The sequence below is a fragment of the Thermobia domestica genome, chromosome 14 (assembly GCF_964235325.1).
Source record: "Thermobia domestica chromosome 14, izTheDome1.hap1.1, whole genome shotgun sequence".
In the NCBI taxonomy this organism is placed as follows: domain Eukaryota; kingdom Metazoa; phylum Arthropoda; class Insecta; order Zygentoma; family Lepismatidae; genus Thermobia; species Thermobia domestica.
Window position 1 is genome coordinate 195,428,814 of NC_137467.1, and position 72,089 is coordinate 195,500,902.

Here is a 72,089-nt window from a genome sequence, read left to right on the forward strand (position 1 = left end):
TGCAGAATCTGAAAAGAAAATCAATAAAATGTTAGAAAAAATGAGAAAGGGCTTTGAAGAATATGGGATGAAAATAAATGTTAGAAAGACAAAAGCCATGATGATTGGAACGAAGGGGTCTGTGACAAATATAAAAGTAGGAGGGGAGAAAATAGAACAAGTGAATAGTTTTCGATATCTCGGTAGTATTCTTAGTAATAACATGAAGTGCGAACGTGAAATAAAAGCAAGGATAGGTATGCCGAGAAAGGCCTTTAGGAGGAAGAAAAGTCTGTTTTGTGGGACCTTGAATAAAGAGTTGAGAAAAAGACTCATAAAATGCTTCGTGTGGAGTTGTGTACTGTATGGCGCAGAACAGTGCAAATTACGTAAAGGTGATGAAAATCGACTGGAAGCCTTCGAAATATGGGTGTGGAGAAGAATGGAAAGAATTAGTTGGGTCGATCGGAAAACGAATGAGAGAGTGTTAGAAATGGTGGGTGAGAAAAGAACACTTTTAGATATTATTAGGAAGAGGAAGAGAAACTGGTTGGGACATTGCCTAAGAAGAGATTGTATCATGAGGGACGTCCTAGAGGGTATGGTGGCGGGAAAGAGAGGGAGGGGGCGAAAGAGACTACAATTAATGGATGATATTAAAACAGAAAGATCATACGCGAAGACGAAAAGGTTAGCGGAGGACCGTGGAGCATAGAAGCTTCTCAGCTGCGGCAAGTGACCTGCCAATAAAGGCAGAATACCTATGATGATGATGATATTGAAAATAACACTTTTTAAACCTTATTATCGTTATCACTCTTATAATTTGCACTACGAGATAACACGAGAATTTTTTCGAATCTCGTGAGCAACACTAGTTCACCCAAATCTTAGGTCTCAAACACTATTTTAGTGCTAAATGATCCGTATGTAAAACCTATAAATTGATGAAAGTGATTGAACGATCAGAATGAAGAGCATTTATGAGCGTGTAAAGACACTCAAATCACAACATATTTCAATAATAAATATGGTTTTAATGTTGTTAGATACAATCTTCTTACTCCTCTTGTGATGCAGAAGGATTCTGAGAACTTCTAGATAAGGGAATACATTTTGTACGTAAATTTACAGAACGAGACGAGAAGTGAGACATCGAGAATCGAGACAATAAAGAAGTTTCCGAGAATTGAGACGAGACGAGACTTCTATAAAATTTACGAGACGAGATTATAAACCTTATTTCTCGTCTCGTCCTTTTTTATGGTCAACAGTAGTTTGCACCGAAAGATGTAAAGGAAACTCTATTCAAATTTTATCTGAACATATTCATTGTAATATTTAAGTGGAATAGTCAATGATTTGTTCCATTTTAGGTGATCCGGAGTAACCTATACAATGGTATGTTTAGTTTTCTTTGTTTAGGAAGTATGTTAGTGAAATAATTCAGCAAATAGGCTAGAAAATTTAGAGAATATGATCCTAGCGAGGGAGGCCCTCGCGAGGGCTTCCTCACCCTAAAATAACCTCGCTCTCAATGATATGAGGGCGGACGAGGGCGATAGAAAACTCCCTTCGTGAATTCGAGGGTGAACGAGGGCGAGGGCCAACTGCCAGTGCCAGGGCGAGGGAGTGCAAGGGCGAGGAGAAGTTTCCAGTTTGAAAGCGATGGCGATGAACAACCATCCTCGCAAGGATGAGGGTGAACGAGGGCGAGGGCCAGCTTTCACGGCGAGGGCGAGGGTGCGCGAGAGTGAGGGACAACTCCCTTCGCGAGGGCGAGAACAAGTTTCCAGCACGAAGGTGAGGACAATGGTCAACTTTCACTGCGACGGCGAGGGTGCGCGAGAGCGAGGACAAATTTCCAGCTAGAGGGCGAGGGCTAACTGTCACTGCGAGGCGAGGGTGACTGAGGTTGGAGTAAAATGAACACCTATGTTCTTAGGATATGCGTATGTAGAAACGCACTTTGGTTTACATGTCATACAGACTTACATAGAAGCATACATTTATAGTGCATAGTAATCTGTTGTGCAAATACTGTACCTGTTATACTGGAAATAAGAGTGTCGAATTACGAGGTGTCAGTCATAACAAAGCGCATCAGCCAATTAAAAACGTTAAAGAAAAACATTTTATATATATGTCCTTGTTAGAAGGATCTGTGTGATTGTTAGGAGTCAGTCTGCCATTATTAGGAGTACATGTTTCATTGTTAGTAGATATGTGTTATTGTTAGGAGTATATGTGTTACAGTGAGAGTATTATGTCACTTTTAGGAATGCATCTCTGTTAGGAGTATGTATGTCATTGTTAGAAGTATTGTGTCACTGATGGAAGTGGGTTTGTCAGGAGTATTGTATCACTCTTAGAGTATGTAGGTAATTGTTAAAAAGTATTATGTCGCTGTTAAGAGTACGTATGTCATTGTTAAAATGTTATATCACTGTTAAGAGTACGGATATCATTAGTAGTTTTATGTCACTGTTAAAAGTACATATGTCGCTGTTAGAAGTATCTATGTCACTGTTGGAAATGTTGTGTTACTGTTACGAGTACGTACGTCATTGTTAGAAGCATTGTGTCATTCTTAGGAGTATGTATGTTATTGTTACTGTGTCACTGTGTTACTGTGTATTGTGTTACTGCTAAGAGTGTGTAAGTCATTGTTAGAAGTATTGTATCACAGTTATGATTGTGTATGTCATTGTTAGAAGTATTTTGTGACTGTGAGAAACATATATGCCACTATTAGAAATATTGTGTTACTGTTAGGAGTATTTATGTCATTGTTGCAAGTATTGTGACACTTTTAAGAGTATGTATGCCATTGTTACAAGTATTGTGTTACTGTTAGGAGTATGCATGTCATTGTTAGAAATATAGTGTCACTGTTAGGAGTATGTATGTCATTGTTACAAGTATTGTGACACTTTTAAGAGTATGTATGCCATTATTACAAGTATTCTGTTACTGTTAGGAGTATGTATGTCATTGTTAGAGATATAGTGTCACTGTTAGGAGTATGTATGTCATTGTTAGAAGTATTGTGTCACTGTTAGAATTGTGTATATTATTGTTAAAAGTATTATGTCACTATTAGAATTGTGTTATTGTTAGAAGTATTGCGTCACTGTTAGAAGTGCCCACATGCATGTTATGTTGTATAGTAATATAGGTTAAATGATATAAAACTTATTTTGATATCCAAAAAAATAGCTGCCTCCTCCAAAAAGGTCTCTGCCTCCTCCACCTGCCACCCCAAGAAATTAAGCTAGCTTTGTCATTATTGGTGTATGTCTCATTTTGGACCTTTTTCCTAATAAATTCTAATAGTATTATCGAATTTGGCTACACTGAAAAAAATCTGACGGAACATACGTTAAACATATGCTACCTACGTACTGTCCTTTTGCCACTTAGATGTTACATCATGCCATGGCTGGATGTCTGACATGTAACGGTCTTCTGTGTATTACATATGTCATCCATCTGTATGTGAGATACCCACCGCCTACATGCAGTTCTTTTTTATATACGGAAAATGCGTATAAATGGAACACTTATACTGAAAGTATTATAAAATATACTTTTTCACTTATACGTTTGTGGTGTATGGTAAGTCCAAAAACTACAGAATATGCGCATGTAACCTACGTTTTTACGTAGGCCACATTCTTTTTTTCCTCTGTAAGGTTAAAGGCGCTATCGGTATAGCTAAGCCAACGGGAGAAAACTTAAAATATGTCGTCATCAATGCACAGCTTTTAGCGATAAAGTATGAACTAATTATTTATTCGTGTAGCTTTAAAATGGTAATTTTTAAGGATCGGGCTTGCCACAAGCAACCACTGGTTATTTACCAATATATATATATATATATATATATATATATATATATATATATAGGGGAGAGGAAGGGAATGGTGATCAGCCCACTTTGCGCTCTTTCATGACTCGAGAAGAAGTTCAACTAGTGCTGGCATCTGCCTCTTGTAGCAAGGTTTCTTGTGTATTGTCAGAGAAGATTGAAGTCTACAGCGTGCTGAAATTTGTTTTTGTTGATTTTCTTGTAAGGATCTGCATATTTTAACTCACAATACGTACAATTTTAAGTTGTAAGATCTTGAAGTTACTAAGATTCATAAAAAGTTACATTTACGTCGAATGCACGACACAGAGTTATATTTCAAATAAACTACGTTTTACAGTATAACCAGCTCAATTTTCAAAATGGCACAATGTGCGGAATGCCGATCAACGTGATGGGTTTACCATCATTGTGATCGCCATTCCTAACAAACATTTGGAATACTTCTCTAGCGAAAAATTATAAAAGACGCTACAGCTAAGATAGGTAATACGCCTACTTGAGTCAAACACTAAAATTTTGGTATCGGAGTAACTTCTGTGGATACTGGGTGCATGCCGACTGTACTGTTGTGGACTCACCACATGGATATATCTGTGACGTGTCTTTGAAAATGCGTCAATAAAACATTCAGTTGACGTTTCTCAGTCTTTCGAAGGCGCAGTGTAGAAAAAAAAACTTGAACTGCCTATGAAATTATGTGTTTTTATTAAGCTTGAACTGTGATCGCCATTACCAACATGTGATGGGAATGGCGATCAAAGTAGCAATTTGAGTATTTTCCATCGTGTTGCCGAACTGAAAGAATAATCCTCTTTTTATTTTACATAATTATTGTAGAAGGATTGAAGTACTTATTTACAAATTTGTTTCAATATATTTTTTCAAATGAAACTACATAATAACCCATTTTTCTTAGGTGATCGCCATTGCCCACCTCTCCCCTATATATATACGTATATACAGTGGCGGATCCAGGATATGATCAAGGGAGGGGCTAAATCATAATTTGCCGTTTTATCCAGTGTAAAACAGGATTGAAGCCCATTTAACCAGTATAAACCTGACCTTCAAGGGGGAGGCTATAGCCCCTATAGCCCCTCTTGGGTCCGCCACTGTTTATATATATATATATATAACAAATTGTTAAAATTTTAATGCAAAGAGAAGGTGAAAAAGAATTTGTGTGCATAATTCTTTTCCCCATGTATAATGAACATTTTCGTCTATTAAAATGCATTTGTTTAACTTGGGTCGACGTCTCAAAACGTTTATAAACCGTGATCATCAATAGGTGACCAAAAATCGCTTAAAATCAATAATAGTATCTGACAATTAACTGAACAAAATGAGTTCTTTTATTTTTTTTAGCCGTTAATTCAAACATGAATTGTGATGTTAATTAAATTTCCATTATCGGAATCTCTCAAACTCTACTGCATGATACATTATTTTTTTTATATATATATATAAATTTTGATTATTCAAAGTTCTCGATGCATAAGTAAGCCTAAAATATTGTTTCCACACATGAAGTGTCTGTATGTGTGTGTGTACGCGTGTGTGTGTATGCGTATAGCTTTTTTTTTTTTAGCTTCAATAAAGAAAACAATGAAATTGATGTGTGGGGTGGTAAAGAGAGAAGTATATGGTGTGTTCACTGCACAAAGGAACCAAATTCACTTTTAATCATTTTGGACAAATTTTACCGTCAAGATCTCTATCTAAACTTTCTTATAGAGCTTAAAATATTTATGTCCACAAACTGTTCAGTATGCGGCAAAACAAACATTACTGAAATCACATTGTTGACGTTTATTTATTTATTTATTTGTTGTAAATAACAATGAAAGTCATGTAACCGTTTCCCGTGATTTTACAGACAACGTATATTTGAATTTGTAGGTTAAAAAATGTTGTAAATTACTCCTTTTCTCAGTAAACTTGGAATTTCCAGAAAAGCTGTGATAAGTATTTATTTATTTTTAAGGAGTTTTCATACCAAGTTTCATTCCCTTAACATGAGAAACTCCTGAGATACTTTACTTTTGGCATATATTGAAATTTCTCTCCCTCTTACGACAGGAATTTTCATAAAACTGGGATGACAGAACTTTAGTCCAAGATAGCTATTGTTTGCCTTAAAAAAAAAAAGTGTATTTTGTCGCCTTGAAGTAATGAAAGGTATGAAAAATCAGTTGACGTAAGCATTTGATTGACTTTATTAAAACTTTTAGGAGGCCCCATCACGGCGAAATTAAAATACCGCTAATTTTACAGTAATTATATGATATCTTCAAATAGATAAATGATAAACGAGACATGGAACAAGAGCTCACTAGACAATATTATTTTACATCAGATACAGTTATTGCTACTCACTTATCTGCTTTCGATTTCCAGCCATTTAGAAAATCAGCGTTTATTTTCGCGTTTCTAAATAGCTGCAAACGGTAGGTAACACGTGATAACGGTAACTTATGCAAAATAAAATATTGTCTAGCAAGCTCATGTTCTACTTTTCGATTTATCTTTTATCTATTTGAAGATATCACATAATTACTGTAAAATTAGCGGTATTTTAATTTCGCAGCGATTAGGGCTCTTAAGACTGTGAATCTTGTTAAGAAAAACAAACTCTATCACGCTCTCAAATGCAGTTTACGCAACACAAAAGAATAGCGTAAAAAGCAAGGAAGACGTAAAAAAAAAAAAACTGTTATATATTAAGTTCCACACATAAAATAGAAATATCACTCGCGCAGGATTGTAGCACTTAAATATTTGACATAGTATGTATCGTTTTTACCTAAAAGTCTGCTGTTTCATGTTTGAATCTTAACAAAGTACACTTTTTTTTTTTTATATTCGTGGATGGAATAGCTATAAAATAGAATATTACAGATTTAGATTTGCTTTCATCCTAAACCCAGGAAGTATAATGCTAAACCAAAAGTAACCGTTTTCTAGATACTTCTTCCATTAATAAACTATGGAAATAATGTTGGGTCGAAGCATGCTTCATTATATTCTAAAAATCATGAAATTTGAGTAAACAATTTCGTTTTAAAATATTGACTGTTTAAATCCTTAAATGCAAGACACAAACTAGTTGAAGTTTCCGTTCTTCTCCAGAGAAGAAGCAAGTTTTGGAAATATTATTTGCAAAATATTTAATCCTCTTCCCCCCAAAAGAATAAGCATTTGAATTAAACGGAAATAAAGAAAAGCTTGTGTAAATTCAAGTGATATGTTCAAGAATCCTTATAAACATTTAGAACATTTTAGAATTATTCAGGATTCAGAAAACAGAATTATTACTTAAGTAATTAATATTTTTCTGACCATAATAAAGTCTGATGAAGGCAACGGTACGTTACCGAAACTCTTATGACTTATTTTAATTTATATTAATAAAGAAGTACATACTCTGGTCACAAAAACATTAATTATTTAAGAATATCTATATTTATCTGTTTAAATATAAATGAAAATGACTATATTTGTGACTTAATAATAACTCTTGAACCAGCAGCCCCATCTCGATCAAATTTTCAACATGGATGAGGTTCGAGTCTGGAATAGTTTTATTTCACTTTGACGTTGCAACTTATAGGAGGGCGAGAGGAAAGACCGATATTATTATCGATTTCACAGTTTTCGGGGTCCTTGAGATGAACAGTGACACTTCCGATGCCGTTTAAATCCAAATTCAGCCCCGTAACTTGGGGAAGAGGGAGGGAGTGGCGTATTTACGATTTCGTTTCGTGGGGGGCTTTGCCTGAAAATGTGAAAATTCTTCATGATATTTCATATACTTTACTATAGTAAATAAGATTTCGGGGGGACTTAAGTCCGGAAGCCCCCTTTAAATACGCCACTGTATATGATATAAAATGACCAATATCAGAGAGTGCTTCAACAACAGTAAAAAGTTACTGACTAACGGAACATATAACTAATTTTTTCTTATTTTAATACACCGAAAAGGGTAATTGATGCTAGTGTACTATAAAAATGTAAAATTAAAAGCAATGCCATGATCATCATATGTGGTGCTCACCTTATTTTTCTCTGGGGCCATGAGCACCATATATGATGTTCATGCTTGATATCACAAATTACTAACTTATCCAGGTTCTTGAGCATCATATATCATGCTCATTGTCACAAATTACTGTGAGATAATGAGAATCACTTAAGGTGCTCGACTGCCATTGGTACATTTTCGTTAGAAACAAAATATCGCGACAAAAATGTGATATAACTATCTATGATCGAGCCAAAGGTAAGATGAAAGTTATGGCCTCCTGGGACCAGTACCCTTAAATCACCTTGGCAGTAAACCTGTTAAGGATTTATTATATTTTAAATATACAAGTCTGGCCTTCAGCCAGTCTACAGATAATGTAGTGTTATATTCTTTTTGTTTCGTTCTTTTCTGTGAATTATAAACTGACATATCCCTCCGAAAGTTAAGAAACTCGCCCCATGTTGGAAGGGTTGTGGCGTTTAGGGGGGTTCACATTGTAAAGAAATAAATACTAGATGTTTCAAAACAACAGCGACAAAGTTTGGGAGGTGATTCCTGAGACCAAGACAAGACAAAAAGTATAGACCAATCTGGGTGCACAAATGTTTCCTTTCGCAGTTATAGGCTGCCGAAAACATTAACTTTAAAACTTCGTCTATGGGACCTACCGTAGTGGGATCAAGACTTTATTTAGAAACTAGTATGTGCCCTATCCAGATATTCATGTTTCAGAATCCTGCGGTACTTCCGCAATAATTTTTATAGAAGTAGGTGGTGAATACTTCAAATTATGTGCGAGCTCCCTCGTGGCTAAGCGGTTAACATACGGGCCTTTGGCGTGGTAGACCCTGGTTCGATTCCCAGCGGGAGCTCAGGTGGTCCGGATTCCACGTTAATCAGTAGGACGACGTCTAATACAGCCTAGTTGCTGAAAGGGACGGTAAACTAATAATCAACTCAACTCAACTCAAATTATATGCGTGTAGCCAAACTGTTTCCATAAAAATTGTTGCATGAGTACCTTAAGATCTTGAAACATGTATCTTTGGATAGAACACATGTTAGTTTCGAAGTGAAGTCTTAACCCGACTACGGTAGGTCCTATAATTTTGGATCTATGGACCTTTAAAGTTGATTTTTTCATATTTTCGGGAGCCTATAACTCCGAAAGGAAGCGTTTTTGCACCCAGGTTGGTCTATACTTTTTGTCTTATCTTGGTGTCAGAAATTACCTCACCAAACGTTACAGGTATTGTTATGAAACACCCTGTATATATTTCAAGGTTACTGACTTACCCTGTATTTCCTGTTAATTCGATATTCAGATACACTTTTACTGAACAATCGTTATAATACAGAGAGAAATCCTTTCTTACTTTTCTGATCGAATATTCTTGAACGTAATTCCGAAACTACAAAAGAAAAATAGAAAAGTTAACTTTCCTACTCAGTTTATCTTTGCAAAGATTACCTCCAGCGGACAAAATATTGCTGAGGTTCTTCTTTCTCTCTTTCTTTTCTTCTATCTTTTCCATTCTTCATGAACCTCAGTATTTGCCTTGTGGCCTTCCATAGATCCAGTTTGCATAGTTTACCAACACACCGGATGGATGCTCTTGTCGTCTTCTCTTCATCGATTGACTCTCTGCGACTTCCTTTGATGTTACCATTTGTCTAACGTTTTCCTTGTGCTCATACAGGGTGACTCAAAACTTCACGATAAAGTCTCAATATATATATAATTATAATTAAATTAAATTCCCATTTTCAAGATGCTGTAAAAAAAAAAAAAAGAACCACTGGTGAGATTGACTTCAAATTTGAACTGAATTTACTTGAAGAAGGGGGGAATGGTATGGCATAAGAATAAAAGTTCCAAACTGTATCAATAGATGGCGCTATCATTTGTGACGAAGAAAACGACTTCCAATCATTCTACAATTGTGGCACTGTTATAGGAAAACCCACCCACTACGGGAAGGTCGGTCATTTTTTTCCGTCACAAAAGGGAAACAATCATACACATCGAGCAGTACAGTTGGTTTAATGTGCAACTCATGCTAAAGCCATCGTATTTCTATTCAAAATGTCACTTGTAGCCGAATCCACTTTCGTTATGCCGCCTACAGCACCATCTATTGAAACATTTTGGAACATTTTTCTTATGCCATACCGTTTCCCCCTTCTTCAAGTATATTCAGTTCAAAATAGAAGTCATTCTCACCAGTGTTTTTTTTTTCTTTTTTTTTTATCTTCAGCATTTTGAAAGTGGGAATTTGCATAAAACCTAAAACTTGCTGCGTGGAGATTCTATTGTTAAAATACGTGGGCCTAAGAACCGTGCTTATTTGTTAATTTGTTACCTAATTCATTCATGCTTGAAATGAGTACATGTATGATTTGACTAGGAATCTTGATAAGGGAAAATGCTTTTACTTGGACTATCCATTAAATTTATTTTCTCATAAACCAATAACCACTTAAAATTTCAGAAATAGCCAATATATTTTTTTTTAAATATGCAAATTCAAATCTCTTCACTCTTCATGCAATTATTTTTTTGCACTGCATGAAAGATTTGTTTATTAAAACCATAGTTACTCGCAAAATATATTAATCTAGCGTCTCAGTCAGTAATCCTAAAGTTGACCACGAAAGGACTGAGCATACAATTTTCATAAACGTCTCTTCCAATAGAGACATATAAATTTTCCAATGCAAGCCATCAGTTACACGACAGTCCCCACATAGCACGCGGACGTCCACGGGACGACCGAGACTGATTCGGAATGTACAACGGGACATCCCAGGATCATTTGAATTTGCTCCCGGGACATCCATAGGACCTTCGCGGATATCCAGGTCTCCGCTAATATCGCGAAAATGGGACATTCAACGGGGTATCAAAAGGGTGTCCGCTGGTAAATCGTGGGATAATGTGGTTCTAGGTATTTCCGGACTGGGATTTCCGTGGGATCTCCTGTTCCTTCCGGGGCGTCCCGTGGACATACTAAGTAGAAATCATTTATTACGTCTCATGCAGGAGGTCCATGGGATGTCTACTCATTGCACCGATAATCCAAGAAACTATATAGGATAATTGAGATCAAAATGGGCCGTCCTAGGGACGTGTTCTACGTGTTTTTTTTTTTTTTTTTCATTAGAAGACACAGCACCAACTCTTATTAAGCAGGTTATCTTAGTAAACAGGCCATCAAAGTGATTTTCCTTTTTTTTCTCTTTCTTTCATATCATATCGTTATCACTATGACACCAGGGCAACAATGCGTAAAATTTTATATTCGTAGTTGAGGTTTTTGAAGTACAAAAAGTGATTATTGCGAATTAATGAATTCAGGTATGGGAGCCAGAAGGATCACTAGAGTTTTGTTCTTAGGAATTAGATTTCTCGGCTTTCGACATCTACGAGTCCATGTTAACCCGTCAAGTATAAGGAATAACGTCCCTCGGCGACCACATTATCCTAGGAAAGGGAAGGAAGGAAGGAAGCAGCCTAAGACCTATATGTTAGGTACCATCCCAGCATTTGCCTGGTGTGAATGAGGAAAACCCGGGAAAACCTCATTCGGGAAGCCTAAGAAAGCTTTTACACATTTTCGACCGAGTGCCCTCACTAGGAATTGAACCCAGGGCCCCTCGCACTAAAGACAGGAGCGCTAAAACTGTTTAATAAGTTGGTTGTTTAGGATGAGTTAAAAAGATTATGTTCTCAGATTGTTATCGAGTGCAACATAAGATGTAATACAAATACGAAAAGACAAATAAAGCACCCTCAGTGATCTGTCATTTTCACTGTGGCACTATTGTGTGCAAGAAATAGTCAAACTATAGTGTTTCGTTTTGCCAGTAATTTTGCTTTTTTTAAAATAAAAAAGTGGTGTTTGGAAATAATCGCCTCATTTAATAAAAGAAAAAAATCTAATCTATATTGTAAGGATCCTCGCCTTCAAAACAAGCACATGTTCCCACAACACGTGTTACTATTTACGAACAGTACAAGCAGACAAGAAACAATAACTAGGAAGACACGAAACGAAAACGACGAAGCCCGAGGAGGAACGAGCCACCAGGAGACCATCTATAAAAGCGAAGCCTGAAGAGGAACCAGCTATCAGTTTGACCGCTGATCAAATAACCAACATCCGCTCCTGAAGTCGCCTTGGACTAGGGAGTCCAGCTTTACCTAAACCCGAGCTCCCTTTGGACTATGGAATCCTAACTACAACCAAACCTCGCGAAGCTGCTTTGGGCTGAGGAGGTTCTCCCGAAAGTCTCACCTAAAACCCTGCAGGTGCTCTGGAGACTGCTTTGAGTGAAAGGGACACCGTGCAAAGCACCTTTCTCCTTTATCTTGGTCGCTTAGAAAGACAGACTTAATTAAATTGTTCTTTGTAAATTTAAAGATATTTGTATTTAAATTTTGTAATAAAATTGGTTGAAGGGGAAACACCCTAACCGTTATTGACTCTACCTCAAAGACATTACAATATGTTGCTTAGGAGTTTGCAGCTATTGTACACATTATTATTATTACTTATATATTAATTATGATACTATTATTATTTAATTACCCTTTAATTACTAACCCAGGATGAAACAAGGGGGCCCGGTGGCTCAGTGGTAGAGCGTTCACCTCCGGTGCTTGGAGTCCCTGATTCGATTCCAGCTCGCGCCGTGTGGACTTGTGGTGGACAAACACAGTGCTCGTGGGTTTTCTCAGGGTTCTTCTGTTTCCTCCCACTTTCTTCATTCCACCATTTGACTCATCTCTCATCATCACCGTATCCTTTAGCCTAACCGGCATATCCGTGGGACGTAAAACTTAAAAGAGATTTTCAAGATGAAACAACACCTAAGAGAATTATTTTCGTTTACCGCCAAAAGAGGAATTACTTTCGTTTACCGCACCTACAAAACTGTCATTCGGTGTATTTTATTTGTTTCTTATCACTCAGTGTGCTAGTAGCAGTGGAAGTGTACAGACGTCTGGAGTTTGACTACTGCATTGAAAATAGGCTGGAAATACACTCTGGGTTTGTAAAAGTATGATTATACAAATAGTTAGTAATTAAGGGTTAAAGGTGTAACAAAAATGCAAGGTGTAAAGGTTTGTTGATGGCATAGCACTGATAGCGGAGAACGAAAAGGCCTTGCACGAAGCACTTTCAAACTTGAACAACCAACTGGAAAAACATGCAAAATGAAGATAAATAAGAAGAAAACTAAAGTGATAAAGTGCACAAGAGTAGGACAGGAAGGGATAAACGTATGCCTAGATAGAGAGAAAATCAAAGACTTTAAGACGTTTCTATATGTAGGAAGTCTCATGTCCTCGGACGGAAGAAGTGACAAAGACGTAAATTTCAGAATAGCACAGGCTAAGCAAGCCTTCAATATTAAAATAGAACTGCTAACATCAAGAAATGTGTCGCTAGACGTTCGTAAACGATTTATTAAGACCCTGGTATAGATCGTAGACGTGGATCAGAGACGTGGACATTGAGAAATGCTAAAATATCCCAGCTGGAAGCATTTGAAATGTGGTGTTGGCGCAGAATGCTGCACATATCATGGACCGAAAAGAAAAGGAATGAAGACGTACTAAAGAAGGAAATGAAGGACGACAGATCATGAAGATAATAGGAAAGAGAAGAAATAGCGTACGTGGCCATCTTATTCGACACTCCGACTGGATCACCCTGCTGATACAGGGAAAAGCAGAAGGAAAACCAGGAAGAGGAAGATCAAGAATAGATTATTTAGATTCAGTTACGAAGAAGAAACCTTATCAAAGTATAAAACAGCTCTTCCAAGGGAGAGAAAAGCTTTAAAACTTTCATGATGCAAACCAACCTATGGTTAAGGTCAACAAGAAAAAGATTATTTAATGATCTTTATTACTTAGCCTAGTAAAACGCGTAAACGTGGAATGTAAGGCTAGAGATTTCTTTTCATTCCGTAATTAATATATGAAAATACGAAAAGTATTTAAAATGTATAGACTTCTTCCGTGTATATATATTTTCCCCAAAATGATCATTTTAATAACTCGAATTTCTTGTTGATATATATGTAAAATATAGCAGACATCTAGAGAGACATAAACTTAGACATTCCAGGATTTAATTTCTGGATAAGAAAAAGTAACAGCGTTGCTTAAATGTCAGATATTCTGTTACAAGATGCGCGGATAATCATTAAATTTAAGTCCGTACAGCACTGGATAGCTTCTGAATATGATCCCTAAACAGCCATTCCAGCCTTCTTACGTGGATGCAATTAGGACTGCTCGAGATCCCTTAACTACCTTGTTTTTTCCCATTCCTCTTTCGCTAGTTACTAGGTTCGCATCTCAGTGTCCATTAATGATTGCAGAAGAGTAGTTAACATATAAACTATGAGTGATTATATCCACAAGATTATATGCACTCTTGTTCAAAAATACTTGGTTATACAGCTGTATTATGAATAACTTCCTCCTCACTTTCACAAAAGAGTTTGTAGTATACAAACGTTTACTAACTTTTGTCCGAACTTATTAAAATAGGCCTAGTAGGAGGGTAAAACCTCACCCGATGACGTTTTAGAAATTTTTGTAACTAGATGATCACTATGCGGAGAGCTGTTGTTCGGGTTATTTTCATATCATTTAACCTGCACGAAGTGTGGCTGTATCAGCTAGCACCGGATGAATTTTCACCCATTTTAGTGATATTCTCATTTCATAAGGTATAGAATTAATACTGTAGTATCTTACTTTTTAGATAATACAGGGTGACCACAAAAACAATCACAGATTTGAAAAGAAAAATGAAATTAAATCTTTAGGTTTTACGCTCCACGTTCATGTCTGCTAGGCTAAAGGAGGCTGTGATAATGAGAAAAGAATGAAATTGTGGAAAGAATAAAGTGGGAGGAAACGGAAGAGCCCTGAGAAAAGCCTTTTCTGGGATTCTAGGATTTCGCAGATTTGAGTTAGACTCTGCTGGACTGTGGTCATACTGGGGGAATAGTGAAGTGCCACTTCGTGTTTGGGGACCAAGGGAGAGGTCACCTTTTTTCAATGCTCTGGTGGGAAAAAATGAAGATTCTGGTAGACTCTTCCTCGTTATGGAAATCGCGTCCAACAGTAGGTAGCCTGGAAAGAACTCTGACTCCTTTATCTGGCCCAGTAAATGTATACCATTACCCTATCTGTAATATGGAATTATGTAAGGTATTGTATTAAGGTCAGGCAATTACTTGAATGATCGAGCAGGTACGAACTAGCGCAACTACGGGCTGGGTGGTCTAACAATGCCGGGCTACAAATAGGGAAACAGCTTGGACTTGGGAGTTGATTAATAGTAGAAATAGTCACATGACTTCAAATATATATATGCTATGGGTCTCCGGCTCCGCCTCCTTGACACGTAGCCCCCAATTTCCATGTTGGCAGACTGGTTCTGCTTACATTCTATTATCTCGAATTCTGAAAAATGACCCTTTTGCGTCCTATTTTTCGAGCTCGTCTCCTGACCGTAGTTTCAGCCTGCTGACTACAAGGGCACCCGACACTCCTAATCAAATTAGATATTGTTTTGTTCGTATGGCGTTTTATTACTTATTATAGCTATAACTGATTGTTACAACAATGGCCATTGAAATTAATAGCGTTTAATGATACTGTTTCATAAATCCGTTTCATATTTTGGCTTAACAGTATTATGTGTATACAGGGAGGACAGACAGTATATTCTTAATAAATTGTGAAAGATAGCAAGAAATGATTTTGTATTATGGACTCCCCGCCCCAAAAGTAAGTTCCACCTCCACCCTTTATTAGGATGACGCAACTGCGATTTATAAAATTGCAATGTTAGTTGGAATCACGCTAGTGGGATTTATAAGATTATAATGTTAGTTGGAGTCACGCTAGTGGGATTTATAAGATTGTAATGTTAGTTGGAATCACGCTAGTGGGCTTGATAAGATTGTAATGTTAGTTGGAATCACGCTAGTGGGCTTTATAAGATTATAAATGTTAGTACATCTGTACGTTACTTCATTAGATAATTCTTAAACGAAAGCCAATCATTGAATTCATTTTCTTTGGCAATAGGTAAATACACCAATTACTTCGGCTGAGTTTATTAATGGAATCATCTCTTAATATCTTATAACGACTCTATAGAAAAACGTCGTCAACCTGGTCCGTCTGGTAAAATATAAGTTACGAAGCGATAATAACTTTTCTTTATGCAAGAATCAACTCAGATATTCAAAGATCATTAGCCTCACCTTTATTGCTTGATATGTCTTAAATATTCCTTTTTAAAACCGTGAAATACATAAATTCACTTGACTAGGTCAACACATAACATGTACATAGCCACAACTATCCCATAATAATCTCTTACATATATTAAAAACATTCTTCTTTTCTGTTAATTTAAAATGAACATTCTACTAAGTATATTACATATTTATGAGCACTTTTTGCCCACGGTACAGGTAAATATTATACAAACTAAAGTATTTCGTTATAGAAAATGTCGCCCGACAAAGGGACTGAATATAAAAGTCATGAGTAGGCTTGGCTTTTATATTCAAGAACCACTGGTCTGATTAGATTAATGTTCGTACATTACATATGTTCTTTATATTTTGATCACACCTCGTATATATCTTCATTATTTTTTTTTGTTAACCCTCATATATATATAAAATATTAGTTATTATCATTCACATAAATACATTTACAATAAATCTTTGATTTCATTAATATTTCTCTTTTATTACATTATTATTTATTCTTTATCATTAAAAACATCGTCGCTTAGAAATATAATTAACGAGGGTGAAACACAAATTATCAAGATTACTAGTTTCGATCATTATTACAAACGATGATGTGACAAATAATATTTATTCTTTTCGGGCGCATTGTATAACAGCTGGTTCCTGCATAGTTGGGTTAGGCTGCCAGAGTACTGCAGAGATTCCAAGTTGGGAACCATCACATTGTACGTAAAAAGGAACGTCATATCTGGGGTGATTCAAATGGATATTTCGTTTTACGCACTCCTTCAATTTATTAAAACTGTGTTCCTGGATCGGACCCCATTGCCATGGTATACCCTTCTTTATGATCATAAATAAAGGCTGGGCTATCTCAGCAAATCGCGGGATGGCTTTGCGAAACCAATTGAAGAGTCCTAATATTTGTCGTGTCTGTTTCACATTTACTGGAGCAGGCAGATCTTCTATGGCTTGAACTTTAGATTGACTGAATTGCAAACCAGAGGCATCAATTTGGTACCCAAGAAATTCTATAGAATTCTGCAAAAACTTGGATTTCTGTAAATTGATAGTAAGGCCTGAACTTTCCAATCTGTCTAAAACTATATCTAAATACTTCAAATATTCATGTGGATTTTTCCCCATGATTAAGATATCATCAGCATACGTTATCACGTTGCTACGCAAGTCTTGACCTAGAACTTTGTTCAAGCAGGATGCTAATGCTGCACTACCATTGATAAGCCCAAAGACTACACGATTGTATTCATACAAGTGACCTTCAAAACTAAATGCTGTAAATGGTTTTGAATCTTCGTGTAACTCGACCTGATTATACGCCATTACTAGGTCTAAATTTCCGAATACAGCGTTCCCTTGTAAAGAAGCTAGTATTTCTTCTACTGGAGGATACCTCACTTGTTCCAGATCAATGTGACCGTTAGTTCGCCTCAAATCTAATACCACACGTAGAGAACCATTTTTCTTTGGAACAACATGTAATGGATTAAGGTGGACGCTCCTCGAAGGCCTAATGATCCCATCTCTTAACATATCTGCTATTTGTTGACGTACATTCTCTCTGTATCTATATGGAATTATATAGGGCTTGGTTACTATAGGTTTATCAGTTTTAACTTTAAAAGAATAAACAAAATCCTTGCAGCATCCAGGACGTTCTGAAAAGACCTTTCTATGTTTATATAAAATGTTCTTAAAGTCTGCTATTACGGTATTATCAGCAAAATCAAGGCTGCTTTCGAGAGATTTAACATGTTCAGAAAATACTACATCATCCTTTACATTCATCAAATTTTGTGTCTTTTCCAATCGTTGATCATTTAATTTATCACCTTTTTCACTAATAGAAACATTATTCACTATAGGAGACAGATCATTATATTGGCAAGCGCTATTATCTAATTTTGGAAGCAGTTTTTGAACAATTTTCTGAGGTATACCCGGTATCGTCAAAGTTTGGTTTTTAAAATCAAGCATGACTCGTAATTGGGATAGTAAATCTAAGCCCATAATTAAGTTCTCGTTAAGATCTTTGATAACCAGAATAGGGATTGATATTTCGAAATCTTGGATAGATATTGACACACGGGTAATTCCTGCTACTCTCTTTTTATGTTTACCGGTAAAATCAACTATAATAATGTTCTCAGCCTTTTGTAGCTTAGGATTCGAATAATTACTAGTGATTACTTTCCACCATGAATACGATAATAGAGAGGCGTTTGCTCCCGTATCGAGTAAAGCTTCGGTACTTAATCCATTGACTTTAATAGGTATTTTAGCAGTACTATATGATTTTAAAAATACAAAATTTTCTTCGATATTAAAACCATCATTGACAGTATCGTCTTCAAACCAACAACGATTTACAACAGGTATAAATTGATATTGACACCTGTTAATTGCTATTTCCGAATAGTTATTCACAGAAACGTCATAGGAAAGATCATTTTCATAATTAGCATGAACCGGTAAATTGGAAGATAAATGTTCATAGAAATTATCACTTAAATTTTTAGATAAATGCTCATGAGAACCTACAGCTGACATGGGTTTAACCCCTACCATATCAGCCGCAATTAGTTTAAATTCATACTCGAGTAGGGTTCCAATAGGGTACACTGTACAGCACAATCATGATTATGTCCTGTATTATTGTTTTGTACAGAAATTACTTCAATACCTGGATCTTGATGTGAAGTGCCATCTCTTATCCTTCCATTACTTCTATCCACGTAGTTCGCTGCGTTGGTGAAATTTCTCCATACATTTCGTCTATTTTTAAACCTATTTTGACTATATGGTCTAACATAGGAATTATTACGATTAATTAGGTTAGGCGGATTCCCTACATAACCTTGTCTATTTTGTTCATTTTGATTGCTAGAGTATACTCGTCTTAGGTTCGGTTCATTATTATTCACACTTCGGATATTCAAATTCCGAACAGGGACCAAATGATCTGAATTATTCTTATTTTTACCCATTCCTGATTGTGTTAGATTCATAGCATGATATTGAGTTTCGTAGCATTGTACAAGCATTAATAAATGACTGAAACTCATACACTGTGTGGAAAATAAGATCTGCTGTAATTTAAATGGAAGCAAATTGCGAATCGATGCAATTATTCTTGATTCCGATTGCAAGGGATTAACAACCTTTAATTCATTATAGACATTTATAACAAACTCTACAATAGATTTGTGCAATCGAGGATTGAAATGTTGATTTCTAAGAGTGGCATCTCTGTTTGCCAGCAAAAAGTCATTTTCGTAATTCGCGATCAATGCCGCTTTAAATTCCTCATATGTACTAATGTGATCACGTATTGCCTTAAACCATAAGGAACAAGGTGGGAGTAATACATGGGGTATTAATTTCATGTATTGTGATCGGTCGATAGACATTATATTACATTCGTCTTGGAATTTCTCTAAGAAAGAACTAGCATTTTCATTGCACTTACCACTAAATTTACTCATGGCTTTGATTTCGCTCATCTTGACACTTAGCTTTACCTTTCTTTTCTCACTCCTTGTTCTTGTGGTGTGATTGTTCCGGTCCGTAGCGTGCTGTGTCATGATACCATTTATATTTCGTTCATCAGTGATCTTCGGACAATTTTCCTCTAATATAATATCCTCCTCAGATTCCGGCGAAGGCGTATTTATATCCGGTGATTGGGGAAACTCGAAGCGATCACTGCCCAGATTATTGCGATAAATGGTGTCTCTAGCCTGTAACGTTTTAATTTCTTCCTGCATAGTAGCCAACTGGATCTTTTGATGTTTAACGGAAGATTCTATTAACGTTAAATCCTTTTTTACAGCACAGATTTCATGATTTTGATGATCGTGCTTTTCTTGACACTCATCGGCTAACCTTTTTAACTTCTCTTCAAACTGCGAGGATATGTCGTTCATCACCTGGACGATTGTTTGTTTCGTATCGTCTGATTTCAGTTCTATCCGTTCTATTCGTTTACTTAATTCTTCATACTGCTTGCTAGCTTCATTAAATTTCAGGTCTATCTTCTTTTCCATGGTCTGGTTAGCTTCATAGAACTTCAGTTCTATCTTCTGTTCCATGGTCTGGTTAGCTTCATAGAACTTCTGTTCCATGGTCTTGTTAGCTTCGTTGAATTTCAATTCTATCTTCTGTTCCATGGTCTGGTTAGCTTCATAGAACTTCTGTTCCATGTTTGTGTTAGATTCATTGAGCTTCTGTTCCATGGTTTGTTTTATCTCAGTCGTCATTTGCATAATTTGTCGCTGCACAGCTAACAAAAGTCGATCCTCAGATGACAAACTTGGTGTTGCACTAATTTCACCTGGATTACTGGTATTAGATTCCTGTTGCACTATTTCACTATCCATTTTTCTTTTGATGACCTTACCGCTTCGTAATACGGTTAAGTTCGTATTCATAAATGGTAATATCCAAGTAAATTCAGCCCTACTTTCCTTCTTCGGGAACTGAATTTTCAAAAGATCCCGGGTTTGGTAAACCAAATTTTTATAACGACTCTATAGAAAAACGTCGTCAACCTGGTCCGTCTGGTAAAATATAAGTTACGAAGCGATAATAACTTTTCTTTATGCAAGAATCAACTCAGATATTCAAAGATCATTAGCCTCACCTTTATTGCTTGATATGTCTTAAATATTCCTTTTTAAAACCGTGAAATACATAAATTCACTTGACTAGGTCAACACATAACATGTACATAGCCACAACTATCCCATAATAATCTCTTACATATATTAAAAACATTCTTCTTTTCTGTTAATTTAAAATGAACATTCTACTAAGTATATTACATATTTATGAGCACTTTTTGCCCACGGTACAGGTAAATATTATACAAACTAAAGTATTTCGTTATAATCTTTACTGGTGGGGGCCGCGATGGCTCAGTGGTAGAGCATTCACCTCTGGTGCTTGGGGTCCAGGGTTCGATCCCAGCCCCCGCCAAGTGAACTTTGTGGTGGACAAACACCGTGTGCGTGGGTTTTCTCGGGGTACTCTCGTTTCCTCCCACTTTCTTGATTCCACCATTTCATTCATTACTCATCATCACCGTCTCCATTAGTCTAACTGGCATAACCGTGGGACGTGAAAGTCAAAGATTTCATTTCATTTTTCTTTACTGGTAACGGAGATTTTAACGTACGATATAGTTTAAACGCTACACATCCTGGCATCTATTCAACCTATGCAACAGTAAAGTACTGTTGCTTGCCTACGATGAAAGGATATATAGTATTTTTACTGCAAAATTTTATTAGATTTTAGTTTCGCACGTGATTCTCTTTACAGTATATATCAGAGTTTATTCGTTTATTGAAACCTCAACTGATATTTCTAAGACTTCTAGTTAGAATATGGGTTGTATAGATTGGACGTCTGTAGTAAGTTTACAATGTTATATGAAACTAACTTGTTGTATTATCCAACAGAATGCAGTACTTTTTTTTTACTTTACGGCCCATGATTACGCTCCAAGACTAAAGGACGCGATGATTATTACAAACGAAATTAACAAATGAAGGAAGTAGGAGGAAACTGGAGAATCCACACACACACAGTATTTGTCTACCACAAAGTCCACTTTGCAAGAGCTGGAATCGTATCAGAGACCTTACGCATCAGAGGTGAACGCTCTGCCACTAAGCCACCGTGGTTCTAACATAGTACATTTGTACCTGGTTTCCTGTTGGGGACGCTCTCTTTAACGTGTATTTTTACATAACATATTATTTAACATCTGTTGAAATTTACATGATAATAAGTTAAGCTTTTGTCACCGCAAATTTATGAGTACGATGCGCTAAATGAAAGGGAAAATCCAAACGCGGAAACAGGGAAATTGATGTTACGCAATTTCTTAAACAAAACATTTACATTTTCTGTTCTTCCGAACATTTTAAATTTTATGGACAAGAAAACTAGACAACAGAGCCAAGAGAGAGAGGATGTAAAAAAAAGAGAAGAAATAGAAACAAAGGAAACACAAAATAAAGAAAAAACAAACGAGGAATGGCAGGTGACAAAAGCCAAAGAGGGAAGAAAAACAATAGCTAACTTGGAGTCCCCTGCAAAAGGTGAAACGTTGACAGCAATGCGCATACACACAGCCACACATAGGCACACATAGCCACACACAAACACTACCTTGTAGCGAAACAAAAGAGGATCTAAATCTTATTAGAGCTAGGTTTTGTTCTAGAGAAAGCGTGGGTGAAGTACACGGGTGATTAAAATTTTAGTAAATATGAAGAGGGGGCTTAAACAATGGATGAAAGATATATATATTTATAGTTTCACCAAAGACAAAGACATACCACGTGTAAGAAAATGAAAAACATGGAGAAAAGCCTTTAGGAAGTTAGAAATATAAAGCGAAAGAAAATTGCAAGTCCAACAAAGTTCAAGTAAGAAACGCAGGGAAAAGTAGGATAAAAAGAAGAAAAAAAGAATGAATGTGTTGAAAAACAATGGCGAGAAAAAACTGAAACATGACTCCTACTAGCACAGGGAAGAAAAAAATACTACAAGTTTTTCCCCCTATTTGCCTGAAACAAAACACAGTCGCACAAAAACACGCGCAAAATAAGGTTCACATTCTATGTGGCGATGTTCTTTCGTCGAATTGATAAAAAATATATCCTAACGAAAATTTATAACTGTTTCAAAATTAAGACTGAAAAAAGGGTAAAATGTCCAAAGTAAATCACGTTTCTTACGAGATACAATGATACGTTGTATCTCAAAACGGTTTATTATATTTATAATATTGTCTTTGGTATGAACATTGCAAGTAATAGATTCGAACTATTTATGGAATTAGGAATCTCTATGTTTAGAGATAAGACTGTGGTTTGTGCTAGATAAATTGAGGAACTATCATTGACTGTGATGTAAAATCATTGGACTCCAACTTTTTTTTTTTTCAGCAAATTGCACTGATTCATGAATTTCTGACTTTTCATGGGTTAAGATTACTTTAGTAGCTGTAAGCTAATTAGATTAATTAAGATATGTTTAAATGAATCCCAAAGTAATGTCCGGGTAGAAAAATTTTTGTCCACGAGCTTCCACGTCGAGAATGGCCTGAAACAAGGAGATGCGTTGTCGCCATTATTATTCAACTTTGTTCTGGAATACGCTATAAGGAAAATCAAAGATAGCAACCAGGGCCTCACCAGGGGAAGTTGAATGGAGTTCACCAGATTATGGCATATGCTGATGATGTAAATTTAATAGGGGATGATAGGAGAACAATAGAAAGGAATGCAGAGATCTTATTAAACGGTTGCAGGGACATGGGTTTAGAAGTAAATGCAGAGAAAATTAAATACATGGTAGTTCGTCGAGATCATAATGAGGCAAATTGTGAATGCGTTAAAATATCAAATAATAGTTTTGATGAAGTGGATAGTTACAAATATTTAGCATCAATATTAATAAACGAAAACCATAAAAAAAAAAAAACGAAAGAAATCAAATGTCGATTAAAAGCAGGGAATTCGTGTTATTATTCAGATCAAAATCTCTTGAGAGATTCTTGACATAATTTGGCAAGTGTGCAGCGATTCTGCAATGAGTTATTCTAGATGTTTTGAGTGGCACTCGCGTTTCAAGAGCGAGAAAACATCACTGGAGGACGACGAGGGATCAGGACGACACCCGAAAATGTCTAAACAATTCGGCAACTTATATGAACCTGGAGACACACTTGGCAGCAAAATATCGCATGTTCAAATCACACTTGAGGATTGCTTGCACTGGTCCGTATGACACACCGACAATGGCAGTAATATTGTGGATTGTTCTCCGACGATTTCCGTGCACAAGTTGCCAAATTGCACATGCTTGTAAATGAAAATATTAAAATCGTTGTTTGTTTCAGAAGAAGAGGGAAAGCATTCCATATAAATTAATAAGCTGAACAACAAATATGCGCAGATACTTAAAACATCTTAAGAAAGTAATTATATGAGAAAATGGAAGCAAGTCATAAGTAGATCTTCTATGAGTTTGTATCTTATTCTAAGCTATTGAGCCTTATCAATTTAATAGAAACACATCAGTTGTCTGGGTTAGTCACGGTCAGGCAGTGACCATGGCGCCGAGTTGTTGTTTGTGGAGTGTTAGGGCAAATTCCGTACTACGTGAGGAGCAGTAGAGCGGCAGTGTGTGCAATGAAATGAGCAGACAGAGATATTGTAAAATATCCAAGTTAGAGTTTGGTTAAGTGGTGGGAGCGTATCGAAATACCAAGTGGATTGGGTGTGTCACGAGGGACAGTGATGACGGCTTAACAGAGACGTCATTTGAGGCTCCAGGGGGTCAACTGTTCCCTGAGTTTGACATTTCTATACATTTTAAACCACAAGATAATAATATACCAATAAAAAAATCTGAAAATCTGAAATCTAGGGTTTTTCCCCGACCTCCAACCCCAAGCTGAATCTAAAATGATGTTGCTCTGTACAAAACTGTCGAATTGTCGTTCTCCCTAAAATGGTAGAAATACTTATATTGGAGAGATCAGAGGCTGATAAGCCATTAGACGAGATGGGAGGACACTGTGTCTAGTATGTGAAGATTATGCCTAAAGACAAAGATAATAGTATTCAATTCTTAAACTGTAAGTATTTAATGAGTCTCTTTTGTAAGTTCAGAATATTTCAAGGGGACAGTTTTAGCTATACAGTCCTATACTGCAAATGCATACTCTTTAGGTCCAGGTAAAAGATTGTGCAACGAAATATATGCTACAATATATAAAATTCTTGTAGTGTATTAAAACCCAATTGTTTTGTAGCATCTCTACATATTAATCTTATATGTTCAAAAAAGTTTTTCGCAAATGTTATTTTTAAATCTCTTATAATTTAATTGTCACTTCTTGTAAGTTATCATAGGAGTTATCATTGAACTTCAGAAAACTAGTTAAGTTCGTGCTAATTATGCTCAATACAGGGTGTTTCGAAAAAAATGACATGATTTGAAAAGTTCATATATATTGATAAAACATACTACAAAAATGGGATAAATTGTAAAATACTCACAAAAATTTCAAGTTTTAGCTATGCTATTACAAATGTTCTATGTGTCCAACACCAGCAGCATAAGCATTTTCACCGTTTTCACTATTTCATCTGAAGTGCCAGGCCGACCTGGACTCTTACCTTTGCACATGCATCTTGTCTGTTGAAATTGGCGATACCAATAACGAAAGTTTTTGGGTGCAGGCGGGAAAATGTCAAAGCGCCGACGAAAAGCACGCTGGACCGAAATCACTGACTCAGTTTTTTGCAAACTGCAGCTCACAAAACGCCTTCTGTTGAGCGGACGCCATCTGACTTCTGACTGACTGCAAACTGAGAAGAGTCATTGACTGATATCTAACGGCGATTTTCTGAAATCCTCGGCCACGCTCATTCAAACAACACTCATTTTCTTGACGGGATGTTGCATGTTTCATAAATATTACCGACCAAAATCAGGTAATTCTTTTTCATAGAGGGTATACTTATGCATTAACTCGTTCAAACGCTTTTGGAAACATCATTACATACTAATCATATTTAAAATTGTCAAAGAAGTTTTATATGAAATTAAATTGTACACGTCAATTCATAATATCTATGATGTAAGGCATTAGCATTTTTTAAAGTCTAAATATTTGGCAACAGTAGTTTATTATATCTAATGGCTATATTAATATGAAACTATTATAAATGATAAACATTGAAATAAGGTAACCTTTTTGTATATTTTTTAGTCTAAGAACACACGTAAGAACAGAGACATCTTATATCTGCTTTGTCGATTAACAATACTTATTTTGCATTTTCAGTATTAAATTGGAAAAGCATTTTGCATTCTTTTAGACAAAAAGGAAAATTCTTTTTTTAAGTACTAAATTGGGAGCTGGAAAATACAGAGAGAAAAACTTGGAAAAAGCAAACAAAAGAAAAGACAGTAAGCGAAGACAAGAAAACAAACATTTTCTCTGTTGGGAAAATCTAATTAAGATAAAACAAAAGTCTGGAGTACTTCCAAGTATTTGTTGACCTCATAAATTATTAAAAACGGACAATCGTTAAATCGAAAGAAATATGTAAGACTGAACAAAAAGGGTGAAGAAACAAAAGAAAAAAGAATTCTCTTACAAATTAAAAGGAGAAAATTCTTCCGGAGAAACAACTTATTAAGTTGGATAGCTTGAAACAAAACAGTATTTTTCTTTTTTTTACAAAAAAATATTCTCCATATTTTAGAGCAATTTTCTACAATACGTCTTTGCAAATATTGTTTTCAATTAAAATGGTTGTTAGAAAGAGAAAAGTTGAAAGAGATTCAATAGGGGTATTAATTAGCCTACAATATTACTTTCTTTTTTTATTGAGGAAAGTGAAACATGAAATATTAGTTTTCCTCACTGATTAAAAAAAAATGTATTGGTAAAAGGTTAAGAAAACATCCCGAGGGATGTAGCACCATGTTTTTTAAACTATTGAGAGGAATGGTATTTTACAGATCTCTAAGTTCGCATTTCCAATATTGTTACTGCAGGAAATAGTTACGTTCACGAAGACGAGCATTACTGCAGGTTGAAATGGATCGATGCACAATCAAATAACATATTGCAATGTTTAGTTTGGTAAAGTCTTAAATAAACAAGTCCAGAATTTAAACCCATAACCTTTTATTAGAAAAATAAAGTCTTACGAACAAAGAAAAGTTTTACATAGTTTTTGTAAGTCTCTAAATGTTTTGAGAGTTCAGTGAAGTCCTAGGCACATACAAGTTACAACGACATGATCTATTTTTAATTGTACTCTTGTATTTTTTGGGCAAAATTTCTGATCCTGTATATAAAATATGCACTAGCCAACTGGATTAAGAAGAAGAAGAAAAGAAAATATATATTATAAAATCAATGTATTAAATAAATGAATGTGTTGTTGTGGTTGTCACCAAGACGACATATTTAGTTATTCCTATGGTAACAGAAGTACGGTTATAGATATAATGTAAATTACCTTGGAAGAATCATAACGTTTATAAAAAAGGAAGGTGAACAATAAACGACATTTTTGCATTATCTCAAATTAGTGTACTCATTGTGTGGCTCAAACAACGATAAAATAATATCGTTAAGAATCAGGAAGTGGCTGACAGTTATAAAGTGGTCTCGTAATTGAGATTCAATTGTCTTTAGTTTGTAATGGCCTTAGGCAGGTATCATGAATAACTCCTTTGATCATGGCAGAATCCGGACTGGGTGAATAAAGGATGTGTTCTTTGCTCATAACAGCCTTGGGTGCCAGTTAAAGGAGTTCTCCGTAGCTCATAGCAGTCCCGGGAGAAAGGTGATTAAAGGATATATCCATCGCTCATGGCAGCCTTGGAAAACAGTTCAAGAAGTTCTCCGTAGCTCATAGTAGCGCCAGGAGAAAGGTGATTACAGGATATATCCTTCGCTCATGGCAGCCTTGGAAGACAGTTAAAGGAGTTCTCCGTAGCTCATAGCAGCCCCGGGAGAAAGGTGATTAAAGGATATCTGCTTTGCTCATAGAAGCCTTGGAAGACAGTTAAAGGAGTTCTCCGTAACTCATAGCAGCCCCGGGAGAAAGGTGATTAAAGGATATCTGCTTTGCTCATGGCAGCCTTGGAAGACAGTTAAAGGAGTTCTCCGTAGCTCATAGCTGTTACGGGAGAAAGGTAATTAACGGATGTCTCCTTTGCTTATAGAAGCCTTGGAAGACAGTTAAAGGAGTTATCCGTAACTCATAGCAGCCCCGGGAGAAAGGTGATTAAAGGATATCTGCTTTGCTCATGGCAGCCTTGGAAGATAGTTAAAGGAGTTCTCCGTAGCTCATAGCTGTTACGGGAGAAAAGTGATTAACGGATGTCTCCTTTGCTCATAGAAGCCTTGGAAGACAGTTAAAGGAGTTATCCGTAACTCATAGCAGCCCCGGGAGAAAGGTGATTAAAGGATATCTGCTTTGCTCATGGCAGCCTTGGAAGATAGTTAAAGGAGTTCTCCGTAGGTCATAGCTGTTACGGGAGAAAGGTGATTAACGGATGTCTCCTTTGCTCATAGAAGCCTTGGAAGACAGTTAAAGGAGTTCTCCGTAACTCATAGCAGCCCCGGGAGAAAGGTGATTAAAGGATATCTCCTTCGCTCATGGCAGCCTTGGAAGACAGTTAAAGGAGTTCTCCGTAGCTCATAGCAGCCCCGGGAGAAAGGTGATTAAAGGATATCTCCTTCGCTCATGGCAGCCTCAGAAGATGGGTTTTAAGGGAATTCTCCGTAACTCATATCAGCCCCAGGAGAAGGAGTTAATGGACGAGTGCTCAACGATCATAAAAGTGATAGGTTTCTCCTATTGAGGTCTGTTTTTATAACCCACGTTTTGAAGGGAAGATCATGAAGCCTCTTTTCCGAGGGAACAAAGTGGGCAGGACTCCAAAATTCGGTTACATTTGAAGCAGATATCCTGATTTAGTACCTCTGCTTACCTAGTATTAGTGAACTATTTATATTACAGTGATTTTGTATTACACCATTCATTATAAGGATATTTTTATAATAAAATTCGGTAGTCGGAAAAACGCTGCCATGTATGATATAGCTTCATCTATGGTCTACCTATACTCTCATAAGAAAAACTTTACAACACACAGGGTGGCCCAAAAGTATTTATATGATTTGCAAGTGATCAGCTGATTGCATTTTATATGATTTCATATTGTTATCCATCAGCTAGACTTAGTTTCTTTATTATTTGTTCTTAATGTGTTTTTACTTACATCTTAAGCTCGGAAGAGACGGAGTAAAGAAACCCGTAAACTAGAATGTTATATTTGATCAATGCAGGGGTGTATACCTACTTTTGGGCCACCCTACGGAAGGTCGTAAGGTAAAGTTAGAAAACCTTGATATCTGCCTGGGATAATCACTCTATTCCATTGATCGATTGTATGAAATTTTCTTTCCCTGAGGTTTTGATCCGCTTTAAATTCCCTCTCTTTCTATAAAACTAATGGCCAACCTTAGCAATTTGACGTTGCCCTTTCACCGCATTCACCGACTCGTATTATTTCCTGCCGATTTTCTAAAGAATCCAAAAACCTTCAATTAATGCAGAGTTACATATCTTCAGTTCTAATATTTATTCAATCCCAAATTAAATATAATTACAATGGAATAGTTTTGAATGAAGTATGTTTGTAAGTAACTTATTTAATGCTCATTAATCTTTTCTTTTAAGGGCGCAGACTACTAAAACTGATACAAAATATGACCATTTTTCTTTTGCCTGTAGGTGAAAAAAAAATAATGAGATGTAACTTACCATAATAATAGATAATGTTATTCTACACCCGAAAATATGAATTGGAAGAATTTTCAGTGTTACCATCCATAGAAAACTACAGTATGACCAGAATATGAATTACCCCAAAAATCTAGGTTATAGCAGTGACTAGAAAAATGAACTGAATGGCAATAGATGACTTATCATATTATCTTGGCTCCTTCCTATTTTTTAAATAATATTCGTATTTATTTAAAAAGTAGTAAACAAGGAACCTAGACAGAAGTTCTCAATTTTGAGCCCCTCCGTTCTGAGCATGTCTTCGTGAAACAATGTATCGTAGAACGTTTTAACAGAACTCTTAAACAAAACATGTGGAAAAAGCTTAGTACTCAATGCTAAGAGATATCAAATTATAAATAGATAGATATATTACAAGAATTGTTTAATGAGTATAATAATAAAGTGAATAACACAATTAGTATATAACAATAGTATAAAGTCTGTAGAACAATTAGTATAAAATCTGTAGAAGTTAATAAGAAAAATTAATTCTTTTTAAGTTCGGTCTGGCAATGCTGTGGGAGCATTCTCAACTGTTTTTCAGCTGAAATCGGGCAAGAAGACATCTCTATCTCTTCTTTGAACATTTTGTTATACTCAGCCATTACCATTGATGATTTGAGAGAGTGGCCCGGCCCCTCGAAGCTGCAAAATTCATCACGGGGTAAAATTCTGACCAAGCTCAATTTTAACAGTATTTTCGCAGTTTTAACTAGGGTTACCAGACGTCCCGGTTCCCCGGAACAGTCCCAGTTTTCAATGAAAGAATCAGCTGACCCAAAAAATGCTTTCGGGATGAATGTTTGTCCTGGTTTTTGTTCTTCAGATTTATAAAAATTCAACCAACAAGAACTAGCATGTCTCACTTAAAAACGGAAGGTTTTCGGAAGATTTGTGTAGCCAATTAATTTTACTAAACAAACAACAAGGAGTTTTTGAAAATCACATCCATTCTTTCGTCCTATGGGTTGTTTAGCTTCCAGAAGGGAAAAAGAATTTTTAAAAAATTTTCAAGAGGGGGCATATGTTATGGCAATAATTTCTTGAATATCATTTTCAATACAAACGAACGGATGCGCGTAGTTGCCCCCCTTCACACGTCTCGATAAAGGATTGCAAATACTATCACGAATTAGTGCTTAATTTGTGCCGTAAAATTTAGAGTTTGTGCTCCATTAACAACAAAGAAATTCAACAAGAACGGTAGGGTTGTTAATGGAGCAAAAATTCTAAATATTATGGCACAAATTACCACAAACTAAACACTAATTCGAAATCCTTTATCGAGAGTTTGGGGGGGAGGCACTTCACTAACCCGAAAAGTACGTCTGGATAGTGCAAGTGTTTGGACCAGTTCTGAATTGAGAGTAAGTGTACTTTTTCTTGCTAAATGCTAAATTTGTATTTCTTTTAGGCTGACCCAATTGATGACGCAACAATGAGAAAAGTATATCTTCAATTATAAATGGGAGAGTGTGTCGTAATTGGCGCAATATTTGGACCTATTAAACAAAACAAATCAGAATTCGGAACAAGGGACGCCGAGCAGCTCTTTTATATTATCTTTTCACATTTCTATACAAATCTTGTGGAGCTTCATTTGTGTTAATCTAACTGTGTATAGAATGAACTGGAAAATTGTGAATAATAATCTGGAAAAGACAGGTAATTAATTCATTCTGACCAAATGAGTAAACCCTGACTTTATATACAGCGCATTGTCCTGGTTTTTCGTTTACAAAATCTGGCAACCCCAGCTTTAACTCTTTCCATAATGAAATTCTCCCCTCCTCGTGCAGTAATACAACATCGAATTACGCGGTTTGTTTCTGAAGGCTGCAAAGATATATGAAAATTGTGTAGGGCTACTGATTTGAGTGGACCAAAAAATAAAAATCTAATATTGTGATAACCTTTAAGGGAAAAAATGCAATACAAATTTTTCTCTTATGATTAGAGAATCTACTGTATTGTAATCTTAGTGTTTGTATTATCTCAAGGTGGTTTTATTTTTGTGTCTAGTATGCTTACTTGAAGTGGCAAGTAATTATTCGAGAAGGTACCGCTGAAACGTAATATAAAATTGGCGACTTTATAATATTATATTGTAAAACGTAATATACAATTGGACTTTCTTAAATTGACATTTTCATGCTCTGAATATACGGTATCCTTACACTTATTCTATTCCACAATCTGTCCTCGTGCTCTATTCCTTAATACCCAATTTGTCACATTCGTTTTGAAGCAAAAGAGAGAGAAAATGTCCACCTACCCGTATTCAATTGAGTTAATACATAGCTACGTCATTGTAAGCGGTCTCGAGCTTGTCTTTAGACAAAACATTGAAACGTAATACCTTTATAAAAATTTTTGCGGATGTACTGCAGAATTCTGAAACATGGATATTTGAATACCGCACGTCAGGCCTGTATCCACTGGGAGTCTAGGACGGCCGGGCCCCCCTAACATTTTCACGATAGGCTTGCAAATGAATTATAATATGACCCCCTAACTTCTACCGGGCTCCCCTTAAATTTTTGGACTGGCAACTCGCATTGTTGTTTCTCAGTGAAGTCTTGATTCGACTACGATAGGTCCCAAAGTAGTAGAGCTAAGGACCTTTAAAACTTCATTTTTTTTTCTTGTTTTCGGCAGCCTATGACTACGAAATGACGGATTTCTGCGCCCAGGTTTTGTCTTATCTTGATGTCAAAAATCATCTCCCAAACTTTGCCGGTGTCCTTTTGAAATACCCTATATAGGCCTATATCGAATTATTAGACGCAAGAGTAGTAGTATCTTTTCAGACTTTGCTTACGATTTAGTTGCTTGAGTATTCATACGGGAGTCTATTGTTTCACTCCAAGTGTATGTGTTATATATATATATATATATATATATATATATATATATATATATATATATGACACTTTATTTCTCGCTAACTACTGGTTGGATCCGAACCAATTTTGGTAGACTAATACCCCATGGCCAAATAATTAACATTGCTATATTTGGTAGCCTAGCTCAGTCAGGGACAGTCTCGGATAGGCTCGACTCTTCTTGGATGTGCTACTTTATTTCTCGGTAATTACTACCGGAGACTGAACAAAATTAGACTGTCAAGTACTCCATCATTTAAGGAATATAGATCACTTTATTTGGTGGCTGAGCTAGACCAGAGCCAATCTCGGCTCGGTATGTAGGGCTTTATTTCTGAATAATTTAAAAATGTATTTGCTGACGATTTGTTCATTTTCAGAGAAATCTCTTTACAACAAGATTACATTAATCTTCAAAATTATTTCCAAAATTTGTTCCAAAAGCTGGACTTGCAATTGTCCTAAAGTTACTCGTGCACAAGCTTCCTATTTATTTCAACTAACTTATCCTTATCTTAGATAGATCTTTACCTCTGAAAGAAGTTTCGATTCAGATTGTACAAAAATAAGTTGTAAATATTGTTATGAAAATATGTAAATTATTTCCTTGATATTCTGATATATTTTGCATTGTTGTCTTACATGTTAAATTCTGGTTTTACGAGGCATGTTCGGAAAGTAACCTTCTATTGGTCAATGTGCGTGAAGTAGTGGGGCAGCGCTTCCGTCTTTGCACAGACGTGCGCCGTAGATCAGTCTGCATCATGCCGTGGTAGAGTAAAAGTTGTCTGATTACTAATTCCACTTTTGTAGCGTCTCAAAATGTGTGTTGCAATAGAAAACCCCGCCAAGTGCGAGGTACGAGCTGTTATACGTTTTCTTACGGTAAACCAACATTCGGCAGCAGCCATTCATCGGGAACTTTGTCCCGTTTTTTTTTTATTTTATTTTTTTTACCAAGTGATGAGTGAAGGAGTTGTTCGTGAATGGGTTTGTTCATTTAAAAGAGAACGAACAAAACATTTATGATGAAGAGAGGAATGGCAATCCACAGCGGTCACTGATGAAATCGTTCTGGGTCAGTTCAAATGGGACGTTTCCAATCATCTGCCTTACAGCCCAGATTTAGCACCCAGCGATTATGATCTCGTCATGCATATCAAAAAAATGGCTCGGATCTCAGTGCTTTGGTGATGGTGAGGAGTAGTAAGATGGGATCACAGGCTGTCTCAAGGCACAGGTGGAATTTTTTTTTAATGCTGATGTCATTTCTAAGCTAATACAGAGATATGATAAGTACTTGAATGTTTATGGAAACTATGTTGGAAAATAGAGGAAAGAAGAGTAGAAGAATAGAGAGGTTTATAATAAATTCTTATTATTTACTTTGGTGTTTCTTCTTTTAACCAATCGGAGGTTACTTTCCGAATGGCCCTCGTGCTTGTTTTTCTTTTAAATTGCTGCTACATGTATCTGTGGCCAACCTGAATTATCTGAAACTACACATATAAATAAATAAATAAATAAATAAAAACTACTGGCCGGACTTGAACGAAATATGGTGAGCAGGTAGCCGGATACAAAGAATGTGTTCCATAGCTTTGCACGTCAGGAGCTTCTGAATTTGATTCACCAATTTTCCCTAAATCTTTCCACGAGTCTATAACTATACCAATGATTAAAATATACATGTGTCTCAAACTTGTTTCTCAATACTTCCCTCGTAGCCCCGAGTAGCGTAGTAGCTAAACCTCTCGCCTTTGGTGCGAGCGGTCCCGGGTTCGATTCCCAGTGGGGCCACTCGGTCGAAAAAGTGTAAAACGCTTTTCCAGGCCAGCCACCCTGAATGAGATTTACCTGGGTTTTCCTCATTCACACCAGGCAAATGCCGGGCTGGTACCTAACTTACAGGTCCCAGGCCGCTTCCTTCCTTCCCCAATGTTTCTTTCTTCCCTTTCCCCGGATTGTGTACTCGCAGAAGCACGTCATCCGTGAAAACGTTAAGGGCTAAATGATCTTAGATGCCGAAAGCCCAGAAATCTAAATCCTAAGTCATAAAATCCATACTTCCCTCCAAATGACGTGCCTTAATAAGAGTTGAGTTGATTTTGAATTTCACGTCCCGTTTAGCAGCGAGGCTATATGAGACGTGGACCTACTGATTAACCTGGAATCCGAACCACATGAGCTCCCGCCAGGAATCGAACCCACGTCTCCCACTCCAAAGGCGTGTACGCTAACCGCTTACCCAGGAGGGAGCTCAGTGCCTTAATAACAGTAATGATTAATTACTTAATATTAACCTACCACAAGATAGTATGAATTGGAGTGTATGATATCGAACAAGGAAATTAATACAAATATCGTTGCAACCAAGATAGTATTACGATTGGATAATTTCATCAACAACCTTCTCGTTAAAAGTTGTACACCACACGATTGGGAGTTTCGATTAACACTCTTTTTGCCATAATAGATAATATCCAATTACATCATATACATGCAATTATACAGCAAAATACATCAAATAACAAGAACTAATGTATAAACATATGTCAATATAGCATGCAAATATTAAATAACAAACTGTCATGTTAGTTCAAATATGCAAAAGAAATAGTAATTATTGTTGCATTCTTACTGACAAAAAGTTGGATTGCTATCAAACAAACTAGTTTTTATGATTAATAATTGAATTTCTTTTATTATAAACTATGATTCTACTCCGCAACATATTCCAGCAGATAATATTATCGTAGAACGAGAGCTTTATAACAGAGAAAGCAATTGAATTATACATTTCGAAAAGGCCATATATCCACCAAAGTAAATTGTTGAGGAGAAATGAAATGAAATGACATCTTTGAGTTTTACGTCCCACGATTATGCCGGTTAGGCTAAAGGAGACGGTGATGATGAGTAATGAATGAAATGATGGAATGAAGAAAGTGGGAGGAAACGGGAGAACCCCGAGAAAACCCAGGCACACGGTGATTGTCCACCACAAAGTTTACTTGGCGGGGGCTGGGATCGAACCCGGGACCCCAAGCACCAGAGGTTAACGCTCTACCACTAAGCCACCGCGGCCCCAATTGTTGAGGAGAAAGAAAAACACTTTGGATTGCAGACTAGACGTGTAGAATGGCATCAATAATATTGAGGCAATAGTGTAGGATACGTAACATAATGTGACCATACACTTCGTCTTTTCACAGGGGATGCGCGGTTTTTTCGCGTACGTCTCGACTTTGCACTAAAATGAAAATGTGCTGAGGATGGACCTATGGCCTTTTCGCAATGACATTTAATTAAAATGGCCAGACTTCTTTAAATCGGAAATTGTATGGTCAGTTGTTTAACTTATTCATGAATTTCTACACCTTAGCTCTCTCACCTTAATTCACTCTGTTTTAATTCAAGTGGCTGTCCAATACCCTTAAAAGCAGTAGCGTACGCATGAATTTTTTTTCGAGAGGGGTCCAAACTCAATATGAGTGTATTTTATATTAAAATTACTAAAATTGTCCCTAACATTAGGCTAAATTTACACAAAAAGTCGAAATTTCTGGGGGGAGAGAGATAGGAGAAGTTTACTCCTACCTCTGTTGCCATTCATTTCTTTATTTTATTTCAGATTAGGAAACAAGTAGGAATCTCTTTGGCCTTCTCGAGCTCCGTCTAATATTGCAGGAGATGATACTTAATATCCTTGGAACTTACACACACACACACACACACACACACACACATATATATATATATATATATATATATATATATATATATATATATATATATATAATTTTAACCATTTAATGGAAACTCCTGGAGTTTAAACACGCCAATTGCTTGGGTTCGCAACGGTTAGGGTTTCAATAACAGCAGCTCCGGTCTCTTGCTGCTGGAGAATTAGAACAAATTCCCTACTACGCAACGAGCAGTAGAACACAGTATGCGCTGAATTGAGCAGAGGGTCATAGTATAAAATTGGCGATCCCTGTGATTTCTAAAGAGGGCAAATTGTTGGCACTCTGTTAGGTGATACGACGAAAGCTGCAAGTGAAGTGAATGTGTCGGGAGTGTTACATGAATGCAAAACTTGATCGATTTTTTTTTTAAAAAAAGAAATTAATATCATTACCTTATTCATTTCAGAATTTCATCAGACAGTTGATAAGTTCATTCATTTTGAAAGCAACTTAAGGAAGCTGAACAATTACTAGACTGTTTACATATACTTGAAAAGGCCATTAACAGATTAAAACAGCCAAAACACTTATATAATAAAAACAATTTAACAAAACATATTTTCTTCAGAAAAATGTGAAAGATGGGTTTTCCTTTATGTCATCGATCTATAACTTTTATGCCAAGGATGTTGTAAAATAGAGATCTCCCCGTACGTATCTTCATCATATGTACTCAATGAAGCAAAAAAAAAAAAAAAAAAAAAAAAAAAAAAAAAAAAAAAAAAACGAGCGTCGTCTGAGCTGGCTACTCTGATTGACTACTCTTGTGTCCGCCATGATCGTTGGCTCGAAACATTGCGATCTTAGTGGCGCGGAGTGGGCAGAGTAGGTGTGGCAAAGTTGTGACGTATGGCTTCACGATTTTGTTGTATGGGCAGATCCTCTATTTTATAACATCCTTGATTTATGCCCTAGGAAATCCCTGGTTTTATGCCCTAGGAAATCCCTGGTTTTATGCTTAGGTAATCCCTGGTTTTGGAAGACAAGAGAATGTAAAAGAACTAAATGAGGTCTATAAAAACCACTGGCTATTAGACCAGGATTGTTCTTTGGCTTTTGTAATTATTGTATTCAAATTCGAAAGACCGACTATTCATTTAATTCTCAGCCAGGTGCGCTCATTTATATTAGGGCAATCATAGTTACGCGAGATGGACTTGTCGCCACCTGTTGGTGTATAAACAATGGAATAGAAACTATAAGTTGGATATATTTTCTGATTTCTATTTCTTATACATTATCATAGCAAGCAGTACTAGTCTGAATTAAGTTACTCAGAGCCGTAGGCTATGCCCGGACATTGTTAATTTCAACTCAAATTCTATTTTCAATATTTGTTGCTGATCACTTCGGATGGTCCAGTAATTTTACTAGATAATTATGTCAACAGCTATAGTCGTATTTAACGTTTGTAAGGGCCATTCACCCTTTTCCAATTCAGCTTAATCAAAATCAATGATAGACTAGGCTAATTGTTGGGTTGTTATTGAATTCATATGATAGCATTATTTCTACTCCGATTTCCTGATAAACGTGACAATTGGATGATTACTAAAACGGTAACTGTTTCTTGATGCAAACCATTACATTGACGTCTTTTCACAAATGACTATGAACAGGTTAATTTACTCAAATTTAATTACACTTTGACTCATAGTCTGACTTTGTTATTAGCCGAGCCATGAGTAAAAACTCATAGTTCCGAGTCACAAGGAAAAATGTTCAACTCATTGCAAAATCATATTGGCAAAGAGGAACAGTGGTCGAAAGACAACTTTCAGTGGTACGTTCCGCCGAGCATTAAAGCGGACTGTCACTCAGAATCACTGTTCGACTGTGCTGCCTGTGTCGTCAATCGCAAATTACGTGGCATGTACCGGTATATGCGCGGTCGGATTACACAAGCAAAACCGCTGATAAGTGAACATAAACTCTCTATCATGACGCCAATTGTGTCGTGAAGATGCAACATGCAACGTTGATGACTGAAAACCTGTGCGGCGGGAAGATGAGTCACTGTTCACCTTATTTCATATCATGGGCCATGGTTATGAATACTGGACGCCCCAAAAAGCACATGATCCACAGAGTTTCCATCCAACCGTGAAACATAGTGGCTTTATAATGCTGTATTCCGTACTATTCTGGTTTTCAGTGGCTATTACCGGTCGCTGCGTCACTGTCAGTGATTACGTCGCCACTTTACGGGACCATGCATCTCGTATTTCAAAAGTCATTTCCAGACAATAATGTCATTTTTCAGAATGACAACGTACCCATTCTTACAGGTGAAAGTGTTGGGGTGTGCTTGAAGGAATATAGGAATGAAGTTCAACATCTTCTCTAGCCTATCTATGGGACATCTATGGTTCGTTTTCTAGACACGAATCTAAGGCAATTTTCCGTCATCATTCTCTCGCATGGAACACAGTAACAGGCTTCACGCATAATGCTGCATTACCTCACTTGATATCATTCCACGTCGTGAGCTCCTTCGTGCCTAAGCGGTTAACGTAAGTGTCTTTGGCATGGAAGATTCGAGGTCGCTTCCAGGTAGGAGCTAATGTGGTTCGGATCTTGCATTAAGCTGTAGGTCAATGTATCATATACCCTTGCTGCTGAAAGAGATGCTAAATTAAAAATCAATCTCTTCCATGTTTTCTTAGATCTGCTGTGGAGGAGAAAAGTGGTCCATTACCATATTAATATGATAAGTTTAGCTTGATCTAAGGAGTTTTACAAGACGTTGACAAGAATATATAAACAAGGTCTTTCAAAACAACACCGACAACGTTTGGGAGATTATTCCTGACACCAAAATAAGACGAAAAGTACAGATCAACATGTGTGCAGAAGTCCGTCATTTCGGAGTTACAGGCTGCCGGAAACATGAAAAATGAACTTTAAGGATCCATAGCTCGAAACCGAAGAGGATGTTCGCCTACGGACATTCAATTTGAAGTACTCACCAACTACTTCTATAAAAATTGTTGCGGAAGTACCGCAGAATTCTGAAACATGGATATTTGGATAAGACACATACTAATTCCTAAGTGAAATCTTGACCTAACTACGGTAGGTCCCATACTTCTCGAGCTATGGACTTTTAAAGTTCATTTTTTTGCACGTTTTCGGCAGCCTATAACTCCGAAATGACCGATTTTTGCACCCATGTTGGTCTATACTTTCTGTCTTGTTTGGTCAGAAATAGCCTCCCAAACGTTGTCCATGTGGTTTTGAAACACCCTGTATAAGCATAAAAGTTAATATGCCAAATTATGTGTTAGATCAATGTATTACTTTTTTCTTTTATCAGAACGATTCTTTAGATACCAAATGTAACAGATGTTGATCTCTGTTTTTCATCATACGTAGATTATTGCGTTTGGGTAAATTCATGCTTATTATAGTACGTTTCTCTAATTTTGAGAGAGGCAGTAGATACTATAAACGTATTATTTATTATTTTATTGGGTCTCGTATTCAATCGAAGTTTAAAATGTCTCTCCACGTTCAGTCCAGTGCATATTACCGTCTTTTGTGTAATATATTGCTTTGAACGCGCTGTAAAATGTACTATGTATCTGAATGAGCAATGTAACTCAAGATTACAACAGCAATATTAATACTATCATTACTATTATTATAATAATAAATATTTAGTGGCATACTCACTAGTGTTTCACATGAAACGAGACGAGATGACATATAAGGTTTTCTTGTCTCGTCTCATATTGTACATTTTGTAAAAATGTATCTTGTCTCGATCCTCAGAAAGCTTTTTTCGCGTCGTTTTGTAAATTTATATACATTTTATGCCGTTTTTTTTTCTTTAAATTCATCTGGAATTTATCAAAATAATTTTACGACATAAGAGGTCCACGAAGGGTGTGGTATAACAACATTCAAACCACATTGTGCAGTATCTTGCGTATCTTTGAACGTTGATAAATGCACTTCATTTCTCTGAATCATGTAATTTAAAAATAGACTTCTCATTTCGGTTCTCGTCTCGTTTACGATACGGTCCCATTGCAAGCTAGCTTTACACGAACGACTACATACACCGAAATTCTCATTTTTAAGATATCACTGCTCAATCTATCTAATATAAATAAATAAACAGTCTGACTGTGTGTGGCCTGGGGACCAGACGAATGGAGCGAGAGTTACCAAATTTTGGCCACGAGTACCTTGGTCCATGCCCCAGACCAAGACGAAGCGCTTTTTTCCAAATTCGAATCAAGGGAGTCTCAGAGGGACGTTTAACGGAACATGTAACAATAGTAGAAAATGATCGATATTAGTGTCGATTTTATAGTTTTTGTGGTCGCTGAGATCAATGGTGAAACTCCGATCGCTGGTGATAACTTACAAATTCATTCCCTTTAGCTGCGGGCAGGGGGTCACAGGGGGGATACCGAGACATGAAAAAATAATTCAAATTGACCGATATTAGTATCAAATCCACAACTTTCGAGATCACTGAGATCAATGTGACACTTCCATTAGCGTGCGGGCCAGGGGTCACCTCAAAGGGGTGTACCGACACATGTAAAACTAATCCAAAATGACCGATATCTATTAACTGTCAAATCCATAGTTTTCGCGGTCGCTGAGATGAATGGTGATATTTTCACAGACGTTGACATCCAAATACAACGCTATCGGCTGGAGGCCAGAGGCGTTTTTCAATTCTCAAATTTCGAACCAGATGATCTCAGGTGGGGTTTACCACGATATGTGAAAATAGTAGAAAATGACCGATATTTTTTTCTTTCGTTATTCTGTTTGTTTACATAGATATTTTATCTTACCCATGTGAAGAATGGGTGTTTCAGCTAGTAATTAATAAAGCTAGCAACACCAAATGACACATAGTTACAAATAATGATTTGTTGTATAAAAACACCAAATATTATGTAAGAAGTATAAAGGCCAGACGAGAAATTTTTCATCTCGTGAGTACCGATAACATTAACACATTGAGCGCCAAGGAAAATTATGCTGGTTCCGCCTCCCGGGCCAAGATGTTCTTTCAAAAGGTAACATGTTCAGGGTGTGTACCAGAATTAATACACATTGGTTTTCCTTCCTGGGCTCTTTTGAGACAAAAGGTAATTGTCAACAAAAACAACAATAGACTATCTCTCTCAAGGTCAACTTGGCCCGAGACGGCTAACGTGATGATTTTGCTTTGGCCCTGAATGGGGTCTCGAATATGTATGCAAAATGATACACGCAGTCCCAGAAGAAAAAGCTGTGTGTATCAATTTAGATATACACGGCGCTGAATGTGTGGTGCTAAAAATGATTTCCGTTCATTCCAGTGCATTTCTGAGTGCATATCTGCAAATTTAATGGTACGGTGTATGTTAATTTTTCACATGATCCTGGGAATTTTATTTATGGCATTTTCTTTAAGTCTAATCAGGGTGTGTGGATCGGGTTGCCATACTCGAGACTCGCGATGATGCCAAACGCGGGTCTGAATTATGCAGGGCCGGCGCTAGAAGTTTTGCCGCCCTGGGCGGTTCTTTCGCATGCCGCCCTTTTATTGTTTTCTTTCTCAAATTTTGCCGCCCCTGTATTCTTTTCTTTTTTCAAATTTTGCCGCCGATCACACTTGCCGCCCCGGGCGGTGGCACGGCTCGACCCCCCCTCGCGCCGGCCCTGGAATTATGCTAGATTTTTGTAAATTATGCCAGATTTTCAAATTATCTTTCCTAACTAATTTTAAAGGCCCGCCCGTACTTATCTTCATTATTTCAATGAAGTGTTTCAACCGTATTCATGTACAAAGCTAATATGACGCTTTCAGGAATGATAATAAAATAAATTGGTAAATGGCACATTATAGGAGAGGAAGGTCGAATTTATTTTTTATGAATGGATAACATTTTAAGAAATATATACACAGCATGCCGCTTCCGACACAGGCCTGAAGCATTTCTTTTAGTGTATTACTAGCTATCCCCCGATGTTCATATCCCTCCCCTCTCAAGTTGTAAATTGAAAGGGACAGAAACATTCCAGATAACCAAACATTCAGGTTTCAGATGACAGTAATAAAGCTATGGGTAAGTAAATATGTTTTGTAGTCACGTTTTGCTGTTTTTGAACATTTCTCTGAATTCAACAATAAATTACAACCGCGGAAATACTGACTGGTCTCATTGTTCCAACCATCGCTTCAACTAAGAAGAATAATTCCCGACGGTCCTTGAACCATCTAAATTTTCGTACTTTTTCTGGTCATCAGAGGTTAAGAATGAAATTATGCTACATTTGGCCAAGATGCTAGATGCTAAATGCATGTGAATTATGCTAGATCTAGCACCAAGATGCTAGATATGGCTTCACTGGTGTGGATTACTGACGTTTCATTTCTTGAAGCATATAAAACACGAACCTAACGATAAGGGGACCACTGTGCCTGCAACGTGCGGCTCATAGTCCGTTCTTTTCATAACATTGCACTAACCTGTGTCAGCGGATGACATGAGCTATAGTATGTTGCCCCTTTTTCTAAAACTAAGTAATTGTTAACTTTCCTTCAATTAATTAGTTGTAAAAGTGTTCACCTATGTTCAGCCACACTTCCTTATACACGATTTCTTTGGGAAGAAATTGGGCTCAATCAGGGAAGTTCTAGCCGCACTGCCACCTAGCAATACACTGATGACTATATACACAAAAATTGTCAGTTTTATCATATCTCTGCTCACATCGGTAACATGTACAGTCATTGTCAAAAATCTGAGCACGCTTTGTACTGATTTTTCGGAATTTTCCAAAGAAAAAGATACGAAAGCCAGTTTGTTTGACTTTTTCTGCTAAATAAACGGCTTCACTCGAGCAGACTCTTCTACCAAATAGAAAATTTATAGGTAAAATAGGGTGTGAAACATTTTTGTGAAGGTATATGATTGTAAATATAAGTAATTACTGTCAGTCCACAGTATATTGAAATGAATTTTGAGTGAGAATGAAAGCAGGCCCGTAGCGAACCCAAAAACGTAGGGGGGCGGCTGAAGTTTTGGAGGGCCGATCCAACCATATTATTTGAGATTGAAGGAAAAGTTTGTAATGGTCCCACTGTAGCTAGTAGAGTCAGCAAAAAAATTTTGCGAAGTCAAAGGTAAAGGGTCCTTGGTCCAGAATCAATGACTAGGGGTACTTAAATCCTCGAAATTTTGGCAGGAGCACTTTGGCCCACCCCGTAAATTTTAACAGGGGTACATACCATGGTCTTAGGCTACCATTCCAAATTTTTAAATTTGGCAATTTCCAAAATTTAAGGGAGGGTAGTCCTACGTACCCCTGCCAAAATTTAGGGGTGGGAGAAGATACCCTTGCAAAAATTTAGAGGGGTGGTTCTAACTACCCGTAGGTCATTGACTTCGAGCCAAGGTCGATGACCTTTGACCTCTCAAAATTTAGTCCTCATAGTGGAACCATTACTACTATAAACTTAAGGTTGAGATAAACTTTTGAAATCAATAGCTGGATGGAAACAGCAAGATCAGAACCAAATTTAAGGGGGGTAAAAAGGTGCACATGCACCCCCCCTTCGTTGTAAATATACACTACCTAAAGTGAAAAGCTAGCACTGAAAATAGCAACACTTTCCGAAAATTTCTGCTGTTATGTTTCCGTTTGGGTTTAAACAAAGAGAAGTTTAGCAAAATCTATAGTTTAAGTCAATCTTCTAAAAGTTGAAAGAAAAGGATTCACCAAAAGCAGACACTTAGCATTTCTAGGGCATTTCCTCATTCTCACCACAGATGCCTAACGGTATTTTAAAAAATCAAATTCAATTCAAATGTACTGGTAGTTATTGGTGCAGCTCCCGTCAGAAAATCCTGGATCCGACCCTGGCGGGGATCATTCATTTCTTCAATCACCATCCTCAAACATCTTGGCGAACGTATAACAGATCCGAACATATTACAAGAGCAGCTCTCCTGGAAGAAGAAAGATGTAGCACAGGAAGTGGTGGTCTATCTGTAATCTTTTTCACACAGTAAACGCTCGAGATGAGGATAGGTTAGCAAAATTGGTATCCCGTTGAGAGGATATTGTAAACCACTATACAGCTTATTAAATCTTTGTAAAATAGAAATCTGTAGCTGATAATGAACTTTTCTGTTCAAGTTGAACTTATAATTCTAACTTCTGTAATTCAACTAGCAGACTTTCTTTTCTTAAATTTAAACTTTAAAACTTAAAAATACAAGATTAAAACACTTTCATAACTCCTCATGATTCATTGTTTAAATTACTGATGACAAATCAGTGTTTTTCAATACTATATACAAGACGATATGCTGCAAAGTAATAATATAGTATAAAAGGTTTCAGCTGCTTTTCCCGCTGAAACTGTAGTGATTGTGGCGCCGCCACTCAAAGAAGTTGGGTACCACGAACTACTAAAAGCAAGAACGAATCAAATCATTCAGAGCGCCAGAGTCTGATAGAATTAGCCAATGATACACATAGCTACTGCTAGTAGCAGATGATGCAGTTAGTTACAACTCTAGCCGGTAGTGTCGCCGAATCACTTTTGTTGCATTGTGGGAACGATTTGAGTATCCATTAGGAATATAGATAGCGGTTCATCAGAGTAATCAATAATATCCGATTTTGGATTACTTTTAAGGGCATACACATCTACTCATTAGGAGCTTCTTTATCTATATAGAAAACCATTGTTACTTCATTCATTTACATTTAGAGCTAAACTTAAGTCTAAAAAGTTGAATAAATAAACCAAGAGGAGACTTCGTGGGCAGAGTTTCACATATTTCTTTTATCTTGTACTCCAGTGTTCAATTTCTTTTGACTTGACTAAAGTTCACCAACGGAATCATTATAAGAGATACAGTGACATCTAGAGTTGACAACTGTAAACAAACTTTCTTTTTAGGTGCTGTTTTCAAATCCTTTAATATAAAAGATAAAAAATCAATAATCTGACAATGAGTTCCGGTGAGAACAAGCGCTACACAGTTCAAACAAATGAACATCAATATTAAGAGAAAAATAACATTCAAGGAACTAGCGGAAGAAACGAAAAATAAAAGGAACAAACAAAAGAAAAAAATAGGAAATAAGGAACATCCTTGTGCTGACATCTGGTGGTAGATTCCTTTCCCTTTTGCAACTGCCTCGAGTGTTGGTGGTTATTGATGGGAAAACATTACTACCAAGCGTTTGGAAGGCCTTCTTTACAAGTCACGTGACGAATGAAGGTGAGAACCAGCCATGCAGAAAAGATGAAACGAAAAATGAAAGGAAGAACTTATTCTAGAAGAAAATGTGGTCTGTTACAGGAAATAAAGAAAAAAGCTATTTGAGAGAAAAAAAATATAGAATAGGAAAATCGAATTTCTAGGTATGGATAAACCAGTTAGACTCAATTTCTCATTTATCCAAGCTTTTTTTTTTTTACCTCTTTTCTCCCTTTGTGAATCCTCTAAACGACTCCTTTTTGGTCTAGGAGTCGATCTGGGGCGGCATTTCTGGTTTTATTTGGGGAACAGGGCAACATTTAAGCAAAACTTTTATGTTTTTCATTACTATATCACCACACTATTGATTAAAACGTATCCTACACAAAAGTGATGAAAAACGTTTTCGAAATGCAGGTGTGGAGAAGAATGGAGCGAATTAGTTGAAAAATGAAATGTAATGTTTAAGTTTTACGTCTCACGATTAAGCCGTCTGGACTAAATGAGACAGTGACGTTGAGAAATGAAGGAAATTGTGGAATGAGGAGAGTGAAAGGAAACGGGAGAAACACAAGAAAACCCATGCATGTAGTTTTTTTCCACCACAAAGTTCACTTGGTGAGAGTTGGGATCGAACCAGAGGCCCCATGCACTAGAGATGAAAGCTCCACCACTGAGCCACCACGGCCTCTAGACATTATTAAGAATAGGAAGAGAAACTGGTTGAGGCATTGGCTAAGAAGGAACTGTATCGTAAAGGACGTGCTAGAGGGTATGGTGGCTGGAAAAAGAGGGAGGAGACGAAGGAGACTAAAATTGATGGACGATATTAAAAAAGAAAAGTCGCATGTGAAGACGAAGAGGTTAGCGGAGGACAGGTAGCATAGATGCTTCTCAGTTGCGACAAGTGACCTTCCTATAATGATAGAATTTGTGATGGGCAATGGGAATATTCAGGAGTTTTTCCTGGCATATAAATTCCTGGGAGGCAATTTATATGATTTACTTTATTTTATTTTCCAAATTATAAGAACGATATGACTGATTACTTTATTTTCATTTATTATTATTTACTTCTAGGTTTTAAATGATTTGGAAGTAAAAAAAAATTGAAATTCGTTGACTGTACTTTATATAACTAATTAATAATATGATTTTATAAAGTTCTGTTTGCATTAGCACTAGAAAGTAGCAAACAACTAATTTACAAATGATGAAAAGGAACCAGTTTGTAATGTAGAATATTTTGTAGGGGTAGAGGTGAAATGGTATCAATACACTCCGAATCATTGTTAGTAATGTACATCTATCTGTCTGCTGTCTCTGGCTCGAATTTCTGAATAGGTACTCCGATTCCTCTCTTATATGTGAAATTTCGAGAAATGGGTAGAACGAAAGATCGTGTGTGGCAATGTTACGTGCAAAATTCTAGAGATAACTCAGTGTCTTGCAAATATTGTGGACATTAATATGTATGCCCAAATACTGATAAAATGGTGAAACATGTATCAAAATGTTTAAAATGCCCATCGTAAATTTGTTTTGTAAGATTTAAAAATTTAATGTTTCTCATATCAGTAGTAGGGCCAAGCTTAGAAAATCTATTTATATATAAATTTAAAGTGTTTAGCGTTGTAAAAGTATGTGGAATTTCTATAGCAAATGTTTTTCCAACATATTTACTCACATAAACATATTGTAAGTAAATATACACTTATGCGTACTCTCTAAATATAATAAAATAATAATAAAATAAAATAATACCGTTCAGAATATACATTTTAAAGAATCATGTGGAGACAACGGTAATAAATGTACTGTGATAAAAAAAAGAATTTTATTTTGAAAAAATGAAATGAAATCTTTAAGTTTTACGTCCCACGATTATGCCGGTGAGGCTAAAGGAGACGGTGATGATGAGAGAGATGAGTGAAATGGTGGAATGAAGAAAGTGAGAGGAAACGGGAGAACCTCGAGAAAACCCACGAGCACAGTGTTTGTTCACCACGAAGTCCACACGGAGCGAGCTGGGATCGAACCAGGGACCCCAAGCACCGGAGGTGAATGCTCTACCACTGAGCCACCGTGCCCCCCCCCCCTATAAATTTCATTTTGAAATCGTAATGTAGTAATAGAATGCTATTTTCTTACTGTTTGTACTGTGTATGGAAAAAACACTTTTTATAAAAACCAGAAACCGGTTTCTAGAAAGCCGAAATCCGAAAAACCAACATTCCGGTATTCTTCAAAACCGGTTCGGTTTTTTCACCGAAACCGGTTCGGTTTTTCACCAAAACCAGTTTTTGGTTTCTCCAGAAACCGGTTCAGTTTTTCCATGAAACCGGTTTCGGTTTTCTTCAAATCCGGTAGGTTTTCACTAAAACTGGTTTCGGTGAAAACTTTTGGGAAGCCCATAAAACTATTTCTGTACAAACGGAATCGGAGAACAACGAAATAGTATTCTGGTGTGAAATAGAACCAATTTGGGAAAGAAACCGGAACTTGTTTTGAAGAAAACCAAAACTGAATCCGGTCAGATACCGAACCAGGTTTTGGATAAAATCGGAGAACCGGTTTCGATGAAAATACCGAACCAGGTTGGGAGAAAGCCGAAACCGGTTTCCGTGAAAAACGTTTTTTGGGAAATTTTTCAAAAACCGGTTTTGATTTTCCTAAAAACCAAAAACCGAAAAACCGGTTTTTGTGCCCACCACTAATTTGTACATAAATTCCCTGAAAATTCCAATTTTTGAGAATCTTTCCTGGAATATTGCTAGGGAATATCCCCCAAAATATTTTCCCGGGAATTTTCCCTTCACTAGGCAAAAATAGTTTTTAGTCATTTTAGCTAAATTCTGTTGACTCATTTAGCTATTTTATGAACGTACGTGTTGCCAACATTGTCCTGTCGACTTTTAGAATTCCCAATCACAAGGTTGTAGATCATTTATAGATTCTGAGACCCAGGACTATATTTCCGAATGTAATACAGGACCCAGACCAAGGACGGCAAATTTTCAGGTTGTGGCATGTAAAAAGTTAAGATTGAGATATAGTAAGCGAAAACTAAAAAAAGAGGTGGACTGTCCCCGAAAAAGCAATCAAATTTTCTCGTTACAACGTTTTCAGTAGACCAATATTTATTGGGATCCTTCAAATGGGACTTAGAATATTGTAATGTTAGTTGGAATCTCACTAGTGATTCTTATAAGACTGAAATGTTAGTTAGAATCACACTAGTGGGTCTTAGAAGATTGGAATGTTAGTTGGAATCACGTTACTGGGCCTTATAAGATTGTAATGTTAGTTGGAATCACGCTATGGGACTTATTGTAATGTTAATTGGAATCACGTTAGGAGTATTATAAGATTGAAATGTTAGTTGGAATCACGCTATGGGTCTTATAATATTGTAATGTTAGTTGGAATCACGCTATGGGACTTATAATATTGTAATGTTAATTGGAATCACGTTAGGAGTATTATAAGATTGAAATGTTAGTTGGAATCACGCTATGGGTCTTATAATATTGTAATGTTAGTTGGAATCACGCTATGGGTCTTATAATATTGTAATGTTAGTTGGAATCACGCTATGAGTCTTAATCACGTTAGAAGTTTTATAAAATTGAAGTGTTAGTTGGAATCACGTTATGGGTCTTATAATATTATAATGTTAATTGGAATCACGCTAGGAGCCTTATAAGATTGTAATGTTAGTCCGTTCGTTACTCCACACGATAACTTTTGAACAAAATTTTGATCTTTTTAATACAATAGATAATTAAAACTATTGAAATTTACGTCCCACGATTATGCCGGTTAGGCTAAAGGAGACGGTGATTATGAGAAATGAATGAAATGGTGGAATGATGAAAGTGGGAGGAAACGGGATAACCCCGAGAAAACCCACGAGCACGGTTTTTGTCCACTACAAAGTCCACACGGTGCGAGCTGGGATCGAACCAGGGATCCCAAGCACCGGAAGTGAACGCTCTACCACTAAGCCACCGCGCCCTCAGAATACATTTTGGGTCAATCCATCTCGAGTGGTCCAAACATAGTGAAAATGATTGCTGCACCATCTCCAAAAAATTATAGAAATTGGAGTGTGATAAACCTTGTATGAGAAGGTCAATAACATTATTCAAGTTGTCATATGTTTGTACAAGTGTTCCTGAGTGTCGGCAAAACTTTGTTGTCGGTGGAGTGTCATTTTATGGATTTGCAACCGTGTACGATAACTACAGTTGCTCAGGACGTACGAGTCAGACGAACACAAAACAAAAACGAATGTTTACAAGAGAGAGTGAGGTACACGGAGAATATATACTCTCGCTTCTAAACAAAAATGCAGAGTTGCAAACCAATACATGAAACAACCAGAAAAGCATAGAAAATTACACTTTTGATGGGGCTGTGTATTAGAATAGCATAAAACTGTTCATAAGTTTTGCGCTTAAAATTATTGCATGTAAAGAGACTGCAGAAATATTCACAGCTATGATACTACTGACTATATTTATGAGAGTCCGAAAGTTGAAGTTTGTGATTTTGATGCCATTTTTGGGGCGTAACACCTCAGGAGGTCAAAGGGCTGAAAATTGCTGCTTAGACCACAAACTAATGTAAATGAACTATTGCAAAAAATCAGGACTGATATTAAATGGAGGAAAAAGTGAGGGCGTGGTAAAAACGCGCAGAAAACACGTGCGTGACGGTGGACGTGGTCCGGAAAATTTTAAATATTTGGAAATGTTTGATGCTAGCTCTCAAAAACTATGCGTGATTTAGCAGTTAGGCCCGCTTTCGTTTATGTTCAGTTGTGGAAAAGCTTGTGAGTGGCGTTCGTTCCGTCTTAATAGCTCAATGATCATTGTCACGTCTTTTATTGGGATCTTGTTCCCAATAAAAGTCCAGAAATTCAGATTCCAGTCGCGTCGACTAGGAAACCTCCGAAAACTCCACGTGTTTCTGTTAGTGTTAGTCTTCGGTGAACTCTAGCTCTTCGCCTCTCACCTCATATCCCCGCCTAAATTTAGCCAGCACATACATCGGCTCAATGATACGATTCTTTCCGCGTAAAGAATAAACTCTACACCTATACCTAAGCCGCCTGCAGTTCCTTAGAAATCTGACATGGTGGAAGATGAACTGTTTGGGTGAAAACGTCGGACATCTGGGTTGCCACAGATTTGCAAGAAATAGCCGCAACATTAGCAAAGGGTACGAAAACGAGTAAGGAACGCTTTCTTTTAAGCGACGCTTAGCATCGGTAGTTGTCGGATATATTTCTCACGTTGAAAGGGTGGACAGGCTGGAGAGCAAGTAGAATGCTTGCTCTTGCAATAAACGCAAAATTGCTTGGTCGCTGTACACTGTTCAGTAACATGACTACTCTGGCCATAATTTGCACAAGCAACACATGCATTACACTACGTACTGGTGTGCCTACAGTGTTGATATTTGAAACAGCACGCAGGACTGGAAATATAGGGATAAACTTTAAGTCGATAATAACGGGCCTTCACGTAGTCCGGAAATATAGGTGAACTGAAACTAAGAATCACTGACTGAGTAGCAATAAGTTCACATGACTTCTTATTTTTGAGGTGAGCTACCTCTATAACATGTTGATCAGCGAGCGAACCCTTTCCTACAGCATAGACCATAGATGCCAATTTGTCATACATTCCATTCAACTCAATACAATTCAATATGTGCACTTCATTACCTATATACATCCTTGAATTGAATGGAATGTATGGCAAACTGGTATCTATGGCCTATTCTGCGGGAAACGGTAGGGAAAGATAGCGGCCAGGGTCTATAGGCACTATCCCAACATTCACCTGGCGGGAGCCAGGAAAACCTCAGTCAGGGTGGCCGGCCCAGCAATTTAACCCTGACCTTCCGAATGCAATCCAATGCTCTACCAATGGAGCTATCGGAGGTCGGTATATATACATCTATCTATGCTATATAACGCAACCTTGTGAACACATTAACTTCATTAACTGGGATTGGATTTCAAGGACACTTTGCTAATAGACATTAAGTCGACGGTTCTGGCTGAGGTTCTTGGCCAGACTAGAGATGGCCAGAACCGGTTCCTGGTGGAACCGGTTTTCGGGTCTGAACGGATCCGGTTCTTGAAGATCCGGTTCCGGAACCGGTTTTTCGGATCCAGGCCTAAAACCGGTTCTTCGGATCCAGGTCTGGAACCGGTTCTGAAAACAGAACCGGTTCCTCGCGGAATCGGTTCCGCTGGAACCGAAACTTTGTTACAATCCCTACGCTAAACGCGAGCTGCTGGCAAGCTGTGAACAGTATGCTAGATGAAATGGTGGAAGCGACAGGCAAACGCCAGGCGGCGGGAGCTTGTCTCATTTGGCTAAATAAAGTGGGTAACTGGCAAACTCATTGGCTAAACAGGCAAACTGACCAACTCATTTGGCTAAACACCCACTGGTGGACCAAATTTTTTTTCTAGGGGCACAAGCGGGTCTGGGAGGGAAAGGCACAAGTGCATGGTCCTCTTTGCATTATTTTTGAAGGTGAACTTTGTGCTTCCTTTACGGGTCTTTGGGGGCTTTCAGATCCAGGTCTGGAACCGGTTCCTAAGATCCGGTTCTGGAACCGGATTTTCAGATCCAGATCTGGAACCGGTTCCTAAGATCCGGTTCTGGAACCGGGTTTTCGGATCCAGGTCCGGAACCGGTTCTGAAAACCGGATTTCCGAGAACCGGTTCTTCGCGGAACCGGTTCCGCCGGAACCGGAACTTTGTGGCCATCCCTAGGCCAGACACACTAAGTTTCTTCGCTATTTCTTTCTGTTTTAAGGTGGTTTCTTTCAATAAAACACTAATCTGTCCAACCTTGCGAGGACTCAAATCACGAACTTTGCCCATGTCTGCTCAATTGCATAAACACATTAGAAAATCTGAACAAAAAAAGTTGGCATTAAACTTAAATGCACAAATACACAGAACTAAAGTGATCACATACAAATGACAGGCAGACAATGCAATAAACACACATTTCTCCACGCAAATGCCAGACTATTACTGAGCTCTGTCCAGACAATGCAATGATTGTGTCAGCGTTATCAGACCTTTTCTCTCTGTATTGCCAGACACTCTCATAGAAGACTGTAAAACCCACTTAAAATAACTAATAAATATTTGTTTTGTACTGGTGTGGTAAAGCGAATAAAGTATTAGTTAATAAAATTGTTTGCAAGACATTTTTGCACAAAAGTTTTGTTTCTATCAAAAATCCATAATAATTGTGCCTGTACTGTAATTTGAAGTATTCACCAACTACCTGTTTAAAAATTATTGCCGAATTACCACAGGTTTCTGGAATATGGGGATTTGCATAGGTCACATACTAGTTTATAACTGAAGCTTTGACCCGACAATGGTAGGTCCCAAAGTATTGGAGTTATGGAAATTTAATATTTTTTTTTTCTTGTTTTATCAGGCTATAACTCCGAAGTGGCGGATTTCTGCACCCAAGTTGGTCAATATTTTTTTCCTCTTATCTTGGTATCAGGAATCACCTCCCAAACGTTGTCGGTTTTGGATTGAAACATTGTATTTCTTATTTAATGTTATTGTTATATATTTATCTCTTCTTTTTGGGTTTTATTTATTTATTTATATAACAATCTCCAGATACAGCTCAGAGGCCATTTTACACTGGATATCCAACAACAACAATAACAATGGAAAGGATTTGGGAAGGTATCGGCCAGGGCCTGTTTAGTAGGTACCATCCCGCCTGGTAGGACTGAGGGAAACCCTGGAAAACCTCAGTCAGGATGGTCGGCAGCGGGATTCAAACAAACGACCTCCCGAATACGAAGCCAACGCTCTACCACTTGAGCTACTTATACTTTTAAATATTTATTTACTTCTTATGCTCATTATTAACCGTATAGTTTGTGTTGATAGTGACGGGGACAAATAGCCTCGATCCTGACGTCCCCATTAACGCCTCAATCAATCAATCAATTTCTCAAGCAGAGCAACGCATAAAGACTTGAAGCAAAATCACAGACAACAATAAGACAAATGAGTGAAAAGTGAAACCTTAGTTATGTTCATCAAGCCACACCAACCGGAAACAATAACCAATGCATAAATAAGCAAGAAAATTGAAATATATCCAATTCACTTACAAAGACGAAGGTAATTCTATAGAAGCCATTGCAGGAAATGAAGCCTTTGTTGTTATATTAGACGTAATAAAGAGGTAATGATCATGAATGGAAGACGCACACAGCAAATGTTGCAATAATATAATTGCAATCGTTATGAACAATCAACTGTCTGTTAAAAAAAAAGTTTCTATTCAAGGAGAGTTCATTGAATCTGGTTCCTTTTTTGTTTCTCTTATTCCATTCGGTTCGTTCACTTTTCAACGATGCAACCACCGAAGACATTGGAACGCAGTCAACTGAATCCACACTAAAACAAACAAACAATCAAGAAAATCATATACACATATCAGTGTTTAAACATAATTTGGACAGATTTTAAGAACGACTTTTAGTAGCTGTTTAACATGCCCAAAAACGTTCTGAAAAATTAGGGATGCGGACGAGTCGAGATATGTTTCGAATCTCGACTCGAATTTGAGTCGAGACACGCTTTGTAAAATTCGAGACGAGTCGAGACAAGCGTATTTCTCGACTCGAATTTTCGAGTCAAGACATGAGTCGAGTCGAGACTGCTCGTAAAAATGTCGACTCGAATGTCTCGAGAGTCTTTCTATAATTTTTAATATTATTTTGAAGAAAGTAATCACTCAGAAACAGCCTTGAAACCAATTCCAGCATTTATTACTTTTAGAAAGGTACAGAACGCATAAACTTAGTAGTTAATCTTTCGAGATCAAGATTTAAATTTCAGATAAATTCAGTTAATTAAAAATAATAATGATATTGATTGTACTTCAAATATAATAATAATAATTGATTATCTACTTTGTATAAAACTATTATCCGTAGCCTATATCTAGTTTGTATAAAACTATTGCGATAAAGTGAACTCCATAAATTCTCTGAATGAACAATTGGCAATCTATAGTAATTTATCATAGTTATAATTATTTTGTTTTCGTTCTCATGAACGCAATAGGGCTACATAACTTCTGGATTATTTGCTTCCCCAGACGACCATGTTTCCCAACGGTAGTGGCATTTTTCGACAAGATAATGCACCATGTCACAAGGCCAGGAGTATGATGGAGCGGTTCGAGGAACACAGGGGGCGAGTGAACTTACAGCTTAACTTACAGCTGAATCACATAAGCTCCCACTCATAATCGAACCCTGGTCTTCCGTACAAAATCACGTACTTTAACCATATTTTCATGAGTGAGTTTAAAACGAGAATACTTGAATTATTTAGTTTTTTGTTCTAGCCTTAATCCGCTGAAATACCAAATCTATCTCAACACATATATATATAACATTAAACATATCAACTAATGACTACTGACCATTTTTAGTCCTTTTAAATCATACGAATCGTGTCCAGATATCGTCGATTTATTCTTCTATCTATACATACATATTACATCAACAGCCATTCTTTTCGTGTATAACTTGTCAATAATAATGTTTACCATGACAACCGATTAATTTAATTACTTATTTTCTCTTATTTTTTTTAAATGTATATACGTTTGATTATTACGCCTCTGATCATATATTAATAAAATAGGTACAGATTGTCAATACCATTATATACCGTTGTAAGTTCTAATTTTATTATGTTCAATTTGTTATTATTCAGTTCAAAATCTGTTGTCATCTCCAATTCTGTCGAGGAATTTAAAGCTTAAATACACTTTGTATATATGTAATGATAATCATAATTGTTGTTCTGCAGGTTTGCTTACTTTCAGAAAGGAACGTAGACTGACAGTATCTGAGAACAGTGTGCTAAGACGAATATTCGAACCGAAGAGGAACGAGAATGGGGAATGGTGGAAACTTCATAGCGACGGCTGCATAGATTATACCGTTTACCAAATTTAGGTTATCAAATCTAGGGGTCTCATTGGTAGGTTTTGTAGCCAGAATGGAAAACGTAGGAACGCTTTCAAAGTCTTAACTGTAAGCCCAATCGGAAAATTACTATTATTAAGACCTAGGAGCAGATGGGAGGACAATATTAAGATGGATCTCACAGAAATAGGAATACAAAGTAGGAACTGGATTAAAACGAAATATATTATAAAAACACTTCGCTTTAGCCCTGATTCGTTTATGTACCTTTAAAATCACTACGTTATTATAATAAATATATCAACTACTAATTACTAACCATAAACATGAATTGTGTCCAGATATCGTCGATTTATTCTTCTGTTTTATACGTACATGAAATATCAACAGCAACCATAGCTTTTGTACATATCTTCCAATTTCGTGTGTATAACTCAGTAATGATCTTTCCCATAACAACTAATAATCTTATCAATAACAAACTGATAGTTTTTGTCATAGTCTTTTCCCATGACAACCTGTCCTGTCAATAACAGCGTTCTTTCTTTTAATTACATCTAAGCTATATGCTTAATTATTGCGCCTCTGATCAGTGTTGGTAAAATGGGTACAGATTAATTATAATAGGAATGTATCGCTGTATGAATGTCGCCCAGAACGGGAATTCCGTAACAGTATTATAGTGAAGGAAAGAACCCTGTATATTTTCAAAACATTCACCTTTTGAATAGCCCTCGTACTAATTATTACTAAATCAACTCTCCTATTAATTATTATTATTACACCAATATAAGTAGTTTTCTCTTCTCTTCTTTCTCCATATATATATCAATTCATTTATAACAACATTTTTCTTTTATTACTAATCACATATCATAAAGCGTCGATTCATTAAAAAAATATTATTTGTGGGTCTATTCAAAATTATAAGTAACTGATGACTTACACAGAGTTACTAGTTAATTGTTCCTCTTTTACATTGAGCGATAACATTCATATACAAACAACATTATTTACAATTAAGATTGCCATCATATCACACGTCAACAACAAGATCAGAAGGTAATAATTACATTTAAAAGCTTCAATTTAAGTTCACTGTCATGGATTTCAAGTTAACACAATCAAATCTCTTTTGAACATGTAAAGTAAAATAAAGGTAAACATAACATTCAAAGTTAATACAAAGATAAGATAAATTAATCACATCATAACATGTTGCTCAAATATAAAGTCCAAATGAAGTATTCGTAACACAACTCATAACATCTGAGAGAATAAATTAAGAATTGTTATCCATCCGTAACTCAAATCTAAGTTACATGGCCAAAAGGTTCAATCAAGCTAAACGATAAGTCACAAACGGGAATACAGCCATCTTTAACTACATCTATGCTAAGAATTTGAGCACAACTCTTAGCAAAAATAAATCCAATTCCTCCAATGGCACAACACACATCTACCAAGGAAGTTTCTTCGTCAACTTCAACCATTTCTGCGATGGAAGTATACAGCATCAAAGTATTCACTTGAAAATAATAATCTGGAGATACTCGAAAATTCATGTCACATATAGTTTCTTTTACATATTCTTTCTTGAACAACAGCTGTAGTGGTGGAGGTTTCTCACCTTCTTCCTTTTCATTGAAGCTCTGGAAATAGAGCGATGTTACGTTCAAGCAGTTTCTTTCTCTGTTTTGGACATAATCTTTCAAATCATCCGTAATCTTCTCTATAGACGAATGCTTCAGAAAGTCAGCAAGTCCTTCATTCTTCTCTTTTCTTTCTTCTGCCCAATTTGTTAAATCTAAATTCCTTCTCGGCAACAAATCCATTAGTCGCGTGAGTGAAGATTTTATTTCTTCAGTATTCTTCTTCAACTGTTCTCTATAATTAACATCCCACAAAGGTATTGTAGCCTGTTTTATTCTGTCTTCTACGGATAACTGAACTTTCGCCTTTTTATAATCCTTATCAACAGAGTTTTCCAATTTTCGCTTACGTTGATCAGCTTCGACAACTTCGGCTGAAAGAACTCGCTTCTTCCAACTGTATCCATTCAAAATCTTTACTGCCATCTGTTGGTCTTCTTCAGTTTTGAAGATCAAATAAATCCAAGAACTCGCTCTTTTCGGCGACTTAATAGTATGGCTTCCCAACTTCAAATTATCAGTCAACAATTTCTTCAATTTCCCTAACCGGTATAATCTCGGCAGACCTTTCACTTCAATTTTGAATACGCCTGTAGTAGTAGTGGAGGTTTTCTTGACCGGAGATGACGGTTCTTCTTCAATTGTAGCATCTTCCGTATCATCATTCGTCACAGGTTCTATGGTTTCATTACCATCTTGTTCTTCACTATTTTCGTTTCGTCCATCTTCATCTAGCTTTTCATCTAGCTTTTCATCGTACAATTTTTGTTGTCGATCAAATTTCTGTTTTAGCTTTTCATTGTGTTGTTCGAATTTAGCATCTAGTATCTGTTCTAGCTTTTTATTGTATTGTTCGAATTTAGCATCTAGTATCTGTTCTAGCTTTTTATCTAGCTTTTCTTCGTACAATTTTTGTTGTTGATCAAATTTAGCATCTAGTAATTGACTAATCGTATCAACAAGATTAGAATAGAAATGTTCAGACACAGTTACGGCATTTCCAGATATGGTTTCATTTGAAATACTGGGTACTTCTTCAATCTCGGAATCCTGCATATTGCTAATTCTTTGGATTCTCTTCCCACTTCTCAAAGTAGTGAAACTCATAAAATACGTATACACATAAACTCAGTTCTTACTATTCTTCGGAACTAAATAGTATAGTATAGTCCCGTGTCTTCGGCACCAGATAAAACGAAATATATTATAAAAACACTTCGCTTTAGCCCTGATTCGTTTATGTACCTTTAAAATCACTACGTTATTATAATAAATATATCAACTACTAATTACTAACCATAAACATGAATTGTGTCCAGATATCGTCGATTTATTCTTCTGTTTTATACGTACATGAAATATCAACAGCAACCATAGCTTTTGTACATATCTTCCAATTTCGTGTGTATAACTCAGTAATGATCTTTCCCATAACAACTAATAATCTTATCAATAACAAACTGATAGTTTTTGTCATAGTCTTTTCCCATGACAACCTGTCCTGTCAATAACAGCGTTCTTTCTTTTAATTACATCTAAGCTATATGCTTAATTATTGCGCCTCTGATCAGTGTTGGTAAAATGGGTACAGATTAATTATAATAGGAATGTATCGCTGTAGGATCCAGTTGGCTAAGAACAGAAGTCAATGGAAACCTTTTGTGGACACAGCATTGAACCTCCGGATTTCATAGGCCATAGAGTTAATTAGTTCTCATTTTATGTTAGAAACTAATGAATGAAGAATGTTATGATTATTAATGAACCTATTGATTTCTGCATTGCCATTTATGTTTTGAAAAACAGTGGTGCAAGGGATTCACAAATAAAGTTGATCGAAGGGAAACCAATAATTTAATTAGCTCCGTTTGTTAGAAAGCCCAAAGATCACCACTACACAAACATCCAAATTGGATCAAGCTCATTCATGACAGGAGACCTGAGTTAACTTTATGACAGGAACCCATGTGGTTCGGATTCTAACTTAAAATATAGGACCACGTCTCATCAGTAGCGTAGCCAGGATGTGTGTTTGGGAGTGGGCAAGTGCTGTTATAGGTACATATAGAAAAATTACAAACAAAAAAATATATAAACATAAAAATATATAAAACATTGCAAACATCAAAGTACCAAAGTACATTGTCGGACCTCTTTGGGAAGGCCGGCCCCTCCGGGCCCTCCTTACCTACGCCACTGCGTCTCATGTAGTCTCAGGGCTGAACGAAACGCTACACTTAAAATCAACCAAACACCACCGGATCCTGTTATGTTCATTCCAATCCACTTTAAGGTCTTTTTATATCCGTCTCAGTAATGTAACATTACCTGTCTCTGATGTGACCGGTAATATCTTGTACCCACCATTAATGTGATATCACCAATCTCTGATTAGTATATCCAACACAAGAGTCATTAATTTAAAAGTGAAACTTCAAGTTACCATACATGTATAACGTTCTACAATTTTGTCATCTATATCTCATCTCTCCTTCTCGATCTCAACATGCTACATATGCATACACTCTCTGACAGTAGCTTTGTCATAAGAACCCTTTTCACTTAAGAGGCAATGTAAGGTGCTTGAATTTAACCACAGCCAGCACTAAGCAATTTAATGAGAGCTCTACAAAGTCTACAAAGCAAGAAATAAAATTATATCTTGTCATCAAGGAAAAACTGTATATTTTAAATTCTGAACTATACTATGGAAGAATACGGAAACTGTAATAAAACATCTTTGTTCGTTTTTCTGTCATAGCAAAACGGATATGACATAACGAGAAATGCTTTACAGGGTGTTTCAAAACAACACCGAAAACGTTTGGGAGGTAATTCCTGACACTAAAATAAGACGAAAAGTATAGACCAATCTGGGTGCACAAATGCTTCCTTTCGGAGTTATAAGGTGCCGATAACATAAAAAAAATTAACTTTAAAGGTCCATAGCTCTAAAACTATGGGACTTACTGTAGTCGGATCAAGACTTTACTTAGGAACTATCTATCTAAAAATACATGTTTTAGAATCCTAAGGTACTCACGCAACAATTTTTGTACAGGAAGTTTGGTTACAGGCATATAATCTGAAGTACTCACTAACTACCTCTATAAAAATTGTTGCGGAAGTACTGCAGGATTCTGAAGCATGTAATTTTTGAATAGAGCACATATTAGTTCCTTAGTGTTCCTTAGGGTTCCTTACAAGAAACCCTCACATGAGAGAGGTGAACGCCCTACCACTGAGCCACTGTGGACCGCTAGAAAATTTTAAATACGAATTTTAGTTCATAAGGAAATACACAATAAGTTACACAGGTAATATACAATACAAGAAACTAACGAATCTGTTCTACGTAACCCGTACAACGTACAGCGGAGTGTTAAATTTACTATTAGAATATGAAAATTAAAATGTAATAAATTTTGTTAACTTGAATTTTAATAATAAATACATATTTAGGAAGGGTGGTTGTGGGCGGGTGAAATTATAAAATTACATAGTATACACTGTAAAAAGTAAAGAAACTACTTTTAGATAGAGTAGTATACTTTAGATATTGCCCACGCTCTTTTTTGAACACCTCCAGATTACACATATTCACTCCTTTTAGATACTGTATTGTCCAAGTATGATCAAGATGTGTGTACAAAATGTGCAAAAAGTGTGCCATCACTTTGTTTTCGAACTGTTTCCCGAGAAAGTGTTTAAAATATGTCATACTAGATAGTGTTTTTAGAGAATTAACGCTTTTGGACACGCGAATCACACTTTGTAAAAGCTATTTCATTAATTTTTCCCTCAATATCTATACTAAAAGTGTTTAAAGGGTGTTTTATATTTTAGAGTATACTTAATATTTAGTACTGGGATTTTACAAAAGGCGTAAGCCTCACAGCATATTCTACTAAGTCAATTTGTTTATTATTATTATTATTATTATTATTATTATTAATAATAATAATAATAATAATATTAATATTAAAAACTAGTGTTGGATATAGCTATTAGAGTCTCATGGGCAATTTAGATTAAATTTGTTAGTATTTGGAACTAATAGGTATTTATGATGTAGAAGCGAGAGGCTTCGATAATTAGGGATTTTTCACCACTGTTTGTTTATTGGTTAAACAGTACTGCGATGGAATGAGAAAGCAATTTATTGAATTATTAAATGTGGGTTTATAATAAACTGGATTGAGTCTATATTGTGTTGTTTGTATTAAACTTTAAAATGTTGTAGGTACGTGTTTGGTTGAAAGGGACATATTTTTATGCCGTGTACAAGTTCGTTATTGAATTCTCTATATCTGTGTCTGTGCGTCTGTCTGTTATTTGCGATTTTATTTCAATTTTGAGCCCCCTCATTCGATAGAGCATCAGAAACTATCTGACAAAGTGATGGCATTTTTCGCTTCACTCTTACCGTTCCCGAGATATTGGCAAAAAATGTTCCGATTTCAGGAGATTTTGGGAGCCATATCTCGGGTACCGTAAGTCATAGAGAGATGATATTCAATGCCTAAGAGAATGGTGAACATTTTGATGCCAAATAGTAACCGGTAGCCAGTCGCTAACTGGCCACTGTTCCTCCGATATGGCTAAGAGGTTCGAATTTCGGGAGATTTAAGGAGCCATATCTCGGGAACCGTATGATATTTTGCGAATTTTTTCGAGAAACAGAAAGTGCTGATAAAAAGATTTACTTTTACATGTTGGAACAATCAGTTATTACTCCCGCTCCATCTCTCCATTCTTTTTAAGTTCGTTCTGTCAACTGGTTCGAGAATGGGAATAACGTATCTTGTTTTAACAATTTTTTACAGTAATAAAGTTAGACTTTTGTTATAATGAAGAGTATAGTAAATGTAGGAGCTTGTAAAAAGTCGTTTTTGTTTTTTACTGCTTCTTGGTTTAACCCGAATTACTTCATTTTCTAATTAGATCACTTCTGGTCTAATTAATCAGAAGGATTCGTACCAAAAGAGACCAATTGTTTATTCATTATTTGCCTCAATTTCAAGAGATACTTGCGCATACCAGAGGTGACCACTTTGACTAACCTCACTCAATCTCACGCTCACAAACTCATTTCGACCTCACCCTCACATCATTAGTCTGACTTCACGCTCACTCAACCTCACGCTCACATCACCAGTCTGACCTCACGCTCACTCAACCTCACGTTCACAACACCATTCTGACCTCACGCTCATAACCAGTCTGACCTCACGCTCACTCAACCTCACGCTCACTTCATGAGTTAAGGTCGAATAAGGGTGAGTTCCGAACTCGTGAGCGCCGATCTCATGAGTTTCGACACCTTTGGCGCATACTGTGTCTCTTTTGTGAAAATCGTTCATGTTTATGGAGATATGTGACATCATAAAACAAAGCTCGGACTAACCCGAGTTAACTCGTACCTTTTCTAAGAGAAAAATATACACACATATAAGTATACATTATCGTCAAGAAGGCACTATATATCTTGAAGAGGTAGAAAGGATCACAAATAAAAGGATTACAATTTGACAAAGTTGTTTGTAAATATATGTGACGTCATAAAATGATGCTCGGACTAACCCGGGATAACTGTTACCATATTTCTCATTGCACACTTGGATTCTCCAGAAGAAGTGATAGTGATTTGACCCAGAATACAAAACAGTGTTTTTGCAGTTGTCGCTTGAATCGACACACAAAACAAGGCGGTGCACCAAAACGTTACGAAAATGCGAATTGTCAGTCCCGTGCTGATCTCGATTTCGATTCCTGTTAAAGGTATTTTTTTTTTTTTTTATTTCTCCAACTTCAATTAGTACTTTAACTTCAATTAGTACTTTTTGAAGTTTACAAAGCATACAAATTTCGATAATTGTTTTTGAAAACTAGTTTTATGAAGTAGTTTTTAGTAACAGGATTATTAGGGTTAGGGTTCATAGGGTTATTTACAACAAAAATAAACCATTTTTGTCTCCATTTGTATTTTCTTGGAAATTAATAAATGTGAACGAATACATTGTTTCAGTGTGCGAATTAGATAACCTATATTGGGGGGGGGATAAAATTAGGCCAAAGGACATAGTCTGAAGGTTCAAATTTCAAAATGAAACAATAAATGCCTTACCCCCCATATATATATATATACATATACACACACACACACACACACACACACATATATATATATATATATATATATATATATGTGTGTGGGGGGGGGTGGCATGTGTAATAAATAAGAGATTTATTAATTTAATAAATCTACCGACAATAACTATGCACATATATATTGTGTGACATACACACACCCCACTAAACCTTTCTGAACGTGTTTTAATGTTGTACTCACTCTTGTCCCCGTAGCTCTCTAAGGTTTATTTAGTTAATAATTCGGCTCGAGCGATAGCCATGATCACAAGCATATGTTAATTTTTCCACTCATATTGAAAGCTTCCACTTTGCATTAATACATACAGGTTGCGAAAAGAAACCTACTTCAGTCTTGTGAAAACTACTAAAATTATCAGTTAAACTGGACTTTTTTTTTTTAAAGAAAATCTAGATATTAGCCTATCAATGGATTGTTGCTGGTCCCGATTTCTCACATCAAGGTCAAATCGAAGGCCAAATATTTAAAATATCTCAATTCAAATTTCGAGCTTGTGCTTCTACTTCCCGCTAAAGCTGTGCTCATCACGACTCTTTTTCTCCAAATATCGATTCCGTGATGGGCACGGAAAGTCAACACTTAAAAATTACTTTACTGTTAGGTTGAAGATGAGTTGATTCACTATGGGCTACGTTATTCAAATAAAGTAAAACATTACACTGAAGTTTTTCAGACAACATTAATTGCGTGGACAGCAAACTGTACAGCGAAAAGATGGAAAAATGAAGGGTTAACTTTAAAAAAAAACCGCTCCAGTTGAAATGCTTATACAGACACGGACAATGACACGGAGAACCAGTCGTATTAACAAATGCTGAAACAAATCTTGAATTATTCGCTTATTCACCTAAAAATCACCTTCATTAACATGTCTGCTCACTAGGAGCGTATCCCCCAGCGTGTACGTTAACATATACTTACGAGAGAATACCTATATCTCAGATTTTGAGTACAGTTTCAAAAGTTCATTTCCGTAAACTGTAAAAGCAGTGATTACTATGCTACTTATCACAAATTAAATGCAACTTTTGAGTTGCATACACACAAACTACTAGGGAATGAAGACCATGTGCTAACAAAGAGTACACTGGAAAATGAAATAACATGTTATAACAAAAATTAAAATAAGATGATAATCGATACAAATGTAGAGGATGAATATGACATGTCCGAACTTCGCCAAGTATGGTAGAAGAAGCTATTTGTTTACTTCTTCTTGGCCAACCGCTAAAAACATTTATAAATCTATATGTGGCTTTGTTATACGCAATTAGTACATTCAAATTCACAAACGATGACGAACTGAAGGGTACGAAGGTACAGTTGCAAGTAACAACCGTAGTCATAATAATATAGTTCTACTAAACAACGTTGAAAATAGTGGGTAATTAGGTGGTAAGTAGAAATGACCAAAACTGAACAGTTTACATCGATCATTTCGAAATACAGCTAGAAGATTAAATTTACAAGAAATAACAAAAATCAGTGAAATTTGGAGTTATACTGAGCATAGTTTGAGGGGGAAAGCGAGCATCCCCGGTGGAGATACTTCAGCTGACTTCTTTGGGGGGGAACAAAATGTGATTGAGGGGGAAAATCCCCCTCATCCCTCCCGGTAATTCGCACAATGCATTGTTTTATCGAAGTTAAAATGTATGAATTCATTATTTGGGTATAAAAATTGACATAAAAATATTTCTCCGCTAGGGGATCGAACTCACAACCTCTGATTTCGCAGCCCAGTAGCTAACCGTATTGCCACAGAGTACGATACTGAAAAGTAACATTTTTATAAGGTTTTGCCACCCCTTTCTTTGTGTGCCGATTTAAGCGCAATCCGTGAAGGCACTGCGTTCAATTTTGAGTCAAATCACTGTCACTTTTTCTGGAGAATCTAAATCTGCAATAAGAAATATGAGTTCATATTTAATATTTTAAAGTTACGGAATGTACACCTGAAAGGCGTGGAGATAGGGTGTTGCGTTTAGTATCATTAGATAAGTTTTTCAAAACTATTTAACACGTGTTATTTTTGTTTTGCTAATCTGTAGGGCAACCCAAAAGCATAACAGTAATTCACACATATGGTTCGCACCTTAAACATAGTTGTGGTTGTCTAAGGGTCCAGAAGAAACTAATTTTAAAAGCATAATTTTAGAAAATAAAGCATAATTTAAAATACATAGCACAATTATTGGAAAATTCTATTAGAACAATTCTTGGAAAATTCTGTTTAACTGCAAGGTTAATATTAAAAAAAAAAAAAAAACAATATTTACAATGCAAAATCTTTGAGGACATAACAATGCAGCAATGAAAATTTATTTTATTTCTATTGTTATGTGTGCCTCGAACTGAGGACTTTCTGTACCCTTCGGTGGCATCTTGTACTTTCCCTTTCTTTATATATGTACCTGTAAGGCGCACACAAGTGTTAAAAAAAACTTACTCGTGTAAAGTATCTCTTTACAATGCATTAAGTAGAAAGTTCATTAAATATGAAAGAAACTGGTTGCATATAATATTAATAAATAGATCAAGATATTAGAATATTTAATTTATTGTAAATATTACACATTGTACACGACTAATTTGAAATAATGATTCAAATTAACAATAAAGCATAATTTGAAAAAAAAAATAAAGCATAATTGAACAAAAAAATAAAGCATAATGTGGGTTGCTTTACTAATCTGTATATTTTGTGAGATATTGGACCGTTCCCAGACTTTTTCCGCACCCTATATACATAAAATTAAATTCTTCATTTTATTTTAGTTTATTAACTTATGCAATTATTGAAATTTCCTAATTTGTGTCAGGTTCATATCTATTTTTATATGTTCGAAATTAGAACGTTCATTATAACTCAGATAATGCTCTAGCTTTCTCTCCCTTACAATTTATATCTAATGAATAACGGAACAAGAAAACAAAGGCCTAAGGGTTTGGGTTTTTTAAATATCTTTTCTATATTCCTTTCTTTTGTTAATTAATTTTAATTGTTATTACTATTCTTCAATTTTAGATCCCCCTTCCAACCATCTAATAGCTTTTATGCCGGAGGATCTCCACATTATTAGCTCAGCGTGAATATCTATATTTCTTATTTTAAAAAGAAAGCAAAGTAGGAAGGTTCTTTTTTAATGGATTGTGTAATTATATGAATGTATGTAATTGGATAAATATTAGAAGAAAATTTAAAAACAGGCACATTTAATTGTAAAGATTACAAAAATATTTCATCCGATATTTCATTGGTTTTGCTTCTGCTGAGAGGAAGGAATTCAGAATTAAACAATTCATAAGAAGGAACCTTCTTCAAAGATAATGTTAATACAATTTTGTGCCTATCAGCCTCACAACCTGAACCAACTATTTAACCGTGTCTCAGTGCCAACTGGTAACTTGTTATTTATTTATTTATTTATTTATTTATTTATTTATTTACTAACATAAATCCAGATACAGCTGACCGCCAATTTACACTGGAATATCTAACAAATCTAAGAGATGATAAAATAATAATAATAATAATAATAATAATAATAATAATAATAATAATAATAATAATAATAATAATAATAATAATAATAATAATAATAATAATAATAATATTTAAGTGATAACAAGAAAGTTTGACAATAGCTGACTACAGTCTATCCACTAAAATGACGTCGTAGTGCAGAGTTATATGCAGTTTCAGAATTAAATAAATCTACAGTTGCGTGTGATATTTAATTGTATAACTTAGGAAACCTGTAGAACAGAACGTTGAACTATTGACAGTCTAGGTCATACTAAATAAAAAAAACGATGTGTGTTACAAGTTTGAATGGAATTCGGAAATACAATTCTGAGAGTAACGTTTCGGATCTGAACTGGCCATGCGTGAGTTTGTAGAGATATTTGAGGTTACTGATTTTATGACGAGTATCAGGTAGTTGAATATTTAGTGTTGTAACAGTTCGTGTTTTGTCAAGGCACGTGTGTGAGGTACTCTAAAGCGTACTATTGACGGAAGAAGTTGACAACTGAGTTTAGCCGGGATAGGTTTGTAGGAGGTGCCAAGGTCCAGATAGGTGAACAATATTCCAATTTAGGAGAAATTATTGCCTTGTAGGACTTTGCTAAGGAAAAGAGGTTCCCTATCTCTATTAATATGTACAAAAATCCTAGAAGATGCATCAATTGTTTAGTAATAGCGTTTATATGTTCTGTAAATGTTAGTTTTGTGTCAGAGTGACTCCAATATCTTTATGAATACTGACTCTCGTGATGGGTGAACCATTTATGTTGTATGAGGTGTGTACAATATTTTCCTCTAGGGAAAATGTTATAGATCTACTCTTATCAGGATTTACTTTTAAGAGCCATGTTTTACACCAAGAGGAAAAGCTATCTGTCATTCTGAAGCAGGTCGGAATCTTCTGTATTGTTGACTTTCCTGACGATTTTACAGTCGTCTGCAAATAACAAGATTCTGCTGAAGGTTGAGTTGAAGCAGTTAGCCAGGTCATCCATATACAATCCATTATCATGAGTTTCCATAATTTCAAACTTACATACTCGTACTATTCACTCCAACAGAACCTATTCACACATCACTTCATTCTATTTCAAGTGTACATACCTATTCACTTCACATTCGCTTCTTGTTCTATCACTTCCTTTAATCTCGAGGTTAATTCAGTCATCAACCTTAAGTTTATCCTTCATTCTCATTCAATCTGAAGCTTTCATACCTATTCTCCCTTCATCCTTCTTCAATCTAAAGCTTGTCTACCTATCTATCCTTTATTCTCATTCAAGCTCAAGCTTGCTTAACTATTCACCCTTCATTCTCATTCAAGCTCAAGCTTGCTTAACTATTCACCCTTCATACTCATTCAAGCTCAAGCTTGCGTACCTATTCACCCTTCATTTTCATTCAAGCTCAAGCTTGCTTACCTATTCACCCTTCATTCTCAGTCAAGCTCAAGCTTGCTTACCTATTCACCCTTCATTCTCATTCAAGCTTAAGCTTGCTTAACTATTCACCCTTCATACTCATTCAAGCTCAAGCTTGCGTACCTATTCACCCTTCATTCTGATTCAAACTCAAGCTTGCTTACCTATTCACCCTTCATTCTCTTTCAAGCTTGTTTCCCAACCTATTCACCCTTCACTCTCATTCAAGCTCAAGCTTGCTTATCTATTCACCCTTTACTCTCATTCAAGCTTAAGTTTCCCTACCTATTCACCCTTCATTCTCTTTCAAGCTTAAGTTTCCCTACCTATTCACCCTTCATTCTCATTCAATCTAAAACTTGCATATCTATTCACCCTTCATTCTCATTCAAGCTCAAGCTTGTATACCTATCCATCTTGATTCTCATTGAAGTTCAAGCTTGTCTACCTATTCACACTTCACTCTAATTCAAGTCAAGCTTGCCTACGTGCACCAAAGGCGTACGAATTACCCAGTAGCAGACCAGCAACCAGAGGGGGGCTAGAGAGTCTGGCCACCTCTAAACTTTTCCTGACCCCTCCAGGGCTTAACACAAAATGCTATTATTAATACAAGAATACAATTTAGCTATTTCTAAGATAATTTTTAATGGCTTGGCCCCCCTAACACATTCATGGCCCTCCCAAACCTTTGTGGCTGGTTGTGGGCCTGCCCAGTAGACCAGTGTTAAAGACTGCAAGTTAAAGAATCAGTACACATTTTGTCGCCACAACCAGTATATAAGAATTAGTACATATTTTAAGTTCTTTTGCCTTAGCATGTTGCACTCTCTCCCTCTCTCTCTCTCTCTCTCTCGATACACACACACAGATATATATATATATATATATATATATATATATATATATATATATATATATAGAGAGAGAGAGAGAGAGAGAGAGAGAGAAATGTGACCTCCCTCAGATGATGGCACTGAAGCAACTAAATTTATATAGCGGTGACCAGTAAATAAATAAAAGTAACGTTTTCGGTTAATATGTAGAAAAGATGCTATTAAAATCTTTCAGTGTGATGCGGTTTTGCGTTTCGATTAAATGTCCTAGAAGCATAATTTAGCGTAGGTTTTTCACGACCCCGTTAACTGCTAAATTGTTTGCGTCAAACACACAGATGCATTATGAATCATAGTGCATATGTTAACATATGTCACGCTGGTGAAAAGAAGCGATCGCTCAACCTGGATGCTCTTTGACATATATATGTCATCTGTCGTAGAAACGAATGCCGCCTGACTCTGTGGAATGCGGTAAAAAGCTATGCTACTGCAACGCGCTCCGTCTGTTCCCTCGGACGGTATTGACGGGTGAGTGATCCGCCTACCTGTAGCTGAGTGACCTTTGCTCGTGATACGCTATGTTGCATTGGATGGGTGGTAGTGTTGAAGGTGTGAAAAAGCATAGCACGCATTCACATCAGGTGTCAAACGTTGCAAAATGCTTCAACAAAGTGGTTTCGGATGAAACCAACAATGAAGTAAACATGAATCATTGTTGACCCTTCATTAAACGATTTTTCGCCTCACAAATACCACTAAACGAACAATACCGTTTTATTGTCTCCTTACGAATGTACCTTTTATTTCGAATTTTAAATTATTTCACGCAAGTTTTACATTTCGTAGCCTAAATCATTTATTCTGTTTTGGTGTATGTAAGAGATTAGCGTCCCTTCCAGCAGCAAGGCCATAAGAAATGTGGACCTACAGCTTAGCACGGGATCCCAAAAATGTGAACTCCCTCCGGGAATCAAACCCGGGTCTCCGACAAATCCGTTAACTTAAAGTGCATCAGAAACCGGTCCCAATAAAACTTATATTTAAAATATGTGCAGTTTTGTGCATCTTAAGAAACAAAAACAAATTTTTAAATTAAAGCTTTTTTTTAAACTGTACTATGTTTAAAAAATTAGCTAAACATATATTTTCTATCAATTTCTGGGATGAGTTCTACGCAGCTTTGGGAATCACCTCTCGAGTTGTTTGTACTTCAGTTAACAGAAATATGTTTACTTGAAAATCGTGAGTATGATAGACATTGGAGTTCACATAAAACCGTTTACGGCAAAAGTTATATTGGGACCGCCTAATTTACTGACCAGAACATTTTCTTGGCCACCGTCGAAACAATGACAGCTACCATTTTCAAATTTGGCGAAAATATATTTTTCAATATCACCAATATATCCAGCAAGTTTCATTGAGATATCACAATATTTACAATATATCTATATCAAAAATTACTTAAAATTTTCTTATGATTTGCCCACCGTCGAAACTATAACGGTCACTAACTTCAAATTTGTTCACGTTGTAGCAAAATTTTTAAGTGGTTTTTTAAAGTGGGGGGCACAGTGGGTCAGTGGTAGAACTCTTACCTTTGGTGCATCTGGTCCCTGGTTCAGTCCCCGGCCAAGTGTGTTTGTTGTGGACAACATTGTGTTCGTGGGTTTTCTCGGAGTACTCTCGTTTCCTTCCACATCCTCATTCCACCAATTCTTCCACCATCATTAACGCCTTCATCATCCGTCTCCCTTAGCCCAAAGGACATAAACGTGAGACGTTAAACAAAGAGACTTAATTTCATTTTTAACTTATTTGGTTTTATGGTTTTACCTTTGGTAAAATGTTAACTTTTTTCAACTAGTCAATTATTATTATTATTATTATTATTATTATTATTATTATTATTATTATTATTATTATTATTATTAATAATAATAATAATAATAATAATAATAATGGTAGATTGACGTTGTACAGTATAGTTAAATTAATCAGCATGTGCTTGAAGCCCTCCACGCTGGTTTAGTGGCTAACGCTTGTGTCTTTGGTCCACTGGTTCTGTGTTCGATTCACTTTGGGAGAGTTAAAAGTAATAATTTCACAATCAATCACTCTCATTACTCATCGTTCTCCGTTAGCCTAAAAGACATAAGCGTGGGGCGTTAATTAAAAAAATATTTTTAAAAATGTGCTTAAATGTCGAGTGTGTCAGAAAAGCTTTTAGAGATTATAGGTATACAGCTATAACAAACATCTTGGCATTTGAAGGCGGCGCTCCAAGTTCCCTTTAAATGCTGCTAGCAAATGAGGGGCCACAGGTATTGCCACGTTTATTTTACACACACCCACGTCTATCCCCTGTCACCTGATCACGCTGTAGTTTGTCAGCTTAGCCATACCCACACCCCTTAGCACTCGGCAACATCGCGTCAGAGCTTGCGTTTTATTCGTTTACCTGAAATGCCAAGATGTTTGTCACAGGCTTTAATTTCAACTGTCAGTTGCCAAATTACATTCGGCCTAACCCGCTGGGATTCATACACCGTGAGACACTAACGACATCTGGTGCGCTAAAGTCTTAATACATTTTAAACCACCTGATAATTATAACTTCATCACTTTTTTCCTGCCCACACCATTTTCGTCTCTTCTAAGGTGAAATATAGAAAAAAAAAAGCACTGAAATGCGTTTCTTCCTGTTTATATAAAAAATTCAAATAAGCCTATCAAATTAAAAATCTCTAACATTAAATAAGTCCAAAATACGATCATCTTGTTATAATAATCGTAAATCCCGTTTCCCTTTCTCTTTTTTTTCCCCCATTTTCTTCACTTCTAGGTCAAATATCAAAATCGCAGAGACACTTATCTTATTCTTCGGCTGATGATTTCGACCCCAGATCCCTGTATTTGCTCGGCGTATGTCCTCCCTAACTAACTTCTCATATCCCTAACATATCACGGATCTGAAGGA